At 37.6% G+C, this 72,089-nt stretch overlaps 2 protein-coding genes across 2 annotated transcripts; both read right to left on the reverse strand.

Moving 5' to 3' along the window:
• Window positions 1–19,627: 19,627 nt before the first annotated feature.
• LOC124461519 lies at window positions 19,628–21,975 on the reverse strand. Its single transcript, XM_047013021.1, has 3 exons — window positions 21,934–21,975; window positions 20,263–20,529; window positions 19,628–20,200 (listed from the first exon to the last, which is right to left on the reverse strand). The coding sequence occupies exons 1-3, from the start codon at window positions 21,973–21,975 to the stop codon at window positions 19,628–19,630; spliced, it is 882 nt and encodes a 293-aa protein (XP_046868977.1).
• A 25,339-nt stretch (window positions 21,976–47,314) lies between these two features.
• Window positions 47,315–47,603, reverse strand: LOC124461518 (zinc finger CCHC domain-containing protein 13-like). The gene is made up of 2 exons (XM_047013020.1): window positions 47,407–47,603; window positions 47,315–47,345 (listed from the first exon to the last, which is right to left on the reverse strand). Exons 1-2 carry the CDS (start codon window positions 47,566–47,568, stop codon window positions 47,334–47,336), a joined length of 174 nt encoding a protein of 57 aa, XP_046868976.1. The 5' UTR covers window positions 47,569–47,603; the 3' UTR covers window positions 47,315–47,333.
• Window positions 47,604–72,089: the final 24,486 nt, after the last annotated feature.

Below are 72,089 nucleotides of genomic sequence, written 5' to 3' on the forward strand. Positions count from 1 at the left end.
AATAGTTAAGAAAATAGAAAATAGACGTAGAGGCACAATGGTTATGGAAAGTGGGAATTAAACTTTTTTTTTTTTTTTAACGTTTAATATATATTTGTTGAATCTACTCTTAAACAACAACAACAAGTTTGAGATATTTTCTTAGTCTAGTACTTATGGGGATATTGCAGGCGGCCCTAATCACTTGTTATCTGGTTTGTCTGTCATTTCTTTTAAGACGAGTTCTATTATTAGTTCGCGTAAGTGAATTGGCAAGAACATTTGGGTGTGCATCCAGTTTCGCAGAATACTTTAGTTGTTGAGTACCTATTTCAGATTTTACGCTAGGTATATTTAGATCATTTTGAATGTTGTCGTTTCGTATATACCACGGGGCCCCCGTTATTGATTTTAAAATCTTCGACTGCGCTCTTTGTATAATATCGACATTGCTGGTACTTGCATTTCCCCATAGTACGGCTCCGTAAGTCCAGATGGGTTTCAGTACGGAGTTGTATGGGAGGACTTTATACTCCAGACGTAGAGGGGACCAAGCATTGATGATCCAATGTAGGCTACTCGCTTTCAGTTTAAGCTGTGACTTTTTTGCTTCGATGTGCTTGCGCCAAGTTAGTCTTCTGTCTAGGTGGATGCCAAGGTAAGTGACATCCACGGCTTGAGGAACTGGTACGTTGTTTAGCATTAGAGCTGGACAGTTTCTTCTGTTAAGAGTAAAAGTAACATGTTTGCATTTCTGCCAGAAATGAGTTTAGTCGGATCTGCAGGACCTTTTCAAAAAGCTTCGAAAGACATGGCAGCAAACTAATTGGCCTATAGGATGATGGCTGGGTTTTGTCCTTTCCCACTTTAGGAATCATGATGATAGTGGACTTTTTCCATGTTCTTGGGAAGTAGCCAATTTTTATTATACCGTTGAACAGTTTGCAAATATATTGTATGGCGATGATAGGGAGTTCAGGATCATTTTCGGTGTGATTAGGTCATGGCCAGGGGCTTTTTTCGGTTTTATGTGGTTTTTAATAACTGCAGTGATCTCGTCCGATTGGAGTTCCGAGTACTCACTATCCGTTAAGGTGCTCGAAGGGGGAAGTACAGATGAGTTTGATGTTGGATTTGGCTGGAAAACCATTTTAAGATGTGTGGCAAATACGGATGCCCTCTCGGTTGGACTCCTTATCGGTGAAATTGTCTCTGTAGGAGCGCTTAAAGTTGGGTGGGCTTTCCACAGAGGATGTTTAGTGCTGTTTGGACTGAGCTTTTCTATATATTTTCTTTGAGCCCAGCTTTCCTCTTGTCTTAACGCCTTGGAGAGGTTGCGTTTAGCATGCCTTAGGCGAAGTTTTGCTGCTGGTGAGCGAGTAATCTGCCATTCTCTTCTTAGACGTCGTTTTTACGTTACTAATTGTTCGAACCGCCGGTTTAGTGTAAGAAGAGGCATGTGGGTAGATAGTTTTGCTGCAGCTCCCATCATCGACTCAAGTGCAGAGACGCACATATCAATGTCCTCTGCAGCATCCAGTTTCGGCGAACAGTCAATGTGGGCACTCATGTACATTTTAAATTTAAGCCAATTTGTTTTGTTGTTTGTGAGCCTATAAGTTCGATCAAGTACTTGAGGTCTTGTTAATAGTGTGAATAGCACTGGAGAGTGATCGGAAGTTAAATCTAGCAGTGTATCCGCAGTGATCCGATTACGTGGAATCCTCTTGGTTACTGCGAAATCAATCAAGTCTAGCACTTTCTGTGGATCTGTGGGCCAATAAGTAGGACTACCTGGTGAGACGCAATCCATCTTATTGAGAGGGTTGACTATTGTGTTGTACAACTGCTTGTCTTTAGGATTTACCAGGCGAGATCCCCAGTGCGTATGTTTGGCATTATAGTCCCCTGCTGCAATGAAGCGATCTCCGAGTGTGTTAAAGAAATCGCTAAGTTCCTTTTCAGAGATTGAGAAGCGTGGTGGGCAGTACAGGGCAACCAATGTAGTGTTGCCGCAGCTGGTTTGGACGGCTATAGCAGTTGCTTGTAGGTGTTGTGTTACAAATCTGTTGAGGAACGAGAGTTTTATACGGTTTTTGATTAGGATACCGGTCCCGCCATGAGCTTTTCCGTCTGGATGGTTTGTTGCGTAGAAGGTATATTTTGGTATTTGAAAATTATTTTTTGATGTTAAATGTGTTTCCGAAATCAGCAAAACGTCGATTTCACTTGAGTCTAGGAATAGTTGCAGTTCATTTTTGTGCTTGGAGATGCCGTTAGCATTCCAAAGACATAGACGTAGGGAAGCCATTATTTATTCTCGATAAGCTTCTGGATAAGCAGGTTTTGATGCCGCATCAGTTCGTGCATACAGTTTTGCAAGAACGTCATAAAAGTGGTGAGATCAATAGGGCCTCTAAACCACTTGGAGTTTGCTGACCAAGCTCTGGTGCGCTAGGTTACGGATTCTGTAGATGGTGGAGAGACGAGTCTCTTTCGTGGGCTCCGTCTGTCCAGTTCGGAGCACACTAGCGAAGGATACACTAGGACTGGTTGTAGCAGTCATGTTGGATGATCTAACAGCCTTGGCGAAGAATACCTCCGGTGTAGTTTTGGAGGCGTTGAAGGTGATTTTTGGTCCAGCTGGGGGTTTGCGCCCGTTAGTTGGCCGTCCTCTGTAGTTGGCCGTGTGGTTCCCTCCACAGTTGCTGCATAGTCTTAGTGCGACGTTGATTCTGTCCTTGGTGCAAATGCCATCTTCATGATGTTCGCCGCAGCCAACACACACTGATCTAAGATTGCAATTGTTAGAGGTGTGGTTGTATTCCTGGCAGTTTTTACACTGCGGTGGTTGGCGTCTCTTATGGGGCTCCTCTACGGTGATTCTTCTGTGCAATAGAAGCTGTAGGTTGTAGATCGGGTGCACTTCATTTGGCTTCGACCGCTTTGCATTAGGTTGGAGCTCGATTTTAAACTTGACCGCAAACCCTTTTTCGACCAAGGCGTCTGCTATTTCTTGAGTAGGGACCGATGGCTCAATCCCCTTTAACACAACCTGGAGACCTTTACTGCTTTTTAGTTGGTAGGTATAGAAGTTGATGTTAGCATTACGGAGGTACTTTTCGATGATGCGGAAATTGTCCTCAGTTTGGGTTTGACATTTAATTTCTTTAATGTTACCCCAATTGAGTGGGGTTACAACAATGTTATTTGCCCCTACTGTTTCTACTAGCTTCGAAATCAGAGCGCTGCAGTTGGCTCCATGGATGTATAAAGGGGTGGTCTAGCCGATTTAACTTTATCTACAGCACCGGCTTGATCGTCTTGCTGATCGTCAAGAATTTTAAAACGATTCCCGCTAAGGGGTGTTACTCGTTCATTTGGTTTGGTTATTTTCGGCGTATTGCCACTTTTTTTCTTTTGCGGGCTTAGCTTTTGCTTAGTTATTTTAATATATCTATCCATTCCAGTTTGGACAGAAGTCGTTGGGTTTACTTTTGTGGCTGACTCTGGGCCACTTGTCGTTGACGGCTTGAGGCTGGTCAGTACTTCTGTAGACGTTGCAGTAGTTGCTGTCAACGAGCTGACAGTGCTGGTCGGTGCAATCGGTGACCCAGTTATCGATATTGATGGAGAAGCACACTGCTCTCTCCAAGGTAAGTTGCTGTTGGTTGCTGAGTTTCTGAGTTGGCTGGCACTTTCGGTGTTATTGCTTACGTTAGCATTCAGTGGTCGGCGACACCACCGAAAAGTACGCGTTGTTGCGTTGGACCGAGAGTCGACGCTCACGTTGTTGTTGTAGAATTAGTTCTTGTAGCTGTTGCTGGTGGGGATCGAGAGAGCTTGGGCCCGAATTGGTGGACATGGCTTTTGTAAAAATTACCACTTTGTTGTTGCAACTTAGTATTTATTGCTATTAGAGCAATCTAATTTTGGTTTTCCTGTTTACCTTTCTCATTTCAAATAACTTATCCTCAGCAAATTCCAACTTTCTTTTCACTTCCCGTAACTTTTCATCCCTGTTCTGGCATATAATAACTATTTGTATCTACAACAAGTATGTTCGTACATCTACTAAGCGCATCTACATGTTGCATCTGTTTGCCTGCCCTGTGCACTTCTTCATAATCATAATTCTGTAGCTCAAGAGCCCATCTCACAATTCTTGGGTTTAATTCAATTCGGTTGAGAGTGAGAGTCAACGAATTACAATTTGTAAGTACTTAAAAATATCTTCCCTGTAAATACACTCTGAACCTGCGGACTGCATATACTATTGCCAAAGTCTCTAATTCGAAACTGTGGTACTTTGATTCTACATCAGACGTTCGTTTTGAGAAATAGAAAACAGGGTGCAGTTTTTTGTCTTCTTTCCTTTGCATTAACACCGGCGATTCCACTAATTTATCTTTGAGCAACGAAAAACACTCCAGCTCTTCCTTTCCAAATTTAAACACCCTATCTTTATTCAATAAGTCATAGAGTGGTTTTGGAATTAACGAAAAGTTTCTAATAAAACGCGAAATAAGAAGCCAATCCCAAGAAGCTTCTTACTGTGTGAACATTTGTTGGTATGGGAAAGTTCTTAACCGCATCTACGCCTTTGTCATCGGCTCCAATGCCCTCTTCCGATATGAGAAATCCCAAGTATTTAATGCTTGACTGAAAGAACTCACACTTATCTATACGCAACTCCAGCTTGTTTCTGACTCTCCTTCTAAAAACTTCATCCAGTACATCCAGGTGCTCTTCGGCAGTTCTACTGGCTACCATGATATCGTCTTGATACACTATTACTTTCCTATCTCTAATCATATCTGAAAAATTTTGTTCACAAAACTTTGAAACACTGATGATGAGTTTTTCAGACCCATTGGCATCCTGAGAAACTCAAACTGGCCTAACGGAGTGACGAAAAATGTATATTTAACTGAGTTTTCCTCCATGAACACGTGAAAATAGCCATCTTTTAGATCCAATTTAGAAAAAAAAATTTGTCGCCAAGCTTGTCTAATAAATCATCTATCAGAGGTAGAGTACCCGTCTAACATCGCCTGCAATTTCCCTTTCTCAGAATATGACAATTTGAGCTTCATTTCACATTTTACATCAGGCAATTCCGGCCTTTGTGCTACCAAATATGAACTCTCAAACAATTTCTCAAACTTTTTCCGGATTTTTAAATCTAATCTTTCACTATTTTGCAATCAACTCCTGTGTTGAAACACTCGATATTTAATAATTTAAATTTTATTTCGCTTAGAGATTGGTCATCAGTAGTTTCCTTTCTTTCTTCACATTTTTTATCAGATCTAACTTTTTCATTGACCCACTCAATAACAGCTTCATTCCTACTTTTCGTAACCATTTTGCTTCTATCTCCATTCTCTGTTTCACTAACAATCTTGCTATCGATTTCGTTCACCATTTCGCTACCATTTCCCTTAACTATTTCGCTAACAATTTCCTCGTCCTCACCTTCGGGGTTACATTCTTTGGTGACTATTCTATTCTTACAATTTTTCTCCTTAACTATTTCATCAACTATTCTCTCAACATTTACATTTCTAGCTATTTGCAAATCTGTATGGCATGTCTGCAATGACAAGGACTCAACTTCCGACCGCTCTCCAAGTTCATTTTTTGCCTTCTCTCCTTTCAAGTGTAACCATTTTCAAGGCATTTAAGTCTAACTTAATATTTCATGCTTTCATAAAATCTCTTCCCAAAATTACTTCATGGCTCATAGACTCATTATCAACGACTGTTCACGCCACCGGGTGAACAGCAGAGAGTGAGGGGTATGGTTTTTTTCCAAAACCGAATTCGGTCATACTGAGGAGGGTGACGAAGGGTTCTCCTGTAAATCGCCATATTCAATCCAGTACGAGCATCTAACCCGAACACCAGTTCTTTCATTGCGTTTTTTTCTTTCGATAATATTCCTTTTTTCAACCCGAAACATTCTCGTGTGTGTCGCGACATCTTGTAACATAAATAGGAATAAACCAGAATTAATCTTAAACGAAGTTCTTGCGCGTTTTAATTGCATTACTCACTCACCAGACCCCTGCAGAAATTGGCACCCGCCAACCACTTGCGTCTTATTTGGAATCTTCCGCCCCTACACGAACATTGGTCCTTCGAGCCGGATATCCTTCCGCTATTCCAGCTTGCATCGGCGGAATTCCTGATAAATCTCAGTATATCTCAATAATTTTCTTATTAAAAATCTCATTCACATTATATCCCATTACAAACTTATAAAAGTGTGAGGTTTCCCGCTTTTCCATAGCGACCTACACATTTCTGTATACTTGTATATGCATACCTGACCTGTTCCAAGGGTTACATGGTATTTCCCGATCATTTTTGTGTTTATGAACTGCATTTTTTTTCCATTCTTCGAAATTCTGATTGTCCAAAAGTCCAATTGCATAGCAATACATATGCAATATGTATGTATATACACACATATACATACATACATGTAAAAACAGCTGTTTTCTAACCTGCAAGTAGAGTTGTTTAATAATCGAGAATGAATTTATAAAGTACCACTTACCTTTACTTAAAGTGTAAAGCCCACTCCACGGGCTGATCATTAGTCCATCGGCATAAATTATTTATGTCAAATAATTTTTAAATCCATACATACATATGTATGTATGTACATACAATTGTAATAATTTTCTCCGCGGTAAGCACACTCATACGTACATACATACATATGTCCACATACTATTTGAATTCACCCACACAAAATTAATTGCAGCCACTCCGATTGGCTTTCCGCAATTTAATAATTCGAAACCTACATAATTAAAGCAGGAAATCGTGATCTTCATTAAACAATTTACAATTAATGAAATCACGAAACATAAAAAACGACAGAACAGCTGACTCCCGATCAGTGCTGACACTTGAGCCAAGCCGTGACTCGGTCACGACATCCATATTTTCCTTCGTGATTTTCGTATTGTGCAAAAATATTTCAATCGACTGATTGAATTTAATTCGCAAATATTTTCTAAAGAAAAATAAGTACATTTTATTTATATGGAATTAATATTTTGGCTTGTCTTGGTGCATTTTGATCTTTTCCTCACAGATCCATGAAATTGATCTTGTCGTTTTCTTTTCGTTGAAAAGTTATCGGCACTCCCAATCCTACCGATCTCAATTTTTTCATATTTTTAAATACTGTTATAAATTTTAACATTTTTCCACATTGTATAAATTTTAATATCCAAGTGATTATATATCCTTATAATTATTCACACAACTGCGAGGAAAATTATAAATCCTTCTAATTTCAGACATTTCTGCTTCTCACTCCTCCTCTATCCTTAAATTATACAGTCCACTTACAACTTCGTTTCGATCTCCTCGCTTGAGAGCTCTAATTCCACGTTAGTTTCCATTCGATTCGATTCTCTTTCCTACTTTGTTGCCGTGTGCGGGGCTTTAACGGCGTTCGAGGCTCGCGAGGCCCAGGCTTTAGCTGACGATGTGCCACTCGTCTCTATTAAAATACACTTAGACCAGCTTAAGTCACTTTGGGCAAAAGTCGAGGCAGAGCTTTCACGATGCTATAAAGCCTTGACAGCTCAAAAGAACGACGATAGTCCGAAGCACATAGCTACAATTAAAGCTAAACATGAATATTATTATATGGTATATGTGCGAGGCGGGACTTTGTTTGGAGAGCGAATCGAGCAGTTGTCCACGAAAATGGCTCCCCCACCAGTCAGGCTCTCCGTCGATTCCACCCATCAAAGCCACACAGTTCCCCTGTGCGAAGTCGAAATCTTTAACGGAGACAGCCTGGCTTGGCCTACATTCCGTGATTTGTTTACCGCGATTTTTATCCATAATCCAAGCCTAGCACAAGTGGAGAAACTTTACCACTTAAGTTGCAAAACTCGCGGTGAAGCCAGTGCCATTGTTTCTAGGTCACCCTTGACCAATGAAGGGTTCCAGTCCGCGTGGGATAACCTCACTGCGCGATACGAAAATAATCGATTATTGATTATGAGCCAAGCCAAGCAGCTTCTACAGATCCCAGCTTTAACACAAGAGTCTGGCAAAGCGTTGAGAGAGCTGCAGACCTCAATTCAAGGTTGCTTAACCGGTCTTGAGCGTTCCGAAGCTCGTACAGACAATTGGGATATCCTTCTTATAGCAATCTGTACGAGCAAAATGCCCAAATCCACCCTTCTGTTGTGGGAACAGTCCGTTCCAAATAAGACCGCCGTCTCACGCTGGGACGACCTTAATCGATTCCTAACTGATCGCCACCGTGTACTAGAGGCCACAGATGTCCTTCAACCAAGCCCTAGCGGTCAGACCTTTCCATCCGTAAGCCGAAAACCTACGGCACGAACTCAGGCCTTTTCGCTCAAGTGCAAGAGAGCTCAGCACCTGATGCTTGTATAATTTCGAATCCTGCGTCCTCCGATTCTTCCAGCAGGCCTTATGTAAACGTGGGAAGTTACTTCGCCTCCACTCGCAACACTGGCCTCCTGGGTACTGCGAGGGTAACTATTCATCATCGTAGCCAGCAGTTTCAAATCCGCGCTTTGATTGATATGGGATCCGAAGCGTCCTTTATTTCCCAAAGAATGTTTGAATTGATTAATCCTCCAAGCTGCAAAGTATCAACTAGCATTCGCGGCATTGGGCAATGCGACGCTGGTAGCGGCGACAAAGTGTGCGGCTTACAGATTTCTCCTCCTGACGAAGCGCTGCGACGGTTCCAAGCAGTCGCCGTGGTGCTGTCTAGTGTAGCTGAAGCACTTCCGTCCCGCGCCGTCCCGAATAAGGTGAAGCAGGATTCGCTTGACCTTTCGCTCGCTGATCCGCAATTTCACCAAAAAGCTCCTGTGGATTTGGTGCTTGGAGCCGAGCTCCTTCCCACTATCCTTGGGGAACGAATCATCAAGAATGTTGGTGATTCTTTCGTGGGGATCGAGACGATGTTCGGATGGGTTCTCTGTGGATCCGTTACTGGAAAATCCAGAAGGTCTCGTTCCACCTCCTCCAGTCTCTAAGAACAGCAGCACCATCCGAATTAGAACGCAGTTCCAATTGCTTCAGGTGCCGCGTTTGTCAAGGGGCACAGGCGCTCCGTCAGTGCCGACAGTTTCGAGGACTACGAGCTGACGACAGGCTGCGGGTAGTCTTGAGCAACGGATACTGCCCGAACTGTTTGGCTCATGAGCATTCCAATGGTTCCTGCAGGAGCACAGCAGGATGCCATCGATGTGGCAAGCTGTAATGTACAGGAATTTCAGTTAGTTTAAAATTCAACTGATTTCGCTTATTTAGTATTTTTGTTGTTGTTATCGATATTTGCTAAAGTGGTGAGAATCGAAATGTAGGTAACCAGCTGGAAAAAGAGTGAAGTAAGTGGCAACGCCACACAGCTGATCGGTTTGTTTTGCATTGCTTTACATTTTTTTTTCTATAAATGGAGTTTGGATAAAACAATAAGAAGAATAAGGCAAAAGAAACTTATTGAACAGCGTGGTTTTTGGAAAAGTGTTCTTTCTTTTCTCCACGTGAATTCCAACTGATCGGACGTATTTGTCCAAAGTTTAAAATAACCCAATAGGGGAGTGCACCATAACCCCTACGCGTGTGCGAAAATAAAAGTTAATGCGTGTGTATGTGTTCAAGAGATTAATGTAAGTTAATTTCATTGCAATAATTCTCGAATTATTGTACGTTTAACTTATGCATTTTCTCTTTAACAGCATCGGAAATAGTTTCCATCAAGTATTGGCAATTTTTCTATTAATTCGCCTTACTTGACATTTCTTTGAGACACCTGTCTTCGGCAAACTTGCCCCAGCAGTCTCAAAATTTTTGTGAGTGAACTGTTTGCGTCAGTCAACGGTTTGAACCGACGATCAATTGTGGAAATCCGAGAGTTAAATATATTTAACTTTTGCCTCGGATTGTAGTAAGGGTAAATAAAGAGAAAATTACCAAAATAGTTTTGTGTCTTATACAGTGTTATTATAGATACGAATGTTGCTAATATTATAAAATTTCGAATGTTGCAACATAATATAATTGTCAACATCGCACTTTCGCTTATCCTGTCTCACATGTAATCCAGACCATACCAGCAGAACACGTGTAGGATTATAAACCTAGAAGGATGTACAAACCTAACCTTTTTCCCAATTGTAACCTAACCTAAAGCATGAAGGATGAACAGTAGAAGGAAGTATTCAATCTAACCTTTCTACGAACCAAACCTAACCTCACTCAACACGTTATATAAATGAGAAAGCATTTTGGAATTATTTTCAAGTATAACCAAGGCGTTTAATTTGCCTAAGGAGATTTTTTATTCGTCTTCGGAACGGACGAAATAACCTGGATTAAGTGAAATGAGTCAACATAAGGCTCCCCAGTAGTTTAAAATCAATTTTAAGATAATTTTACATTGAATTTCCTTTTTTTTCTTTGTTGGCTAAATGGTTCACTTTTAAAGGAAATGGAATTCAATGGCAGTGTATATTTTCGTTAGTTAATAATTTTCATTTTTCAGAATTTGAGTATGCATGTAAATTCACAATGTAATATGATGCTTTAGCTCTATTTGGAATATGTAAACCTTCCTATTTTCAACAGCGACAACAACACAACGAAAGATCTTTCTGCGTGGGAAAAATTAACAAGCTGTAAGTGTATCAAAACCAATTTTCCTTATATTTTTATAAATTTATCTGATGACCTGAATTTATTCTGGTGAGCATTAGCATTTAATACATTGTCAATGGACATATATAGAGCAAGATATTTTTAGAGAATGAATTTCGTGAGGATATTAGCGTAATCACGCCACATAAATGTACAATTTTTTTCTTTTTTTTTCTTTTTAATTTTTTTGAACTAATGTAAAAAGTTTAATTACAGTAAAGTTAGGAAATCATGAATATTAAGTAGTAGAGTAATCATTAGTAATAAGAACCAACATGCAACATTTGCCACCTATATAATCGGATTTGTACCGAGATTCAGCTATTTAGCTAAACATTGTTTTGAAAATGAAGAATTTTTATAGATCAAATTGATCGAACCTATAGCACGATGATGCTAATTATTTTGAATGTTTGAATAAATATTAAGTTTATTATGAATCATTAATTTCTTTAGTTCCCTGATGTAGAAGAAGAAGTCCTAGCTTTCGTTTTGGGAGTCTCCGATAACTTTCGCTGGCAGGCTCATGGTAGGGTGGGTACAGACGCGGAGCGCAATTATCATCTATAGCGCCTGCAAGAAGTGATGTCCGTAACTCTTTTGTATTCTCCTCTAATAAAAATCCAGGCAAGGGATTCGGTTAATATGAATAGCCGACATACATAAAATACGCTGTGAAAATACTAGCTATGACGTTCACAAAGAACCCCCCCACAGGCTGTTTTTGCTAGTCGTTTATGAATCCCATTGAGCAGTCATATGCATACTAAACATCTTCTCTAAAGTCTATCACACGCGTTCTCAATATAATTCAAGTGGTTCGGTTAACTCTAGTTGGAAAACGAGGTATAGTCCTGGTGGAACAGCGGGGTAGGTTTATCCGTTCTGCCTCCATTTTATGAGCAAAAGGATCGCAGTGTCACTAACTTTTGTGTTTTGCTGACCTATGTCGACAGTTACAGGGTGTAAAACAGGAGTGTTAGACTGCTACTTTATTTTATTGATATATATGTGTAGTTCTCTTTAGCTAATACATATATAAGGCGGGATGTCTCAATTTTTTTTGAGATTTTGTCGTCATGTGTCCGAGTTTATTACATATTTGGCGCCCAACGTGGGGCAGTCTATTACATATTTGCCGTAGCGCAAGGTCCTGGAATGGTGAGGCTAAAAAAATGTGGTCTTACTTTTTAGGGCAAGAGTTGGTCCCATGGACGAAAGGTTGACTTAAAATTTTTTTTCTTTACACTTTGTGTAAAGTTGGTCGAATAACATCAGACCATAGTGAGCCTTCGTCAGAAAAGACCGAATGTGTCATTGATTTTCTTTATTTCTTTTCTTTCTTCTTTTTGCTCTCTACTGACTGAGGGAAATTTAGCTTGGAATTCGTCTTGTAGCCAGACTACGATAGCGACCACTAAAACACTCCTTAGAACGTAGATGGTAATCTCTTTTCATTTTATTTTTGTGTAAAGTTTGAATGTTATGGATGCGGTCTCTATGCAACTAAATGGAAATCGTATGGTAGTAATTCTGCCACAGCGACCTCTAGTAGTAGGATTGGCTAAGTAAACTTCATCTTTTCGCATATTTTCTGTTACTCTAATACTGGTATTGGCGATTTAAGTCTAGCTTGGAATTCGTAACGTATTGTAGAGCGCTAAACCAATAGCTTGGAGGATGTTTTTGTTTCTTTCTATTTTTTTTCTCTTTTCTCCTTTTCTGTTATGTTTTTGCTAAAATATTCGATCGACGGATTGGATTTTTGGATTTTTATAATTGCGAAGCAGTTATAAAGACCATTCAATTCAGGTGTGAATTAATATTGGCATTGCAAAAAAGAAAAATAAACAAACAATCTTATTTCTCTCTTTCGAAAGCACCAGGTGCAAATGGAATCTTATAACTTAAATAGTGCAGTCATAAACTATGCTAGGAAATTCAGGTTTTTGGCTAAGCTAAATCCTGACCAGTTAAAGAGTGATGCATCTAAAATTATTTGCCAGGCGCAACCTAGTGTATTCTTTAATCTTTTTCTTTAATTTTCCTAAATTTGTTTTGGATATATTAGAGTATAGGACTCATTATTAAAAAAATATAAGATAGTGACTTCAAATTCACATTAAGGGAACGATATATTAAGATAAAATACCAATTAAAATTTAATCACGAAATATTATTAAAATATTAAAATTAATCAAAAATTTGTCAAAATGGTTCTCACTAGGAGTGAAGTAAACTTAGCTCATGAGATCTCAGATGCGTTATGCTCAATTTGTCAGAAAGCAGTATGGGCCACGCAAGAGTTGGTGGTGAAAACTTCATGCCACCATCTATTTCATAAAAATTGTATATCAGAATGGATTGATCAGTTTAATGTATGTCAAGTTTGTAATGCGTCGATACGTAGAGCAGATTTGGAAGTGCAAAACATGCCGTTTGCAGAGATAGAATCGGAACGTCCTGTAAACATAGGTGCAATCACAACAGGAGCGGTGCCGAAAGGCCCAAATACACGCTCTCGTAGAAATTTTGGTGGGGGTGAACAAGCTAATCAAGGAGACCGACCCACAACGATTAGAAAACAACGAGGAAGACCTCCAGGAAATGGGTCTAATATGCCTCGTAGAAGCTTAGACGCTAGCAGAAGTCCAGCGCGAGCCTCGATAGATATTGATTATGACAGAATTAGTAATCAAATAGAGTCCATAATAGACCGAAGAATGGGACAAATGGGAATTACACAGCAACATGTAAATGCGTCAGCGCAAAACCAAAGTATTCCTAGGAGTTCATCTACAGTCAGACCAATCAGAACAGGTCATAACCCAGATAAAATTACACAGCTAATTCATAGTTGGAATGTAAAATTTGACGGTTCGTCAAAAGGAGTTACGGTCGAAGAGTTTCTTTATCGTATCAAAACGTTAACGGATACTTAGACCAAGATTTTGATGCAGTATGCAAAAATTTGCATATTCTTTTAGTAGGCAAAGCTAAACAGTGGTATTGGAGATACCGTAGGATGTAGTAAACTTAGAGGGGTCAGAATTTTGTGCAGCCATGAAATATCAATATAAAGATTACAGAAGTGATGTAGATATACTAGAAGATATTCGTGGGCGTAAACAAAAGGTAGGAGAAACCTTTGAAAACTTTTACGATGAGATTATGACTCAAATGTCACGTATGTCGAAAAGCATAGACGAAGAACAACTCATTCAGTTGCTCACACGTAATTTATTGCCAGACATTCGTCATGAATTGTTGTATATACCTATTCTCTCTATACCTCATCTTCGAAAGCTAGTGCAAATGCGCGAAAATTTATTAGGGGATGTAGTCTCTAGGAAAGCAAATAAAACTTCAGCCAATTTTCAGTATACTAAACGCAACATTGCGGAAGTAGAAGAGCCAGAAAAGTTCGAACTCTCCGAAAAGATGGATTTAAATGTGTACAATGTTGAAGCAGTGCAAGCTCCGGTTAAAGTATTTCGGTGTTGGAATTGTGATGCAGAGGGACATGGCTGGGACAACTGCTTAGAGCCTCGCACTACATTTTGTTACGGGTGTGGCTCGAAAAACGTATATAAGCCTAAGCCCCAATGTAAAAATTGTATTGCCAAGAAAGCGGAAAACTTAGTGAAGGGTCCATCTGTGAAAGCTCGGATGGCCCCGAAAAATCTTTAATTGAAATCTTACCTGATTTACCGGCTAGCTCAGAACCAATAGAGCAAGCAAACCAAATACCAGACTTACCTTTTAACTGTTACGATAAGACGCCAGTTATATCGTCAGTGAAACCCTATCAAGAACGTTTGAGAAATTATCTCAAAGTGCGTAGTAGAATTTTTGGAAGCAACCCAATTTCAACTCGGTCACGACCAAAGAGATCTACTAAGCGATTGCGAACTTTTTGGAAAGCAGTTAGACAAACTAAGCGTTTACTTATTTCGTCAATGATTCATGAAAAGCCGGATGGAAGATTGTATGCGGAAGTATCATTTTTAAATTTTCGTGAACAAGGTCTTTTAGATACCGGCGCGAACATAAGTTGCGTGGGTTCGACTTTGGCTTCAGAAGATAAAGTATCCAATGTTTCGTCGTATTTCTTCCCAAGTTAAAACAGCGGATGGACAAGATCAACCAGTCATCGGTTTCATTACGCTAGATATTACCTATAAAAACCAAACCAAACCGATGAAGTTATTCATCATACCGTCCATTCAGAAAAGGATGATATTGGGAATAGATTTTTGGAGAGCGTTTCAATTAGCGCCAGGTTTGTTATCAGCTTTAGATTACGAAAGCGAATTCAAAATTCCAGATAGTAAGGAGGAACAATCATACCCATTATCTGACTGTCAAAAGAGACAACTTCAAGCCATTATTTCATTATTTCCGTCATTTGAAAGGAAAGGGCTTGGGCGAACAACGTTGATTAAACATCATATAGATGTCGGATCGGCGAAACCAATTAAGCAAAGGTTTTACCCCGTATCCTCAGCAGTGGAAAAATTAATGTATAGCGAAGTTGATCGAATGATAGAGTTAGGAGTTATAGAGTTATCAAATAGTCCGTGGAGTTCTCCGATGAGATTAGTAGTTAAACCTGAGAAAGTGAGATTATGTCTAGATGCTAGAAAGATAAATGCGTGTACGACAAAGGATGCATATCCGTTACCAAGTATTGATGGGATATTCGCACGGCTTCCTCGTGCTGAAATCATTACTAAAATCGATCTTAAAGATGCGTATTGGCAAGTGGAATTATCAGAAGAATCTCGTGGAATCACAGCATTTACTATTCCAGGAAGGCCTTTGTACCAATTTCGAGTAATGCCATTCGAATTGTGCAATGCCCCGCAAACTATGTGCAGGTTAATGGACAAAGTTATTCCAGCGGATTTAAAGTATTGTTGTTTTGGATATCTTGATGATTTATGTGTAGTAACAGCAGATTTTGATTCACATATATCAGTATTGATGAGATTAGCGGATCAGTTTCGTAAAGCGAATCTAATGTTAAATCTCAAGAAGAGTCAGTTTTGTGTGACCGAAGTTTAATATTTAGGGTACATAATTGGCAGAGGCGGAATTTCAACCGATCCAAGCAAGATTGAATCGATTTTGCAATGGCCTACACCAAAGTCCCTAAAACAAACGCGTGGATTTTTAGGATTAGCAGGATGGTATCGAAGATTCATCGCAAACTTTTCCGAAATTGCAGCGCCGATTACAGATTTGCTAGGAAAGAAAACGAAGTTTGAATGGACAGATAGTGCGCAGAAAGCTTTTGATGATCTCAAAAGACAATTGACGACTGCTCCAGTTTTGCAAAAAAACCCAGATTTTAGTAAAAAGTTTTTTCTTCAATGTGATGCAAGCGATGTTGGTGTTGGTGCAGTTTTAGTACAATTGGATTTGGAAGGCGAAGAAAAACCCATAGCCTATATGTCCAAAAAGCTAAACGCGCCACAAAGAAATTACAGTGTCACGGAACGTGAATGTTTAGCCGTAGTTTGGGGTGTAGAACGCTATCGTTGTTATCTAGAACTTCAAGATTTTGAGATTGTTACAGATCATGCCAGTCTATCTTGGTTGATGAAGCAGTCCAATCTTAAAGGGCGTCTAGCGAGATGGGCTATGCAATTGCAAGGATATAAATTTGAGATAAGTCATAGAAAAGGACAAGAACATATAGTACCAGATGCATTGTCGCGTATGTACTCCAAAGAGATCGCGCAATTAAACTCATTTCGGCCAGAAATTGATTTATCTTCAGACTGTTTTAAGGATGAAGATTATCAAAAACTAATGGAGAAAGTACTACAAAATGTGCAGTCATACCCTGATGTCAAAGTCATGGATAACTTGCTCTATATTAGGACTGAACATAATGATAGTACCGAGGAGTGCAGAAAGAAAATGTGGAAATTGTGGATGCCGCGAAGAATGACCGCAGAAGTTATTTCACGTGCGCATGATTCCACTATTACAGCTCATGGAGGCATGGTAAAAACCGTGGAACTAATAAAAAGACATTTATATTGGCCAGGGATGGTTTCCGAGATTCGAGAATATGTGCGTAATTGTGAGGTATGTAAGTGTACTAAACCTCCTAATACGACATTAAAACCACCCATGGGTAAACAGGCAGTGTCTGAACGACCGTTTCAACGTTTGTACATCGACCTCTTAGGACCATATCCAAGGAGTAGAAAAGGAAACATAGGTTTACTTATTGTGTTAGATCATTTGACCAAATTTCAATGGCTTTGTCCAGTAAAAAACTTCACGACAAAACCAATTATAGAGTTTCTTCAAAGTCAGATTTTTCTATCCTATGGAGTGCCAGAAATTTTAGTAAGTGATAATGGAGTGCAGTTTAAATCAAACGAATTTAATTCATTTTTAACTACGTTTGGAGTTCAGCATACATATACAGCTGCATATTCCCCTCAATCAAATGCTTCAGAGAGAGTGAATCGCTCGATCGTGTCCGCTATTCGTTCGTATTTAAAATCTGATCAAACAGAGTGGGATACCCATATCCAAGAAATAAGTTGTGCCTTAAGAAATAGTTATCATCAAAGTTTAAAGATTTCTCCATACCATGCGGTATATGGATTAGATATGATAACACATGCAAGTCAATATAAACTGCTAAGGAATTTAACAATGTTAGATGAACCAGTAGTACAGCTCAATCGAGATGATCAGCTTAAATTATTACGATCAAAGTTACGAGAAAACTTGAAAAGTGCATATGAACAACAAGCCCAGCAATATAATTTAAGAACCAGACCTATCTGTTTCAAAGTTGGTCAGGAAGTTTTTAGAAGGAATTTTGTTCAGAGCAATTTTAGTAAAGGAATTAATGCGAAACTTTGCCCGGCGTTTCTTAAAGCTCGTGTTCGTGGAAAACAAGGGAATTCATACTATATTCTAGAAGATTTACAAGGGAAATTAGTAGGAACTTTCCATGCTAAGGATATTCGTCAATAAATATTGTAATATCACAGACTTTCACATTTCTGTTGAATTCGTGACGTTGAATAAACTACGAATTAAACAGTGGTGTAATGTACAGGAATTTCAGTTAGTTTAAAATTCAACTGATTTCGCTTATTTAGTATTTTTGTTGTTGTTATCGATATTTGCTAAAGTGGTGAGAATCGAAATGTAGGTAACCAGCTGGAAAAAGAGTGAACTAAGTGGCAACGCCACACAGCTGATCGGTTTGTTTTGCATTGCTTTACATTATTTTTCCATAAATGGAGTTTGGATAAAACAATAAGAAGAATAAGGCAAAAGAAACTTATTGAACAGCGTGGTTTTTGGAAAAGTGTTCTTTCTTTTCTCCACGTGAATTCCAACTGATCGGACGTATTTGTCCAAAGTTTAAAATAACCCAATAGGGGGGTGCACCATAACCCCTACGCGTGTGCGAAAATAAAAGTTTATGCGTGTGTATGTGTTCAAGAGATGTTGCAACAATTCTCGAATTATTGTACGTTTAACTTATGCATTTTCTTTAACAGCATCGGAAATAGTTTTCATCAAGTATTGGCAATTTTTCTATTAATTCGCCTTACTTGACATTTTTTTGAGACACCTGTCTTCGGCAAACTTGCCCCAGCAGTCTCAAAATTTTTGTGAGGGAACTGTTTGCGTCAGTCAACGGTTTGAACCGACGATCAATTGTGGAAATCCGAGAGTTAAATATATTTAACTTTTGCCTCGGATTGTAGTAAGGGTAAATAAAAGAGAAAATTACCAAAATAGTTTTGTGTCTTATACAGTGTTATTATAGATACGGCGTTAGCGAAGCAAAGTGAAAATTTCGAATGTTGCAAAGCGTTTAATTTGCCTAAGGAGATTTTTTATTCGTCTTCGGAACGGACGAAATAACCAGGATTAAGTGAAATGAGTCAACATAAGGCTCCCCAGTAGTTTAAAATCAATTTTAAGATAATTTTACATTGAATTTCCTTTTTTTTCTTTGTTGGCTAAATGGTTCAATTTTAAAGGAAATGGAATTCAATGGCAGTGTATATTTTCGTTAGTTAATAATTTTCATTTTTCAGAATTTGAGTATGCATGTAAATTCACAATGTAATATGATGCTTTAGCTCTATTTGGAATATGTAAACCTTCCTATTTTCAACAGCGACAACAACACAACGAAAGATCTTTCTGCGTGGGAAAAATTAACAAGCTGTAAGTGTATCAAAACCAATTTTCCTTATATTTTTATAAATTTATCTGATGACCTGAATTTATTCTGGTGAGCATTAGCATTTAATACCTTGTCAATGGACATATATAGAGCAAGATATTTTTAGAGAATGAATTTCGTGAGGATATTAGCGTAATCACGCCACATAAATGTACAATTTTTTTCTTTTTTTTCTTTTTTAATTTTTTTTTTGAACTAATGTAAAAAGTTTAATTACAGTAAAGTTAGGAAATCATGAATATTAAGTAGTAGAGTAATCATTAGTAATAAGAACCAACATTCGTTTTGGGAGTCTCCGATAACTTTCGCTGGCAGGCTCATGGTAGGGTGGGTACAGACGCGGAGCGCAATTATCATCTATAGCGCCTGCAAGAAGTGATGTCCGTAACTCTTTTGTATTCTCCTCTAATAAAAATCCAGGCAAGGGATTCGGTTAATATGAATAGCCGACATACATAAAATACGCTGTGAAAATACTAGCTATGACGTTCACAAAGAACCCCCCCACAGGCTGTTTTTGCTAGTCGTTTATGAATCCCATTGAGCAGTCATATGCATACTAAACATCTTCTCTAAAGTCTATCACACGCGTTCTCAATATAATTCTAGTGGTTCGGTTAAATCTAGTTGGAAATCGAGGTATAGTCCTGGTGGAACAGCGGGAGTAGGTTTATCCGTTCTGCTTCCATTTTATTGAATGCCCATGCTGCGCTCAATCCACCTGCGCCGTGTATCAGCGTCAAGCTTTTCCAATACCAGATATTGTATCCAGCAATCCCGTCCTGTTTGATTGATCGCATCCAGACCGCGAACAATCTCATTTGTGCCATCTGATACCTTGCGTAAGATGGACACATCAATTTTGTTTGTCGTTGGTAGACCCATAAATTTTTCCAAAAATGAGTTCACAATATGGCGTGGCCTATTATATCTTTCCTTTAAGCGTTCCCAAGCAGTGTTGTAAGCCGTGTCAGTTATCGCCAGGTGCCGCACCAAGTTGGCAGCATCATCGATGAGCAGTGCGTTTAAATGATGAAACTTTTGAGTGTTAGTTAACTCCCTTTTGTTGTGTATAGTGCTCTCATAGATATCCTGAAAAGCTGGCCACTCTGTGTAGAGTCCAGCGAACCGTTTTATTTGAATTTTTAGCAATTCGCCGCCATGCACGAATGCCGTCGTGTTGTTTCCCGAAGTCAAACCCGAAGCAGCCACCTTATTGCGAGCGGGCATCGACAAGTTTGAACTGCTCTGGTTTGCAGCTAACTGTTCAAAGAGTTGTTGTTGTTGCAGTAAATGAACGATGTCGTCGTTATATGCGTGCAGACCCATGGCGCCATTGCCGTCAATGACAATGATGCTTGTTTCTGATCGACCTCTGGATCCACATAGCCGTCCACATCTTCCAGTAGGGCTATGGAATCCCCAATTCCATTAAATTCCTTCCACACGGACTGGAGGTGATCCATCCGAGCGGCTACCTCAGTAGTTGATGTAGTTTGGGTTCGTTCCGACCAATCCAGAATTCTTGTGATGATGGCCTTGAGGCGGCTCCGTCGACCCACCAATGCCTTTAGTTCTTCTATTGTACAGAACTATTCCAGAGTAATAACCCACCAAACTTTCCAATAGATCCAAAGAAATTCTAACGAAAAGCACCTTATTCGAACGAAAACCGATTCGCTTATTCGGCTCCAATGACCAAAGTATGATTTGGTCTAGCAGTGGACTGTACCTTGAAATTACATTGGATAATTTTCCGTTGTATTTCTTTGCTACTGAATCAGTTGAGTGCCAATTTATTACTAAACCAAAAGAGAAAAGCGCTGACGCATCAGCGCACAAATATGTGTGTGTGTACAATGCTTATGTATGTGTCGATTCCTATAACTACATCTGACTTATCGATAAACGCAATCCGTTCATGAACACATTAGAAATCATCAAAAACTATCTTAGCAGCCCTTGGAAACTCGTATTCGTTATCAGCTGCCAGTTATTAGAGCACTCTAACTGTCAGAAATGGTGCACATGCCGTGCCCAGGTGACTGTGGTCAATTTGATTTTCTCTCCAAAGCATTCGTTGAAAATCTTGAATTTCATGCGCTACTAAAATCTAAAGGAAATACTAAATACTACTAAATACTAAAGGAAACGAGTGTGGATAACGAATAATTTTTTTTATACCATACACTCATAGGGTGAAAGGGTATATTAAAGTCGCCAAAATGTATGTAACAGGCAGAAGGAAGCATCTCCGACCCCACAAAGTATATATATTCTTGATCAGGATCAACAACCGAGTCGATCTAGCCATGTCCGTCTGCCCGTCCGTCCGTCCGTCTGTACGTCTGTCCGTCTGTCCGTATGAACACCTAGATCTCGGAGACTGTAAGAGCTAGAGCCACCAAATTTGGTATGTAGACTCGTGTAGTAAGTAGAGTGATCAAGTTTATTTCAAATTTTTGCCACGCCTCTTTCCGCCTCCGCAATTTAATAAAAGCGTTTATCTCAAAAACTATTCCAGCTAAAGACACAATATTTGGTATGTATATTCGCTTAGTAAATGCAACCATTTTTTATGTATAAAAATTTTGCCACGCCCTTTTCCGACCCGTAATTTGAAAAACTTGATTATCTCCCGTATTTTTTTTACCTTATGCAATCAAATTTGGCACACTTAAATTTAATACTAATATCTAGCAAAATACCAAATTTGATCAAAATCGGACAAAAAACAGTCGAGTTATGCATATAAACGTTTTTCTATAAGGCCGGAGTTGGCCGTTGGCTGGTGGGCGAGATACTAAGATATGCTTGTAAGAAGCATTTTAAAATGCATTTGTTTAATAAAGTTGAAATATTTGCGCTACTGGTGTAAGGTATACTTACTTCACTTTTTCATATAGTCATAATTATTAGAATTATCATAATTCTGCTTGTAAGTCGCCTGTGGACCTCGTTGGAAGCAGCCATACGAATTTTGAAAAACCATCTACCATTGCCAAAATGATCTTGTACTGCTTGAAGGTGCTGTCCATGGGTCCTAGAGTTACAGAGTTGAAATTTTTTGTAAACTTGTATATATACTGTCATTATTTTCTGAGCTATTGTCGTGAAATTTTAATATTGCTGAGTTTATTATTCATATAAACGACTATGCCGAATTTGATCAAGATCGAGTGACTACACCATATAGCTTTCATAGGAATGATCGGTCAAAAACAGTGACTTTCTCAATAACTTCATTACTTTTGACGCGTTTGCTTTCAAATTAAATATTTGTTAATGACTGTGCCGAATCCGATAAGCTCTTACTAGCGGAGCTAATGATAACCGATTCATTTCTCTCATCAAATTGTAACAAAACACCACCAAGTGCTACCGGACTTGCGTCTGCAATTATCTGCGTGCGTCTATTTGGATCAAAATATGAAAGTTCCGGGATACGAGCTAGCCGATTTTTCAAGTTAACAAACGCTTTTTCTTGTTCGCTTGACCACACGAATTTGCTATTGATTTTAAGTAGTACTCTTAATGGCTCTGTAATATGCGACAAATCGGCGATGAATTTTCCAACGTATGTAACCAGTCCCAGAAAGCTTCTCAGTTCCTCCTTTGTTTCAGGTGGTCGAAAATCCAAAATCAATTTCACCTTCTCTGGATCTGCCGCAATGCCGTCACTCGATAAGATATGTCCCAGAAATTTAAGCTCTTTTGCCTTATACACTCATTTATCTTTGTTTAACAGAACACAATTGATCTCAAACAGATTCAACACTTCTTGTAACGCTTTATCGTGCTCAGCTTCAGTTCTTCCAAAAATTATTACATCGTCCAAATAGTTATGTGCATTTTTGCATGGTGCCAAGATCTCCGCCATCACCCGTTGAAAAATCTCTGGTGCCGGATTTACGCCAAAAGAAGACGTTTATATTAAAACAGCCATTGCTGTGTCACGAAAATTGTTATTTCGCGGCTAGATTCATGAAGTTCAAGCTGATGATAGGCATCAATGAGGTCCAGTCTCGAAAACCATTTCGCACCCCTGGCTTTTGTCATAAAAGTTTCAAAGGTTGGTAGTGGATAATTTTCCCGTTGGATAGCCCTGTTTGCAAACCTCATATCAACGCATAGCCTTATTTCGCCGCTTTCCTTGAACGCAATTACCACCGGCGAGATCCATGCACTCGGACCCCTTACTGGTTCTATTATGTCACGATCACAAGCGTCTTTTATCTTATCTGCCACTTTATCTTCAAATGCCACTGGAACCCGTCTTATAGGTTGGTGCACTGGTTTCACGCTGGAATCAATGGCCAATTTTATCAATCTGCCTATTTTTGAAAACGGCAATGAAGTCTCAATACGGCAAACATCTAACCCTAACTTTAGGACCTTGAGTTGAATGGCCGTTTTCTTCCCAGAAGCGATTGACTACCCTTTTCTATTACGTAAAATGTAGCAATCATTTCTTGGTTCGTTTTCACACTTATTGGTGCTTCAAAAACTTTAAGAACACTGAGCGGATCTTCAGTCGCGTATGCTTTAAATCTGTCAGTCGTCTGGGATCTCATATTCCACATAACAGCGTTGCTATTACACAACATTTTCCAATGCTTCTCACATAATAAATTCGTAGGTGATCCTGAATCAATAATCATTCCGATTGACACACCTCCAATGTTACATCTCATGTTGTCATCATTTCTTGCCGAACCATCAATTCTAAAACACTTCAACTCTTTGTCCTTATCATCATAGCTTTTCACTTGATCTTCGACGCTTTGAACATTTGCATATACCTTGCGCCTCTTTGGATTGGAGTATCCTCCCGTGTCCGAAGGCCTCTTTGAGTTCCGAGTTCTACATTGCCTGGCAAAATGACCAAGCAAATTGCAGCGTTTGCAAACTTTATCCCGCGCTGGACATCTTCCATTATTCCATCATGATCCTCAAGCCCACATCTGGTGCAAGCCTTAGGTAGATCTCGCCCGAAACGTTTCCTGGCGAAAATTTTGTTGACGCTGTCGCTTACCTCTTCACCCAGCATAGTTTTCGAGTGCTTATTTACTTGCTCATGGACCTGACAAGCATCTATTAGATCACTCAGCTTTTGCTCCTTCTCTAAAAATCTTTTCTTTAAGTCATTTGAAGCCCATGAGTCAATTATTTTATCGGCCAGACAAATATCTTCAATTTCTGCCTTTGTTGTACCATATGAACACTTTGCAAGTTGTTGTCTCAGACGAATTAGATATCTGTTGAATGTCTCGCCTTCCAATGGTGACAAATTCCTAAAAAGGTGTCTCTCCAACGATGAATTCCTTAACGGTGCAAAATATTCGTCCAGTTTGCCCACTAAAACCTTGTAGACATCATTGTTTTCTTGAGCATCATAATCAACTAACGCTCCGGGAATGTTGTAAAGTATCTCTTGCAGTTGTGGGCCACCCAAATGCAAAAGCTTGCTCTTTTTCTTGGGTATTGATGTGATATCTTCCGCGTCAAGATATAATGTAAAAGACCTTAGCCATTTTTCCCACTCATGCCGGAGTAGCGATTTGTCAATCGTGTCGCAAAGGAACGGTTTTATTTCCGACATGATTTTCAAAAGAAAGTTCCAAAACTTAAATTATAAACCAAAAATATATTTTTATTCTTATGTGTAACACATTCAATTGAATATGCCACTAGACACATTTGCGTCCATCGTGCTCTCCTGGCACATTTGTACCACTACTTTGATACATTTGTATCATCTTCCTGTCCTTCTCGTACATTTGTACGATTCGTGCTAATTTTTCTTTTGATACCTTTGTATCAATTTTCTTGTAGCCTCCTCGTACCTTTGTACGATTCGCGACATTCTGATACCTTTGGATCAATTTCTTGTAGCCTCCTCATACATTTGTATGATTCGCGCTATTTTGATACCTTTGTATCAATTTCTTGTAGCCTCCTCGTACATCTGTACGATTCGCGCTATCCTGATACATTTGTATCAATTTTCTTGTAGCCTCCTCATACATTTGTATGATATCTTGATACCTTTGTATCATTTTCATGTAGCCTCCTTGTTTAAGAATAAACATCGCGTTCATCTGAAACGGCTTCACCAAATCAGATTGAACAAAGAAATAAACAAAACATGCATCCACACTCTGTGGGAAAGCACTCAAGATTTTAATAACGGCGCAATATCAAGTCGCCAACGCTGTGCATGATATAAACAAGCATTAATATAAACATTAGAGTAAGCATTTTTAAGAACAATTGTCGCCTCTTAGAGTCTAAGAATTCTTTGATGTACACAAGACGTTTTTCAATAAAATCAGTTCATATTTTGAATTCAAGTGATGAAGTTGGGCTTTCAGTTTTTGCGTTGCTGAACTCCTCTTCATTTTGGTCCTTCGATAAAAAGGAACTCTGAGTTTTCCCCCACCAGTGGTAAGAGACTCAGAGGATGAATCAGCTCCTTAAGGTCTGAATTCTTATGATAAGATCAGATAAAGGTAGCAAAATAAAAAAAAAAAACTCTTGTTTTCCCCCACCAGTGGTAAGAGACAGAGTATAATATAAAAGCAAAATATTGCTTAATAAATAAAAAAGTGCGTGCGACCGAATATATAAAGGCAGTTTGGCTAGTCGAGCAACTGCAATAATTTCGGCGGCGGTAAAAAAAAAACGATATAAAGTTGGTGTGTGGCTAATTCGAAGCCCAGATATCGAAAGTGAAAAAAAAAAAAAAAAAAAAACAAATAAAGATAAAATTGGTGTGTGGCTAGTTCAAAGCCCAGATATATATAAAGTGAACAAAAAAAAAAACAATATAAAAATATAAAGTTGGTGTGTGGCTAGTTCGAAGCCCAGATATATATAAAGTGAAAAAAAAAAAAACAATATAAAGATATAAAGTTGGTGTGTGGCTAATTCGAAGCCCAGATATATATAAAGTGAAAAAAAAAAAATATAAAGATATAAAGTTGGTGTGTGGCTAATTCGAAGCCCAGATATATATAAAGTGAGAAAAAATATATATGAAAATATAAAGTTGGTGTGTGGCGTATTCGAAGCCCTAATATCGAAAAAAAAAAGTGAACTATATGTAGTTGCAAGTCGGCAACTACCAACAGCAGCAGAGCATCAAGATACATAGCTGCAAAGAAGAAACTGAAGAACGTGCAGTGGCAGTATAAAAAATTCTGGTGCGATGTCCGGCACCGGTACCGCCTGAGCCCATAGGCCCTGGACAACAGCAGCTGATCGAGATAGAAAACAAAAAAGGCGAGCAAACTTTCGCTACGCAGCGGCAGACAAGCAGCGGCAGATAACTCTACTTGGCGGACAACAGTGGCGAACGGTGTCTACAACAGGATCATCAGATAAGATATAAATTAAAATAGTTTATATTATATTATATTATTAATATTATATTATTATATATACTTATACTCTTATACCAATATACTAATATTTGAATAAGACAAAAATGTTCCCCACAAAAACTGAAAAACTATTAGCGAAGCAACACGAGTTGCATAAAAGATTAAAAAAGCTAGAAGAGTTAGATGCTAGTAAGTTTACTAGCAAGATTATTAACGAAGTAAATGAGATACAGAAGCTATGGATTAGTTACCATAGTCAAATGCTAGAGAGTGGTGTAACTCAACACTACTATTTCACAGATGGGAAGTATGAGGAAGGTTTAGATATGGCAGCCAAATTACTAGCCAAAGGAGAGTCTAGCAGGCAGAGCACTGTTGTTTCTGAAACCATTGAAGCAGATGCAACAATGTCAGAAAATGTTGAAGGCAGCAACGGAGAGTCGCGGGGAAACGCGACCTCCAGTATTGAGAACCAGGAAAAGTTTGAAGAAAAGGTTCGTCATCTCCAGCAATATTTGGAGATGGTGAGCAAAGATTTACGTACGATAGACAATAGAACAGGCGAAATGTATATTAAGAAAATAAAATTCTTGTTCAGGAAGGTACAGGTGTGCCAAGCTTATACACATGAACTATACAGAGACAATGAAACATTTAAAGAGGTCATAGAAGAATTGGAGTTCGACCTTCAGAATACCTTGGTAGCATTAGAAGAGAAAATAAAGGATCAGAAAGATTTGAAAGTTGAGAATGTTACCGTGAGAGGCGAACTACCGGTGTTGCCAAAAATACAGGTACCCACATTTTCTGGAGAACCTAGAGAATGGGACCTGTTTGTAGAGTTATTTGCAGAATTAATTGAGAATAGAGAAGATTTAAGTCTTACTCTTAAATTCAATTATTTAAAATCCGCATTAAAGGGAGAAGCGAGGAGCATGGTAGCTCATTTACTGTCAGGTTCAGCTGACAATTATAGTGCCGCTTGGGAACTATTAACCAAGCGGTATGAAAACAATCGGAGGGTATTTTCCGAACAGTTAAATCGGATCGTTGATTTACCGATGATCAACAATGAATCCGCAAAGAGTGTAAAAGGAGTGATTGACATAATCAATGAGTCAATACACTTAATTAAAATTAAAGCAAATTTGTCCGATGAAGTTGACGTAATACTCGCTCAACACATACTTCGGAAATTTGACAGAGAGACTCTACAATTATATGAGAGTCAGATCAGAAAAACCAGGCAAATACAGTTGCTGTCTGATGTCATGGAATACTTAGAGCAAAGATATTGCTCGCTAAGTGCCATGAGGAAGGAAGATAAAAAACCGTTACAAAAAACGTCGGCTGCGGGTTTTAAAGATAGTTGTCCGATCTGCAAAGGTCCTTGGCATAGCGCACTTATATGCTATAAGTTTAAAGCGCTAACACCTAAAGAAAGGGTGGAAATAGCCAAAAAAGTGCAATTGTGTACACGATGCTTGAAGCACTCAAGCAACAAGAGATGCACTAATGAAATTGTCTGCTCATTGTGCAGCAAGGGACACCATACCCTTCTTCATTTTGGGGAAAAACAGGCAAAGGTAAATACTTGTGTTACGGCACAACAAAAATTGTTGGCCACAGCCCTAATTCAAGTTAAAAAAATAAATGGAGAATATGAAACGTTAAGAGCCTTGATTGATAGTGGATCTCAAAGCACTATTTTATCTGAAGAAGCCGCTCAAATGTTAAAACTACCCAAGATCAAAAAACAAACCGAAATAAGTGGAGTATCTTCAACAAAATCTAGAACTTCAAAATATAAGGTAAATATTGAAATGAAGACGCGTGATTCTCAAAAAGAACTCCTTAAGGTTGAGGCAATTGTATTGCCGCAATTAATGAAAGCTCTTCCATTAAAAATAGCAAACGTGGATATGTCAAAATGGCAAACTTACGTGCTAGCTGACCCCAACTTTAATAAACCTGGGAGGGTAGATTTGATAATAGGGGTAGACGTATATACCCACATCTTAAAAAGTGGAGTGGCCAAGATTAATGGTCTGCTAGGGCAAAATACTCAATTTGGCTGGATCGTGTCGGGATGTACGAAGTCAAAAGGAGATGAGTCCATAGTAGCTACAACAATAGACATCACAGATATGGAGCGTTTTTGGGAAATGGAGGCAGATGAAAAAGACGATATAGAAGCTAATGAATGTGAAGAAAATTTTAGCAAGACAACAAAGATTAATGATTCTGGAAGGTATGTGGTAACGATCCCGTTTAAGAAAGAAAAGGAGTTAGGTGAATCAAAGGCGCAAGCAACTGCGCGGTTTCTTAGCCTGGAGAAAAAATTTCAGAAAAATCCAAAACTTAAGGAAGAGTACAAAAAATTTATTAAAGAATATTTGGACTTAGGCCATATGGTCGAAACTAAGGATGAAGGAACATACTACCTGCCACATCAAGCAGTAGTAAAAGAAGCAAGTTTGACAACTAAACTAAGAGTTGTATTTGACGCTTCCGCGAAAACTACGAATAACAGAAGTCTCAATGACGTGATGTGGATCGGGCCGCGACTTCAAAAAGACATATTTGACATAATACTAAAATGGCGAAAATGGCAGTACGTAGCATCTGCAGATATTGAAAAAATGTATCGGCAGATAAACATTGATCTAAACGATCAAAAATATTTGCATATTTTGTGGCGAATGTCACCGCAGAAAAAATTAAGAATATATAAATTGACAACAGTAACGTACGGTACGGCATCAGCACCTTATTTAGCTACAAGGGTACTTGCAGAGATAGCAAACAGATGTCAAGATAAAGTAATTAGTGAAATTATCCGAGATGAATTCTACATGGATGATTTAATGACTGGAGGTAATACCGTAGAAGAATCAAAACACAAAGTTCAACAGGTTTCCAGAGAGCTGGAAAAAGCAGGAATGAATTTGAGAAAATGGATTTCGAATAAGTCCGAAATTGTTGAAGAGGTTATTGATACAGGCGATAATAAAGTATTAAAAATTGATGAGAACGAGGCAATTAAAACCTTGGGGTTGCAGTGGGAACCAATTAAAGACGAATTTAAGTTTAAGGTACACTGTGACGAGAACAGAAAGGTGAATAAAAGAGGTGTGCTATCCACACTTGCCAAGATTTATGATCCACTAGGTTGGCTAGCACCAGTAACAGTAATAGGCAAGTTATTCTTGCAAAAGTTGTGGCTAGCTGAGAAAAATTGGGATCAAGAGTTGTCCGATATCGACGCAACAGAATGGAAATTTTTCAGGGACAATTTAGTGTATCTGGAAGAAGTCAGATTACCCCGATGGATCAAGACACAGCCTGATATGTTGTTACAGATTCATGGTTTTGCTGACGCGTCAGAAAAGGCGTATGCAGCGGTAGTATATGCCAAAATTGGTGGGGCAGTTACCTTAATAGCCAGTAAGAACAAAGTTAACCCTATCAAAAATAGAAAAACTATTCCTAAATTGGAATTATGTGCAGCACACTTGCTATCGCAATTGCTACAAAGAGTCCAGCAATCTATTGCTGCTCCTTCTGAAATATACGCTTGGAGTGACTCTACTATTACGCTGTGCTGGATAAAGAACGGTGCTAGTAAGGAAAAATTTGTAAGGCGTCGCATAGAGGATATCCTAAAAATCAGAGAAATAACGTGGAACCATGTAAAATCTGAAGATAACCCTGCAGATGTAGCTTCAAGGGGTATTTGTCCAAATAAGTTAAAAGATTGCGATTTGTGGTGGAATGGGCCAAAGTGGCTCGTTGAGGCAAAAGACAAATGGCCTAAACAAAAAACAGATGATGACAAGGTGATGGTAAATTCCGTACTATTAAATACAGAAAGTAGTATTATGCAGGAGCTAATTGAAAAGTATTCCTGTATAAATAAACTGGTCAGAATTACGGCATATGTATTTAGATTTATTGGCACTAAAAGAAAAGATAATGCGTACCCATCATATCTAACCGTCAATGAGCTTAAGAATGCTAAAAATTTTATAATTAAACACCAACAAGCATGTCAATTTAGCAGAGAGATTTCATGTCTTACGCAGAACAAGCAAATTGACATGAAAAGCAAAATTTTGAGCTTAAATCCATTTTTGGATAACGATGGAATATTGCGCGTAGGGGGAAGATTGCAAAATGCCAACATATCTTTTGATACGAAACATCCAATTATTTTAGATAAATCACATCTAATAATGTTGTTGATTAAAAATGCTCATAAGGAAACCTTACACGGAGGAATTAACCTTATGAGAAGCCAAATTCAAAGGAAATTTTGGATTTTCGGTTTAAGAAACGCTCTTAAAAAATACCTAAGGGAATGCGTCACTTGTGCCAGATATCGCCAAGTAACTGCGGAGCAAATTATGGGTAATCTACCCAAAAGTAGGGTAACGGTCTCATTCCCATTTCATAACACCGGGATTGATTTTGCGGGCCCATATCATATAAGATGCTCAAAAAATCGGGGACAAAAAACATTCAAAGGGTACATAGCAGTATTTGTGTGTTTGTCAACTAAGGCAATTCATTTGGAAGTTGTTAGTGACTTGACAACTGATGCCTTCCTAGCAGCATTTCGAAGATTTGTGGCAAGACGGGGTAAATGCGCGAACATATATTCTGACAACGGTACAAATTTTGTGGGAGCGGCTAGGAAGCTGGATGAAGAATTCAAAAAAGCAGTTCAAGATAACGTCCAGGTTGCCCCTGTTCTAGAGCGAGAACAGATTAGCTGGCATTTTAGCCCCCCGGCAGGACCTCACTTCGGAGGTATATGGGAAGCTGGGGTCAAATCCGTTAAGTATCATCTGAAAAGAGTCATAGGAGACAATAACCTGACATATGAGGAACTGGCAACATTGTTGTGCCAAATAGAAGCCGTGCTAAATTCACGTCCGTTATATACGACGGGTGAAGATATGGACAACAACGAGGTGTTAACTCCCGGTCATTTCTTAATTGGAAGACCGACATTAGAAGCAGCCGAGTCCATATCAGAAGAAAAAATTGGAAATTTAGACAGATGGAAATTAATTCAAAAAATGAAAAAAGATTTCTGGGCGAAGTGGAAAGACGAATATCTATATACTCTCCAGCAAAGAAATAAGTGGCGACGAACCACCGAGAATTTAGAGAATGGACAGGTCGTGCTGATCAAAGATGAAAATTGTCACCCAGCCAGGTGGCCTCTGGGCAAGATTGAGGAAATTCATAAAGGCAGGGACGATAAAGTAAGAGTGGTCAAAATCAAATTGCAAGATGGGTCAATTACAAGGCCTATAAATAAAATCTGTCCACTTATTGGGGTAAAATCATCCGAAGAAATTGAGGAGAATCGATATCGGAAAAGTAACAGATTCGGTCATCTGTCCAAAGCAGGAACCGTAATGATGTTAGCAATGTTAATGCTGCTTTGTCAACTTTCGAATGCAGCAAGCATTAGAGATAATCGACCAAAAATTACGGTAAAAGAACTAAACGCAACAGCCGCGTTGTACTTAGATCCAATGGGTGAGGTGGAAGTAGTAGCGTCCTCATGGGATCTGGTAATATACTATGACATGTCGGCGTATTTTGAAATGCTTAATAAAGGTGACAGGTTGATTCCTAAAATGAGGGATTTATGTCAAAAGTTATATAATTTTGAAGACCAGTGTCATTTCGTATTAGACAACATGGTAAAACGAATAACGGAAATCGAAGAAAATAATAGATTGTTTATGAGTCAGAATAAGCCAAGAAGCAAGCGGGCACCGTTTGAATTCATGGGTTCATTGTACCACATATTATTCGGCATCATGGATGCAGATGACAGAGTACAGATGGAAGAAAACATGAGAAATTTACTGACAAATCAGCAAAATTTGAAACACCTAGAAGAAAGGCAGACATCGATAGTGGACTCCACGGCAAACATTCTTAAGACAACTATAGACGAAATAAATGTTAACTTTCGCAACATGAACAACCGGATTGAAAATATGACAGAAGTACTAAAAGAAAGCTATTACGTATATAGAGAATCCATGCAATTCTTCATGATTGTAAGGCAACTGAGTTCCGTGATCGATGAATGTGAAAAAATTCAAACAGGAGTTATAAATCTTTTAATAGACATTAACCATGGTAGGTTGAACCCTAACATTTTAAAACCAAGCCAGTTGAAGTTGGAAATAACAAAAATTAAGGACAAGTTGTCCGAAACATTAGTATTACCAGGTAAAAGAACAGGTACTGAATTAAAAGATGTATACACTCTGTTGACGGCAAAAGGTATTTTTATTGACAGAAAACTAATTATAAATGCAAAAATACCACTTTTTGGTAGACATCCGTCTTTTCTCTATAAAGTTATTCCACTGCCTGTACGATTAAACAATAACCAAATGGTAATGGTCCGTATAGACAGCCAGTACTTAATTTATAATTTTGAAATAGATTCGTACCATTTAATGTCCGAATCAGCATTGCAAAAATGTCAGAATTGGCAGTCGCATAGGAGAACATGTGAAGGAAGTTGGCCATGGAGTAGTGCCAATGATAATGTCTGTGAACTGACAGCTCTTAAACAAAATACCAAATCTAACTGCATATACACAACGATTATGGAAACAAAGTCTTACTGGGTAGAATTAGATAGTAGCAGGAGTCGGTTATTTAAGGTTCCACCTAGAACTAACGCTAGAGTCCGATGCGGTAATGAACAGCAAGAGATAATGGCTAAACCAGAGCAAGGAATTTTGAGCCTCAGATCAGGCTGCACAGCTAGGACAGAAGATAAAGTTATAGTGGCTCATCATAGCATACAGTCAGAGTCGTATATAGCCATTAAAACGGCGCACGTGGGCGATATTAGTAACATGGCAAATATAATTTGGAATCCAGTAGAAGCAAATATAGTGAACCATTCAGCAGAATTGGAGAAAGTAGGAAACCAGCTACAAGCATTAAAGGAACATCATATTGAATTACAAGGTTTAAACTTCCATCATGTAACCGGTCATGTTTCCTTAATATTAGTTATCTTACTAATTTTAATATTAATAATAATTTGTATAAGACAATGTAAGATTAGACGGCAATTCCTAAACGTCGTATTTGGCGGCCCTTCGCAGAATGTTTAAGAATAAACATCGCGTTCATCTGAAACGGCTTCACCAAATCAGATTGAACAAAGAAATAAACAAAACATGCATCCACACTCTGTGGGAAAGCACTCAAGATTTTAATAACGGCGCAATATCAAGTCGCCAACGCTGTGCATGATATAAACAAGCATTAATATAAACATTAGAGTAAGCATTTTTAAGAACAATTGTCGCCTCTTAGAGTCTAAGAATTCTTTGATGTACACAAGACGTTTTTCAATAAAATCAGTTCATATTTTGAATTCAAGTGATGAAGTTGGGCTTTCAGTTTTTGCGGTGCTGAACTCCTCTTCACTCCTCGTACATTTGGACGACTTACGCTATTTCACCACATTCGCTTAACAAGAAAAGTTGAATTACAATTCAATCTACTCAACTTAGTTTAACGTTTCTCTTTTCCACCGAGTTCTCCCAGTCGTCGCCAATGTAACAACTCGCAATTTATAATTTAATTATACTTTATTTAAATATTAATTTATTCTTTAGTTCTTTGTACATCTACACTTGTTCGCTGTCACTCTCCAAAATCCCCGAGCGTTTCCACCTTACGTCCGATATCTCTTCGATATCCGTTATCGGTCGGGTTGCCACACACGTCTTCGTCTTTAACACTTCTTTACTTCTTTAATAACCGTCTTTCGTCTTTAATACTTCTTTACTTCTTTTAATACCCGTCTTTCGTCTTTAATACATCTTTTAAAACACGTCTTCTCGTCGTTGGCTCGTCTTAAAAAGTTCTTCTTCGTCTTCTCGTGGCAGCATTGCCACATCGTCGTTTTCGTGGGTCTCTTGCCACCTCGTCTCATATGGATCGCTTGCCACACCGTCGTTAAACAGATGTTTTGAGGTGGTCTGGCCATTCGGCGTTACCAACCCAACCCCACATAAATTATGCTCAGAATTTGATGATGTATTCGCAATAGAATCTGAACAAATATCCTCCAACGTTTCGAAGCTTCTTCTTCCTACGGATTGGAATTCAAATTCGAATTCAAATTCAAATTCACAACGAACTGGGAAATCTGATTTGGCAGCTCGACAGTATGTTCAACAGAGCTGACGATGGGAGGAAACCAGTCCAGTTCGCCACGTAAATCTGAGTACTAAGAACTCAATAGTGCGTATGATGGAGTTGCATGAAACACTGTGCCGAAAAATGACCGATAGCCACCCCGCAAAAATGGTCCATAAGGGCGTCATCGCCACGCAAACAACACCGGTGATGAATAACCATCTGGGTCTTCCCATCTGGTAAAACGACGCAGCGTTCTCGATCAGAACAACTGGAAACCAACTTGGCAAATACAATCACATCGTGGGCCAATTCAGTTAAGGCAGCCGAAGCGGATGCGGAATGGCAGACGGTGTCTCGAAAGAGGCCTAACAAGCAATCAGCTCGAAGGGACAAGCCTGTGGCCATCGTGATCCAGGCCCAAGAGGGTTTCTCTTACGCCCAAATTCTTGGTATGGTTACAAGGCAAACTCAATGGAGTCAAAAACAACGTAAAGCGCACAAGAAAGACCGCCAAGGGCGAGCTGCTGCTAGAACTCAAGCGAGACGGCGATCCGGACTGCCAAAAACTGAGGAACGAGCTTAGAAGTTCTAGGCCAGCAAGCGTCGGTAAGGGCAGTAGGAACCGAAGCTTGGATCGAGATACGCAAACTCGATACCCTGGTATCAGCAGACCATATTATAGAAGCTTTAACGAAAATCATTGGCGATGCCACCCCAAACGTGCGAGTCCCAATGCTTGCGCCATACTTTTGGTGGTACACAGTTGGCTGTCTTATTAATGCCGCGCTCAACTCCTGACTCCTTGCTCAAGACGGGATCAATTGAAATAGGATGGACGCTCTGCCCGATTCGGGAACGGCAATCAAAGCAAAGATGCTACAAATGTTTAACTTCGGCCACACGGCGGCAAAGTGCAGCAGCTCAATCGATCGCACAAATTGGTGTCTCAAATGTGGGGCGACAGACCACAAGGCAGCCTCATGCAGCAACTTTCCTGTCTGCTTCAACTGCGTAGACGCCAAACGACAATAGGTGGGGTATTACACTGGCAGCCGACGTTGCCTAATGGCGAGTGTAGGAGCGAACCAGCATCAAAATCTATGAAGCTACTACAATTAAATTTGAACCACTGTGCGGCGGCGCATGATTTACTAGCGCAATCAGTAAGAGAACTGAATATAGACGTGGCGATTCTGAGCGAGCCATATATATGTACAGCTGCTACTTGGCACCAAGTCTTACTCCCCAAGAATTCGAGTCGGCAATGGACCAACTTGCTCTGGATGCCAGAGGAAAGGGCAAAACAATAGTAGCAGGCCATTTTAACTCGTGGTCCAAAGAATGGGGTAGCGCGCGAACAAACTCCAGGGACCGCACAATTCTCGAGAGCCTCGCTTCACTCGAACTTGTCGTGCTAAACACGGGCAACAGGCACACGTTCTGCAAAGCTGGCTACGGATCAGTAATCGACGTCACATTTGCAACCCGGCAAATAGCAGCACAGACCAACTGGCAATTGTGTAGCCATTACACGGCTAGCGACCATTTAGCCATTTTGTGCACAATCGGCAACCGCCCCGCTGAAAACGCAACCACTGACCAAAACGTTAAAATGTTTAGAGTGGATACTTTGAATATCACAACATTTGAGGAATCCCTCAGAATTGGGATTCGAATTAAAGGGTGGGCCCTTTACTGGCAACGCAAACAAACAAGTTTGCTAAAACGCTTGTAGATGCCGTACTAGCAGCCTGTGATGCCAGCATGGTAGCCCGTGGATGCCACAACAAACAAAAGGCCCCTGTCTATGAATGAGGCGAGAAGGAGGTGCCTCCAATGCAGACGTCAATACCAAAGTGCGCGTGGCATGCCAGAGTTCTTTAGCCTTCAGGCCCAATACAAGCTTAGGCGAAGAGAACTAAAACTGTCCATTAAGGAGACTAAACGCAAATGCTTCTTAGAAATGTGCAACGCTGCCGAGAACGATATTTGGGGGGCTGCTTACAAAGTGGCCATGAAGAAGCTCAACGCCAACAAGCCCACGACTCCCAACGAATCGCAAATGAAACTTATTGTAGAGACTCTGTTCCCGAACACCTCAGTTATATGGCCAAGACCCACTCGGATCGCTAATACACGAGACGTCCACGATATTAGCCCCGAAGAAATTCTTGCAGTCGCCGCAAGGTTGCAGGACCAAAAGGCCCCAAGCCCAGATGCAATACCAAACAAGGCGCTAAAACTGGCGGCACGCCTCCAGCCAAAAAAAATTCGCAGAGGTTTTCAATAAATGCATGCACGATGGAATTTTCCCAGACAGTTGGAAATTGCAAAATCTAGTGCTTCTGCCCAAGCCGAACAAGCCAGCCGAGGACCCATCAGCATACAGGCCAATCTGCCTTCTAGATTCGGTCTCGAAACTGTTCGAAAAACTGCTGGTGCAGAGAGTTGAGTCCGCCATCAAGAACTCTGGCGACCTCTCACCGATGCAGTTTGGATTTAGACGCGCAAAATCCACAAACGGTAGTTGACATAGCTAGTAATGCCATCGAGGGCCAGCGATGGAAGGGTGGCAAGAAAGAATACTGCTTGGTCACCACTCTAGATATGAGAAACGCCTTCAACACCGCAAACTGGAATCGGATCCTAAGCTCTCTTCGGGAGTTTCGGGTACCAAAGTACCTAGTCCTCATGGTGGAAGACTATTTCCGAAATCGTATCCTGCGCTACAACACCCAAAGTGGCTGGCGCACACATGTCGTCAAAGGAGGTGTCCCGCAAGGCTCCGTTCGGGGTCCAATCCTATGGAACGTGATGTATGATGGCCTGCTTAGGCTTTCTCTCCCACCTGGAACCCAGATTGTCGGCTTTGCAGATGGCGTGGCGATTGTGGTGGTAGCGAAGCACCTACATGAGACGGAGAGCAAAACGGCCGTGGCAGTCGACATAGTCAAAGGATGGCTAAACAACGTAGGCTTGCAGCTTGCAGTCCAAAAAACTGAAGCTGTCTTGATCAGCAGCCGCAAAGTCGTGGAAGTAGCTGAAATTTCTCTAGATACATGCAAAATAACGTCATCCAGGGCAATACGGTATTTAGGCATTTTACTAGACACCCGCCTTAGCTTCAAGGAACATCTGGAGCACGCAAACACAAAAGCTGCAGAAGTAGGCCGCTGCATTACACGGTTTTTGCTCAACTCCAGAGGCCCAAGCCAACGGCAACGGGTACTATTGGTAAATGTTGTGAGATCGATAATGCTCTACGGAGCTCCTATTTGGGCAACGGCTATGCGGCAGAAATCATATCGCCAAGGGCTCGAATCAACGTACAGATTGGGAGCCATACGAGTGTGTCGAGGCTTCCGAACAATATCCGACGAGGCTGCGCTAGTCATAGCTGACCCAGTACATCTATAATAGAAGGCAAACTAGGGAATGGACGCCACTGGCAAAGCAAGAGGCCAAAAGAGCAGCTAGAAGATTGAGCTTAGAAAACTGGCAAGCAAGATGGACATCCTCAACCAAAGGCAGATGGACGTTTAGGCTGATCCCGAACCTGGAGACCTGGCTCTCGAGAAGTCACGGCGAAGTAACGTTCGAGTTAACCCAATTGTTAAGTGGCCATGGGTGTTTCAACGCATACTTACACCGATTTGGGCACGAAAGCAGTCCAGAATGCATGCTATGCCAAAACGGCGTAGTGGAGGATGCCGAGCATGTGCTTTTCGGCTGCCCGAGATTTCAGAGCGTTTGGGGAACTACCTACGGTCGAGAACATCGCCAACACAATGTGTGCTAGCCAAGGAAAATGGTCCGCGGCCTGCACATTTGCAAAAAAGTTAAAGACGCTCTTCGCCGCCTGGAGAGGCAGCCTGCGAAGCAATACCCCAAGCCAGTCCCGCAGGTTATATTGGCACCCAAAACATCTATTTCTTCAATGTCCTTTCGCACTTCTACCTTTTCCACACTATACTCTTCCATCTTTCTCTAACTTGTTACATTTTCTTTGTTAAATAAAAGAATTAAAAAAAAAAAAAGAAAAAAAAAATAGGATAGCACACAGTCAAAAATCCGAAATCAATAAACAAGTAGACAAATTCATCAATTATGATATTAATGAACCATCAATGTCTGAGTTCAATAGTCCAATCTTATTGGTTCCTAAAAAGTCGCTACGTGGCAGCAATGAAAAACGGTGGAGATTGGTAGTTGATTATAGAAAAATTAACAAAAAACTAGTAGCGGACCAACTAGGACGCGCTAAATACTTCTCTTGTTTAGACTTAATGTCAGGGTTTCATCAAGTAGAATTAGAAGAAAACTCTCGGGACATAACATCATTTTCCACAGATAAAGATTCAGATTCAAGCGACTACCATATGGATTAAAAATTGCACCAAACTCGTTTCAAAGAATGATGTCCCTTGCATTCAGGGGTCTAACACCATCCCAAACATTCCTTTATATGGATGATCTAATTGTAATTGGGTGCTCTGAAATTCACATGATTAGGAACTTAAGGAATGTATTTGAAACCTGTCGAAAGTATAACTTAAAGTTGCACCCTACAAATGCTCTTTCTTTAGACATGAAGTTACTTTTCTAGGACACAAATGCACAAATAAAGGAATTTTACCAGACGAAAGCAAGTTCAAAACGATTCATGATTATCCGACTCCCAAGAATGGCGACGAAGCCAAAAGATTGGTAGCTTTTTGTAATTACTATCGCAGATTCATTCCAAATTTTGCATATCAGCCACAATTTGTCAATAAATTATCAAGGAAAAATGTAGAATTCAACTGGGATACAAACTGTCAATCAGCTTTTGAATACTTAAAAAACAAGTTATTAAGTCCACAAATACTCCAATATCCAGACTTCAATAAAAAATTCTGTATCACAACTGATGCAAGCAAGATCGCATGTGTAGCCATCCTCAGCCAAGAACATGATGGACTCCAATTACCCATATCATATGCATCTAAGGCATTTACAAAAGGGGAAAGCAATAAGTCAACAATCGAGCAAGAATTAACAGCAATACATTGGGCAATTCAATATTTCAAACATACATATACGGAAAAAAATTCCTAATTAGAACTGACCATCAGCCATTAACATGCCTATTTTCTCTAAAAAACCCATCGTCAAAGCTTACTAGAATAAGGTTAGATTTAGAAGAGTTCGATTTTACTATAGAATACATCAGGGGACAAGAAAATTTCGCAGCGGATGCTCTCTCCAGAATTGAATTTGAAAATATAAAAAACATAGAAACTAATAAAATACTTAAAGTATCAACAAGGTATACCATACCGACTTAGGTATACCATACACCAGTAAAGGAAATATTTCAACTTTATTAAACAAATGCATTTTAAAATGCTTCTTACAAGCATATCTTAGTATCTCGCTCACTCAATCATACGAGAACCCTAGCGCCCCCACCAGCCAACGGCCAACTCCGGCCTTATGGAAAAAGGTTTATATGCATAACTCGATTGTTTTTTGTCCGATTTCGATCAAATTTGGTATTTTGCTAGATATTAGTATTAAATTTAAGTGTGCCAAATTTGGTTGCATAAGGTAAAAATACGGGAGATAATTAAGTTTTTCAAATTACGGGGGCGGAAAAGGGCGTGTCAAAATTTTTATACCCTTGCAAAAAGGGTATATTAATTTTGGTCAGAAGTGTGCAACGCATAGAAGGAAGCATCTCCGACCATATAAAGTATATATATTCTTGATCAGCACGACGAGACGAGTTCAAATAGCCATGTCCGTCCGTCCGTCCGTCTGTCCGTCCGTCTGGATCAACGCAAACTCCTCCTAGACCATTAGAGCTACAGAGTTCAAATTTTGCATGTAGGCTTGTATATACTGCAGGGGTTGTATATCTCGGATTCAGCCGGATCGGACCACTATATCATATAGCTCCCATACAAACGGCAATGTCACGAACAGTGACTTTTCTCAATAACTTCGTTATTTTCTGAGCTATTGTCATGAAATTTAATATTGGTGAGTTAATTACGCATATAAACGACTATGCCAATTTGATCAAGATCGGGTGACTATATCATATAGCTCCCATAGGAACGATCGGTCGAAAACAGTGACTTTTGTCAATAACTTCGTTATTTTTAAAGTGATTGCTTTCAAATTAAATATTTGTTAGTTTAATATATCAATTAATGTCTGTGCCGAATTTGATAAAGATCGGGTAACTATATCATATAGCTCCCATAGGAACGATCGGTGGAAAACAGTGACTTTGATCAATATCGTCGTTATTTGCTATGCTAAGATTGTAGGCCGTTCTTTCGGAAACAGCTTTTTTAGATGAAACGTTTTTCCACTTTATTGGCTTTAGGTAAGGAAAGAGTTACCAAAAAAGTTGCAAGGGTTTACAAACTTTGACGCGGTCGAAGTTAGCCCCGGCCCTCTAGCTGGAATAGTTTTTGAGATAAACGCTTTTTTTAAATTGCGGAGGCGGAAAGGGGCGTGGCAAAAATTTGAAATAAACTCACTCTACATACTACACGAGTCTACATACCAAATTTGGTGGCTCTAGCTCTTACAGTCTCCGAGATCTAGGTGTTCATACGGACAGACGGACAGACGGACAGACGGACGGACGGACGGGCAGACGGACATGGCTAGATCGACTCGGTTGTTGATCCTGATCAAGAATATATATACTTTGTGGGGTCGGAGATGCTTCCTTCTGCCTGTTACATACATTTTGGCGACTTTAATATACCATTTCACCCTATGGGTGTATGGTATAAAAATTAACACATAAGGAAAACAAAATTAACAATAACAGAATAGAAACAGCAAGAATTTATGAAATAATAAATCCTAACGAAGCCAAAAAATACGCGCAAATTAAATTCAAAAAATGCAAATGTTTTATTACCAATTTGATCAATAGGCGATTTGGTCATTAGTGGAAGAATAGATCTAGATCGATTCCTTCCAAGGCTTCAAAAAGAAGCCGGTGCTCAAAGAATCTATAAACTAAAGATAGACATGTCAGAAAAACTATTTAGGTACATTACTTACACTTAATGAACTAAAACAAAAAGGAAAAGACACATTAAAACATTTAGAAATAGCAGTTCTACCTCAAGTAAAAGTAATAACAAAAAAAGAAGCAATAAGAAATACATTAAATAAATGCAGTCCTCGGTAGATGAGTTGTCTAAGTGGCCCAGTCATTTAGTCAACTGAACAACGAGGATCCGGGTTCGAATCCCAGGCTAGTGTATGGATGTAGTTTTCGTCTAAGCCGAAGGCCTTAGTTGCCAGTGCTTGTAAAATATAGTTAGGTTGATAGTTTATAACTATATCCTATACTTTAATAATAATAATAATAATAAACAAAATAATAATAATAATAATAATAATAATAATAATATAGCGAGTAAAACACGTCTGTCTTTGGTGAGCTCTCCATAAAAACTGAACTGCTCTCATTCTTATTATTTAAATCTCTCTCTGTTCTTTTCTATAAAGTGAGACAGCACGCTTCTCGTACCACTGCATAAAACTTAAAACTAATGTGTAACAAAGAAAGGAGTAAGATATACTTAATTCTAAACATATTGCACTGGGGGAAAGAGTAAGATATACTTAATACTAATACATATTGCTACATACTAATACATATTGCTACAATTCGGCCATTCTGACAGCAAGGATCACCTGATCCTAGTATTGTTTATGATGACCTTTGCTTCTCGTATTATAGCTGTGTGTACTGTTGTCATTCTTAGTACTTTCCAATTTACTTATTTCTTTTGCTTAATTTGCTTAACATACTGACTTTTTCGTTAAAAGAATTTTCATTTACATTTAGGTTTGTATTTACTTTTATCTGTTCATTCGTATTTTCATCTTTCTTTATATTTACGTTAACTTTATTAGTTTCATCTGACCAATTGAACCATGGCTTCATATTTGCTATAGACCACATTCCAGTATAAGGAATCTTGGACTGCTGAAATCCGTCGACGTCACTTACAACGTATCGATCATTTTCTAGGCACTTAACGATTTTAAAAGGCCTTTTGAATCTCGGCACTAATTTTTTGGATACCCCTTTGTGAGTGTCAAAATTTTTAACTACCACATAGTCGCCTGGCTTAAAAACTTTTGGCCCTCGTCGTTTTCGATTCGCTAGACATTCATTATACTCTTGAAGTTTCATTTCTTTTTCTTTAGCTTTTGCTCGTACCGATTCCAAATTTCGTTCCACAGACCTGTCTTCTAACAAGTAGTCTTTTAATTCATCTACTTGTCGTCCTTTTTGGCCGACGCCAAATAGTACGACACTTGGATGCTGCCCCAATGACCTATTAATAGTGTTATTCATGGTATACTCTACCATCTCTATGGCCTGTCCAAAACTAACATTTTCTTCTGAGGCTAATAATTTTGCCAACATAGGGCCTAGATTTCTATTTATTCTTTCAACTTGGTTATTAGCTTGCGTCGAACCAGTTGCGATTTTGACATGTTGTATATTACAAGACTCTAAAAAGCTAGAAAATTCGTTAGACGTAAAACACGTTTTACGATCCGACACTATGCACTTTGGCCTACTATAGAATCTAAAATACTCTTTAAGTGCTTCTATTGCTTCCTTAGATTTAGTGGTTACGTGTTTTTTTGTACTTCCCTTGACATCGATTGGTCCGAAGTGATTTATATGAACCACTTCGAATGGCACATCAGGTTTAGGTATATTGTGGATATGACCCTCTTGTTTTCCATTTTTTGACGAAAAGACTATACACTTTGGACAATTATTAACATGTTGTTCTACTTTTTTTCATAACTTTGGAAACCAATACGACTTTGCGATAACTTCTACAACCTTGTCTATGCCTGTGTGGCCTAACTCATTATGATATTTAAACAGGACATGTGATACAATATTTTTCGGGACGTAAAAAGCAAGGCAACCATTTTGTAGTTTTTTATAAATTAAACCGTTTTGCATTTCATACGAACTGTGTTCAGAACTTTCTAACATTGACTTTAACCTTAAAATTTCATCATCTTGGTTCTGACATATTACTAAGTTATCTTCAAATGAGTTAGTTTCCACAACCATAATGTTAGTATTCCTACTTAAAGCATCTACATGTTGCATTGTCGTTGCCGGCCTCTGCACATAATCGTAGTTTTCTAACTCTAGATCCCAACGGGCTATTATGGGGTTAACTTCTCTTTTGCTAAGTGTCAATGTAAGCGAGTTACAATCTGTCGCGATCTTGAAATGCTTTCCCTGTAAATATACACGAACTCGTTTTAACGAATAAATTATCGCCAATGTTTCTAACTCAAAGCTATGATATCTAGATTCCACATCGGTAGTTCTTTTAGAAAAATAGAAAACTGGATGCCATTTACCATCGCTTTTCCTTCGTAGCAAAATCGATCCGAAACCAATAGAGCTTGCGTCACAATGCAGTTCGGTTTCATCATTTGGGCTATAAAGTGCAAGTATTGGGGCCTCTGTTAACTTAGACTTTAGATTTTCAAACGTACTAAGTTCGATGTTCCAAACACGAACTTTTTGTCTTTTCTAACTAGGTCATATAATGGCTTGGCAAAATCTTTAATAAACCTACGAAAATAGGAACATAGTCCCAAAAAACTTTGAACCTCGCTGACTTTAGTCGGAACCGGAAAATCCTTTACTGCTTGTATACCTTTATCGTCAGCTTTGATGCCTTTGCCTGTAATCGAATACCCTAGGTACTTAACACTAGTCTGAAGAAATTCGCACTTATCTAATCTCAATTCCAATTTGTTTTCAACCAGTCTATCAAATACTTCTTTCAAAATTTCTAGATGCGTATGAAAATCTTTTGTTGCTACCATAATGTCGTCTAAATATACACTGTGGAGCATAACTATAAGCGCACCCCCCTTTTTTAGTGTAGCGTTTAAAATAGACGGAATATCGGAAAAGTGTAAATGAGGAATTAAAGATAATTGAAAATACATTTATTTGAGATCAAAACTAAAACAGCAATAATAACGGTACTTTTGTTTTCTTCAACAATGTTGTTTTTGGACTGGTGCATAACTGTAAGCGCACCTATTACTCTATCATTATTTCGTTCGTTTTCAACTTGCGCGCATCAATTGAAGTTGGAAAATTTTTTTTAAAGCTCAAATTTGAGAATTCCGCTTGTTGCATACTTAACTGAAATAGAGAAAGGGAGAATCCTAGCCCTTTTTGATGAAGGACTATCCAAAAGGGAGAGTGCTCGACGGATTGGTCGTTCCGATTGCTGTGAGAAATTTTTTGAAAAAATAAGACAGGAGGCCCAAAATCTAAAATTTCGGATCGATCACAGCGACGGATCATAAGTTCTGCAAGCAACTCGATGAAGACGGCATGTGAAATCGCCGATGAGTGTGGGCAAAGTGTTTCCCGCTGGACAGTTTATAGGGTCTTGAAGAAGTCAAATGTCAAAAAAAGGCAAAAGCTTCAACCAGCACCTCGGTTGCTAGACCGACATATTGCTGGACGCCTGGAATTTGCCAGGATAAATATGGCAAGGGATTGGAAAAATGTACTAAAAAATAAGAATATATTTTTGGCACGTCGGTTTTGGAATTTCAATTATTTTATTTTTACAGACTATGTTTTTTGACGAAAAAAAAGTTTAATTTGGATGGTCCCGTTGCGTTGCGTCTGTGTGTGTTATATTTATCCGATCACATTCATATTTTGGGATCTGGGGTTTTATATCCAATATTATCACATATGTAAATTTCATAGCATACTCAGATTTTTATGAAAATGTTTCTTCTAGTTCTTCTAGAGCTATATGATATAGTGGTCCGATCCTTATGGTTTTCATACTTTATTTTTCCCGGGTAATAAAAAACCTCGAAAAAAATTTCAGCCCGATAGCTCTTAAGACGGCTGAGTAAAACGCATACGCACAGACGGACGGACAGACGGACGGACAGACGGACTTGGCTATATCGACTCAGCTTCTCATGCTGATCAAGAAACGGAAACGTCTCCTTCTGTGCGTTACAAACATCTGACCAATTTTATAATACCCTCTGCAAGGCTATAAAAAGGGGGGTGCGCTTATAGTTAAGCTCCACAGTGTATAATAACTTTTTCATCCCTAATCATATCGGCAAATATCCTGTTTATAAACCTTTGAAATGTTGACGTAAATTTCACTGAATCCTCATGCATGTATACATGGAAAAACCCATTCTTTAAGTCGAGGTTCGAAAATAACGTTTTTCCTGCAAGTCTATCTAACAGATCATCAATAAGTGGAATAGGATAACTATCTTTTGAAGTCGCCTTGTTTAATTTTCTGAAACCAATGCACATTCTAAGTTCACCTGTATTCTTTTTTCACGAGCACGATTGGGGAAACATATTCTGACTCACTCGGCCTAATATATTCTTTGCTTAAGTATTCGTCAATTATTTTTTGCAATTCAGCCTTTTCGCTATAAGAAAGTCGTTTTGGATTACAGCTAAACGGAGTTTTGTCATTGATTGTGAGTTTCATTTCGCACTTAATATCCTTTGGTTCATTTGGTCGATTTCTTTCCAAATAGAATTTAGAAAAAATATTTTCAAACATTGTCGTTTCTTTGAAACTTAAACTTTTGCCAACAGAATATTTTGAATTTACCACGTCACAATCAATATTTAGCATTTGGTTTTCAAAATCATCTTCATTGCTCAAGTCATGACTTAACTTAATACTTTCGGGCATTGACTCTTTACACAGATCATCGTCAAGCTGCAGTACAATTTGTGCTTTACATATTTTCGTAAAATCTCTACCTAACAGTATCAGTCAGTAGTCGAACGTAAACATTTTTATTCAAAATTTCAACGTAACATAAAATACTTCCAAAGACTTCAAGTTTACTTTTATTTAAACCAAAATATGCATGTTCTGAAACGAACTCCTTTTTATACCCTTGCAAAAAGGGTATATTAATTTTGGTCAAAAGTGTGCAACGCATAGAAGGAAGCATTTCCGAGCATATAAAGTATATATATTCTTGATCAGCACGACGAGACGAGTTCAAATAGCCATGTCCGTCCGTCCGTCCGTCCGTCCGTCCGTCCGTCCGTCTGGATCAACGCAAACTCCTCCTCGACCTTTGGAGCTACAGAGCTGAATTTGATTTTGTATATACTGCAGGCGTTGTATATCTCGGATTCAGCCGGATCGGATCACTATATTATATAGCTCCCAACAAATGGCAAAGTCACGAACAGTGACTTTTCTTAATAACTTCGTTATTTTCTGAGCTATTGTCGTGAAATTTAATATTGGTGAGTTAATTACACATATAAACGACTATGCCAAATTTGATCAAGATCGGGTTACTATATCATGTAGCTCCCATAGGAACGATCTTTCGAAAACAGTGACTTTTGTCAATAACTTCGTTACTTTTGACGCGATTGCTTTCAAATTAAACATTTGTTAGTTTAATATATCTGTTAATGACTGTGCCAAATTTGATAAGGATCAGGTATATATATCATATAGCTCCCATAGGAACGATCGGTGGAAAACAGTGACTTTGATCAATATCTTCGTTATTTCCTATGTAGGCCGTTCTTTCGGAAACATTAGCCTTTTTAGCTTAAATGTTATTCCACTTTGATGGCTATAGGTAAGGAAAGAGTTACCAAAAAAATTGCAAGGGTATACAAACTTTGACGCGGTCGAAGTTAGCCCCGGCCCTCTGGTTAATTAAGCTAACTGCGCTTCCTGAGTCTATGAGGCATCCTAGAGAAAATACATCATTACCTATGTGAACTTTTACAATTTTTATATTATCCAAACTTACTGATATTGCTGCGGGCTTCTTCTTATTTTGACTGCAATCTGCCACTCGGTGACCCATTTCACCACATCCAAAGCAAGCACCAGTTGCTCTTATTGGTTTGTTACAGTCGGCTGCTAGGTGACCCAGACAGTTACAGTTGAAGCACCTGAATGTGGGCTTCATCTTTGCGGAAGCATTTGGCAGAGATACTGTTGTTTCCCGCTGCAGCACTATGTTGACAAATGCTGCCAACACCTCATCCTTATACCCAAAACGTTGCATACAAGCCATCTCTCGCAAGTGACGGTCTCGTATCCACCAAGCCACCAGCCAGGCCAACTTTGTCGTTAAAGTAATTCAGGAACGGTTCGCCGACGCACCACTTGCGTGCCTCAAACTCTCGTCGCATTATTACATTAGTCTTCTTTGATCCGAAGACTTTTCCCATGGCATCGAATATGGTTTCACAGGCTGACTCAAACACTCAGGGTTTGAGTGTATCCATTCCAAGGCTTTGCCCCTTAGTTTGCCGAAGACAAGCAAACGTAAATTAGTTTCGTTTAAGTTGAATGATCTTTCCAAATGGAGCACGGAAGATATCCAACTATAAACATTTCCATTACCGTCAAAATCGGGTACAAAATCTTTCACATCTTTGGCCAAGACCTGGTCACCTGTCTTCGTCGCCAGCCAGCTGCTTGAGTTGCCAAACTCAGGGTTGCCAGCAAGGCGCAAAAAGTCATTATCTCTACGAACCAGTTCGATTTCTTTGCAAAGTAGTTCCAGCTTTTCTTCCAACGTGTACTTTACTTCGTTTTCTTCTTTTTGGTTCTCTTCATTCGACTTCTCATTTGTTCCGTTACGCTCTCCGTTGTTACTCTTTTCATTTGACTTCTCATTTGTTGCGTTGCGCTCTCCGTTGTTACTCTTTTCATTTGACTTCTCATTTGCTGCTTTGTATACTTCTTGCGGTTCACTCAGAATGCTCTCGTTTTCTGTCTCTCTTTCTGTCTGCGTCTCGCTTTCTGCATCGTTTTGTTCATTTTCTGCTTCGTTCTGTTCGTTTGCCGTTACTTCTTGCTGCTGTTGACCTTGGAACAAGTCTGCCTCCAAATTTTGCCTCTGACCGGCGCCATCGTCCGACGTATACAAAATGCTCTTTAGGTGCTCCAAGCAATCTTTTTCAGGGGGATCTGCACGTTTACTTAGTCCTCCGTTAGGAGCAGCTCCATCTTTTGGATGTTGCCCTCTCGCTACAGGGCTGAGTTGGTTTTTGCACCAGATTTGTAACTGGGACTTCGAAAAATCGTCAGGATTTATTAAATCCATTATTGTTTTTTAATATTTGTTTCTTTGCTAAATTATATGTAGCTTTTTCACTGTTTTTCACTGGGTTAACTATGACCACTTCTGAAATTATAGCGAGTAAAACACGTCTGTCTTTGGTGAGCTCTCCATAAAAACTGAACTGCTCTCATTCTTTTTATTTAAATCTTTCTCTGTTCTTTTCTATAAATAAGTCAGCACGCTTCTCGTACTGTACCACTGCATAAAACTTAAAACTAATTTGTAACAAAGAAAGGAGTAAGATATATGTACTTAATTCTAAACATATTGCACTGGGGGAAAGAGTAAGATATACTTAATACTAATACATATTGCTACATACTAATACATATTGCTACAATAATAATTAAATAAATATCATAATGACCCAATAGAGGGAGGTCACTGCGGGGTAAACAGAACACTAGGAAAAATAAAAAGAGATTTCATTTGGAAAAATATGTCTCGGGATGTTGCAACATACATCAAAAATTGCGAAAAGTGCAAACTAGCTAAAGTAACCAGACACAACCACTCCCCATTGATCCTAACACCAACCCCTGCAACCACTTTTGACACAATAATAAAAGATACAATTGGACCATTACCAAAAACAATGAATGGTAATGAATACGCAGGTAATATTATTTGCGATCCGTCCAAATATCTCATATCAATACCAATACCAAACAAAAGTGCAAAAGCGGTTGCAAAGGCAATATTTTAAAAATTCATTTTAATTTACGGTTCAATGAAAACAATTCTAACAGACATGGGAACAGAATATATGAATTCAATACTAATAGAACTTTGCAAAAATTTTAACATAACTAAAATTAACTCCACGGCGCACCATCATCAAACTCTTGGAACAGTAGAAAGAAGCCATAGAACTTTCAATGAGTACATCAGGTCATATATATCCATTAAAAAAGACGATTGGGATGAATATCTAGCATACTTCACAAATTGCTTTAGCACCACTCCATCCACCGTACATGGTTATGCACCTTTTGAACTAGTCTTTGCAAAACATCCTAAAAATGTCCCATTCTCATCTGAAACCGTAGAACCCATTTACAACATTGTTGACTTCAATAAAGAAATAAAATTTAAACTACAACTAGCACAAAATAAATTTAAAAGCATTACAAAAAGAAACATATGTGGGAATGGTCTGGCAATCCTATTCAGCCAGCCCTAGTTGAGTCAGCTGACTCGAAGAAGCTCAAGACAATCTGGCAAGCCGGTCAGACAGAGACGCATTAAGAAGACAAAGTTAAAGACGAAAAGACGAGTTTTAAGACGAAAAGCCGAAAGTGTAAGACGTACACACTACGAAAACGCGAAAGACATTAAACAATTAATTATAATTATATCTACTATTAACTAAAAATCAATACTTATCTTAACATTAAATAAAACTAAAAAAACTATAACCGGGACTGTGTTTATTCATAATACAATACCCCAGTCCCACACATTTTGGGGGCTCAACCTAAAAAGAATTAAACGTGAAAAAAAAGTGACCCACACATTTGGGCTCAACTTTAAAAGAATAAAAAGTGAAAGAGATTTAAAAGTGTTAAGAAGTAGCCCAGACATATTGAGGCTTGACGTGAAAAAACTATATTAATATAAAGTGTAAAAAGTCGCAAAATTAAATAATACGAGTCTCTCTAAAAGTTTAATGAAAATGGTGAATAATGCTAAAAGTTCAATAAAAGTCGAATCGGTATAAAAGAAAACAATTTTATTTCACAATTTCTTGGAAATTGCATCAGCCAAAAAGAGACGCCACATTTTACCGCGTTTTTACCGCGTCGGTTACCCATACACCAGGGCCCGGCACAAAGAGAGCGCTAAAAAAGTTTATTTGTATGTGTGCACTAGCTTGTATGCGTATGTTGCTTTACACTGCGCAAAATTAAACTTCATCAAATTCTGCCTCAAATCAAGAAAACGAGTGCAGCAAATAATCTTATGCAAGAAAAAGATAGAGAAAACAAAGCAGCGATCAATTTTTTCATGTGTGTTTTCTCAACAAAGCGATATAGATCTGCTTGCGTCGAAATGCTGAGGGAAACTAAATCAACCCTCATGCTCTGTGTGAGGACTTCGGCAGCCGTTCGATTACACGCATACGAGGTGCCGAACGTGTTCGTCCCCCGGGGGATATGAGTGCCGGGCTCTGCCATACACACACAGCAACGAACAAAAACGAAACGAAAAATGGCACAGTTAAATGACTTTCAGTGTATTAGTGAGATGCTTCGGCTGGAAAAGAGAGAGAATATCGTTCTGTTGCACAAGTTTATTTTTGAAAAAGAAGGAGATAGAAATAATAGAAAACGGGTGCGCGAGTTTGAGGGCTATGAGTATGCTGAGTCGGACAATTTGTATAATGATAAAGTTAATTATATTGCTGAAAATCTGTCATATATGGATCTGGCTGTAATTTGTAATTTGCTTCGATTGCCTCACAATAAAAACGATTTAACGAAACACATATTTTGCAATTTAAAAAAGAATTCTTTGCTCAAAGATGCCGATTTTCAAACGGAAAATAACGACGAAAGTGAAGACGAAGAGTCACAAAACGACGAAGTGTGCGAAAATATAAGTGTGCGAAGCGAGAATTCATGCAGTGTGCAAAATACATGCAGTGTGCAAAATACATGCTGTGTGCAAAATCCAAGCAGTTTTTCCGAAGTCCCGAGGTTCGCTTTAAAATTTCGCGATATAGAAGACTCAATCCGTTTGTTTAGTGGCGAAGATAATCTATCTATCGAAATATGGGTCCAAGATTTTGAAGATATGGCAACTGTTATGTGTTGGAACGAGTTACAAAAATTTATTTTTGCCAAACGATCATTAAAAGGCCTAGCAAAAATGTTTGCTAATAGTGAGCGAAATGTAACGACCTGGTTTAAACTAAAAGTCGCACTTCTTGCTGAATTTAAATCAACAACAAATAGCGCACAGTTACATAAGTCAATGTCGGATAGAAAAATAAAGAAAAACGAAAGTCTGCAGGAGTATTTTTTGTGCATGAAAGAAATGTCATCTCGCGGAAATATTGAAGACTTTTCGCTGATACAATATGTGATCGATGGCATAGACGATACGGTGAATAACAAATCAATTTTATACGGGTCTAATAATATAAATGAATTCAAGCAGAAGCTAAAAATTTTTGAAGTTATGCGCGAGAAATCGAAAAATGACAACAAATATAACAATGGTGTTGGCAAGCAGTATCCGAAAAACGATGATAAGTTTCAAGCAGTGCAAAAGAAAAGTGCAAACAAAGAACTCAAATGTTTTAATTGCGGCGCCAAGGGCCATACATCAGTTAATTGCGATTATAAAAATAAGGGCAGAAAATGTTTTCAGTGTAATAATTTCGGACATATTGCCAAAGATTGCCCAACAAGCAGTGCCAAAAATGATAAAGCCAATACATGCAAAATTACGTCAACTCAAAATTTTATGTCTATCCCAGTTAAAATCGATAATATTAATTATAACGCGTTCTTAGACACCGGTAGCAAGTACAATTTAATATCTGAAGCAATGCTGAAAAACATGAATAATCCAATGTTGAGTGATTCTAACGTTTATTTAATCGGTTTCGGAAAGAAAAAAGACACAGACAAGATCAAAGCATCGGGTTCATTTAAATATACGGTCGATGTTAACGGTGAGAAATACTGTTTGACATTTCTCTCAAGGGAGCAACAATTTATGGATGTGGAAATTGTTCTTGGCGAGGATTTCTGTAAGCAAGCGGAGGTTACAATCAGCTACAAAGGTCTAAAGGTGACAAAAACCCAATCTTTAGAATCCGAAGTAAGTTCCTTTTTGAAAATCAATGTGGATGACTCCAGTGAACAGCAGGCCGACATAGATCCAGCAGCAAGTAAAAGGGCTAAAGAAGCAGTTCAAAATTTGGTACAGAATTATCATCCGGTAAGCGAAAAGTCAACAAATATTGAAATGCGATTAGTTCTAATGCCAACGACCTCGACGATTCTCATATGCAGAGAGGTGCATCATTGACAATCAAACCGATCAATGGCTGAAGGATGGAATAATTGAAATATCAGAGTCTGAGTATACAACCCCAGTCGTGCTTGTGAAAAAACGGGACGGATCAAATCGGTTGTGCATCGATTACAGACGTATTAATAAAGTAATCATTAGAGATCATTTTCCACTTCCCTTAATAGAAAATCAGTTAGACAGGCTTCAAAATGCACGTATTTTCAGTTCCATAGATTTAAAAAATGGTTTTTTTTCATGTTGGCATTGAAGAAGGGAGCCGCAAGTATACTTCTTTCGTAACACATAATGGACAATTCCAGTTTCTTCGAGTTCCATTTGGTCTTTCGAACTCTCCCAGCGTCTTTCAACGTCATGTCAATGCTATATTCAGAGATCTAACCAGGAAAGGAGTAGCCATACCATATGTCGATGATATAATAATACCAGCAAAAACTGAAGACGAAGCTGTAGCCAATTTAAAAGAAGTACTCAAACAATGCGAAGAATATGGGCTTGTGATTAATTTCAAAAAATGTCAGTTTCTTAAAACGAAAATTGAGTATTTAGGACACGTAATTGAGAACCAAAGTATAAGTCCATCCACATCGAAAACGCAAGCCGTGTCATCGTTTCCTATTCCGTCTAATCTAAAACAATTACAGAGTTTTTTTGGGGTTAGTTGGATATTTTCGAAAGTTTATACTAAATTTTTCTCTGATTGCAAAGCCTCTAACGGATATGACAAAACATGATGCATTGATTATTTTTGGTGAGAAAGAGCTAGCTGCGTTTAACAAATTAAAGAAGCTTATTACAGAGAAGCCAGTTTTGAAAATTTTTCATCAGCTACACGAAACGGAGCTTCATACGGACGCCTCAATCGACGGATTTGGCGCAGTCCTTCTCCAGAAGTCGCCAGAAGACATGCAGTTTCATCCAGTGTATTACATGAGCAAGAAAACGACAGATGCCGAAAAGAAGTTCACCAGTTACGAGTTAGAAATCTTAGCTGTTGTAGAAGCATTAAAGAAATTTCGAGTTTATTTACTAGGACTACGCTTCAAACTTGTTACAGATTGCAATGCTCTAGCTAAAACTATTCAGAAAAAGGATCTGTGCACACGAGTAGCTCATTGGATTCTCCAAATGCAAGAATTTCAATATGACGTCGAACACAGAGCGGGCACTCGAATTCGCCATGCTGATGCACTCAGTCGTGTACCAATGATGATGATCAGCGAAACCAGTATGCATAGCAGAATAAAGCATCTGCGAGCTTAGGACGACCAGCTGAAGGCTATTATAGACGTATTGGCAGATAAGACGAATCACAATAACTATTTTTTTAAAGTCTGGAGTTCTGCACAAACTTATCTCGGACAACGAACTTATTGTCGTACCAACTAGTATGCAACGAGAACTAATAAAAGAGGCCCACGATCATGGTCATTTTTCCATCAAGAAAACACGAGAGATCATTGGAAAAGAATATTTCATACCGAATCTCTAAGAGAAAATAAAGAGATGAATAAGCTGTTGCATAAGATGTATCATGACTAACCGCAAGCAAGGAAAACAAGAAGGAGAGCTTCATCCATTATACAAAGATGAACAACCGCTAATGACCTACCATATCGATTTTTTAGGACCTCTGGAAACAACGCATAAACAGTATAAACATATCCTGGCAGTCATCGAGTTCACCAAGTTTTGTTGGCTGTACCCAACAAAGTCGTCTTCTACAAAAGATGCAGTTTTACGACTACAGGAGCAGAGCAAGGTTTTTGGCAATCCATCCCAAATAATATCGGACAAAGGATCATCTTTTTCTTCGGAGGAATTTGACTTGTACTGTAAAAGCGAAGGCATAAAACATCATCTCATCACGACGGGACTTCCTCGAGCGAACGGCCAAGTAGAGAGGCTAAATACTACAATCATCGCAGTCCTTTCTAAACTCTCAAGCGACGATCCAAGAAAATGGTACAAATTTGTAAATAATGTCCAGCAAGTCATCAATTCAACATTTAGTAGAAGTATAAAAACAACTACTTTTGAGCTGCTTACGGGAACAAAGATGCGATTAAAGTCTGATATCAAAATCAAGGAAATGATAGAAGACGAAATGATTCAACACTTTAATGATGAACGAGATAAACAACTTAAAGAAGCAAAGCAACATATTCTACAAATTCAAGATGAAAACAAAAACAGGTACAACTTAAGACGAAGACCAGCATCGAAGTATAAGATAGGCGATTGGTGGGAATGGTCTGGCAATCCTATTCAGCCAGCCCTAGTTGAGTCAGCTGACTCGAAGAAGCTCAAGACAATCTGGCAAGCCGGTCAGACAGAGACGCATTAAGAAGACAAAGTTAAAGACGAAAATACGAGTTTTAAGACGAAAAGCCGAAAGTGTAAGACGTACACACGACGAAAACGCGAAAGACATTAAACAATTAATTATAATTATATCTACTATTAACTAAAAATCAATACTTATCTTAACATTAAATAAAACTAATATAAAACTATAACCGGGACTGTGTTTATTCATAATACAATACCCCAGTCCCACACATATGATAAAAACACAAAAAAAGTATCGCTAACTGAAGGACAAAAAATACTTTTAAAAAATGATACAGGACATAAATTAGAAAACAAATACACAGGCAAATATAAAATACAGAGCATAGGTCCTAACAATAATATTGTATTAACTGATGATAAAAACAAAAAGCAAACAGTACATTTAGATAGAATAAAAATAATATAAAAAGGATATAAGAAAAATATAAATATTTTTCTCTTTGAAAAAAAGGAGGTGTAGTACACTTTTAGAGATAGGATTAGGCCACATACTTTTAGGGATAGATTATAAGTAATAAGAACTTAAGCATAATGTCTAGCTTTAAGTACCGTTAAGGCCACTAGCCATAAGACCAATATAAAAGTTTCCCTTATAAATACCGGGCTTACGGCCCCAATAAATCACTTCAAGTGAAACCTTCTCTTCGCCTACTTGAGTAGAAAAACCTTTTAATTATTTTAACAGGCAAATAGAATTCATTAGAGGTTCAGAAGACAAAGTAGAAACATCAACCTATTTTTATACATCAAACATAAAAATAGCATACAAAGAAATGACCAATGCTTACGCAAGGGATACAATTGAAAGATATCTTTGCGGTAAGAAAACTGTACTTTATTTTCATAATGAACAAGATTATCCCATATTTCAACAAGCATTTATTGAAATAATACGATCGAACGCAAATACAAAAATCTCGAAATTAAGCATTAAGTTAGAGGACATTCAAACGTTTGCACAATTCAAAGAAATAATCCTAAAACAACATAAAGAATTATTACATTCAGAAATCGAAAAAACGATTAATTTGTTTAAAGAAAAATATTATTTTCCCGATTTTCAAAACCAGATTCAAAACATTATTAATGAACGATCAGTATGCAATATCGCAAAGAGAGAAAATAGAAATACAAAACTAACTTTTGAAATAACACCAGAAACTTTTAATGTCAGAGAAAAATACGTCATGGACTTTTACATGATGGACAATTTACAATTCCTTTCATGCATTGACATTTACTCCAAATTTGCAACACTTGTAGAAGTAAAATCTAGCCAAGAGAGCAATTATGAAAGTATTCACTGAAATGGGCAAACCAATAGACACAAAATCAGACAGACAAAGATTCAGCATTTCTGTGTATAGCACTAAAAATTGGCTACAAGAAGAAAATGTAAAGTTAAAAATTTCAACAAGTAAAAACGGCATTTCAGACGTAGAAAGATTCCATTAAACAGTAAATGAAATATAATTAGAATTATAAATAGTAAAAATGACTTTGAAGATAAATTACTTAAATTTGAAAAAATTCTCTACATATACAACCATAAGACGAGACATAAAACAACTAAACGAACACCAGCGGACATTTTTCAAAAAGAAAAAGAAAGTTACCAAAGCAAATCCATTGACATAAACCCAGTAAGAGCACCGAACGGTTACTTAATATTTAAGACAGGAACCATGGACTTTCCGACAAACTTTGAATATCATTATTTAAAAGTAAATTTAACACTAATGGACATTACCTATAATAATTTAATGCAACAAGCACAGGAAAAACTAAGTAGGGAAATTAATGGAATACACATTGTAAAACGTACTAAACGAGGACTAAATAACGGAATCGGTTCAATATACAAATATCTTTTTGGTATTCTTGATCAAGACGATAAATACGAATTAGAAGAAAAGAATAAATAATCTTGAAAGCAATAGCGTACAAGCAAACGAACTAAATTTCGTAATAGACACTATTAATAAAGGTTTAGAAGTACTAAACAACCTCAAGGAAGAAAAGGAAAAAGCAGTAAAATTAGAAGTTCTAATCTTTAATTTTGAGCATTTCACAGAATACATTGAAGACATAGAAATTGGCATGCAGCTCACTAGACTAGGAATTTTCAACCCAAAACTTTTAAAACATAATCACTTAAATCATGTTAATTCGGAAAAACTATTGAATACAAAACCATCCACCTGGCTTAAGCCAAGTTCAAACGAAATATTTATCATTTCAAAAATTCCTCAAGAAATAATAAAAACCCCTATCTTTGAGATACTTCCTTATCAGACGAGAATAAAAATATTTTGAAGGAAAATTCATAGAATAAATACTATTTTAACAAAAACACTTTGTTCAATAAAAATACAAGACAAATAGAACTAACGAATGTTTAATAGGCATTTTAAATCAAATCAAAAGACATATAAGAATTTTCAAACAAATTACATTGAACCAAACATAATTGTAACATGGAATTTACCAAAAACTAAACTCAATCAAAATTGCATAAACAACGAATTAATAATAGAAGGCAATAACATAATAAAAATTTACGATTGTGCCCTACAACTAAACGAAATATCAATAATAAATTCATTGCTTGACTATAGCCAAAGCATTTATGTAACAAACAATATCACCAGGCTAGAACCTATTTCCTTTATCCAAACAAAAGAGATAATTAACGATCATACGAAGCCCCATTTGCTGAAAAATTGAGTACCAAATTATAATCCAAATTGATACTCCAATATTTAAAGCTGAGAAAAACCCTATATCCCTGTTATGTATGTAACCCATCTCTAAGTAGCTGCTATCGTCGCACTGTTAAAAGGTCTGTTAACAGCTGTACTTCTCAGTCGTTCTACTAATTGCTCCGGAACAACATCGGACTCCCCTGCTACAACTTCGAGGGACTACTACTACAACTACGAGGGATTTCTACTACTGTCAAAGTCAAAAGCTAATTCACTATTAAACTCCGATCCGACATCAAGAACTTACGGGAACGCTCAAAAGTCTACAACAGTGAAAAATATTTACGCCAACTGTGCGCGGAAATATCAACTGTGTGTTGCAACCAAAAAATTCCAATTGTGGAACAAAAACGCAAACTGTGTGCGGAAATATCAACTGTGTGTGTTACAATCATAAACTCCAATCGTGGAACAAAACGCCAACTTGTGTGCGAATAAAATAAAACACCATTAAAAAACAAAATGGCCGTAAAACTCACCGAAGCCCATCTCAATGTCTTCGTTAAGACAGGTGGAAAACTATGATGGAGCACCAGATCATCATGCACCTATATCCAACCCATTCCATAGGGAAACATAACATATTTTTCAGCGCAATCGAGGTGCAGCTCACTGGAGACGCACAACGGCTCTCGCAAATTGGACAAGCCAACACCTGGGCGGAACTAAGAACATTCCTCATCAATCAATTGAAGACGCAGACCCCATGTGACGAACTTCTTCGACGCCTCTACAACACCAACTATACAGGAAACCATCGTAAGTGTGTAACAGAATTAGAAGATAAATCCTATAATATCACAAACAAGCTTAGTCTTGAAAACGATGCAAATAACACTACTCTTTATACAAATGCTTTAAATAACACTATAAAAAATGTAATCAACAAATAATTACCCGATAGATTATTTATGACCTTAGCTAGATATGATAAAACCACAGTTAGCAAGCTGAAACAAGTAGCTCAAAGAGAAATCAGAAATCAGAAAATCAAATCAAAGCCAAAATCAAAACCAAAAAAGTGGAAAATCTTTTGCACCCAATAGTACAACTCCGTCTCAAACAAAACAATCAGATACGACACCAAACCAAAAACATTTCCAAGAATTTCAACAAAAATTAAATATTGGCAGGGCTCAAAATCCAATGAATATTCAACAGCAAAATAATTATCCAAAAAATACTGTAGCAAACCAGCCTACAAAAAGGCAAAGAGAAAGTAATAGTGGAATTAGCAAAGTGGATACATCAGAAAATTTTCATCAGAATGCTTTGGAACAATCGGAAGAAGAGATAGAAACAAGTCCTTCATCAGAATAATGATGAACAATAAACCTTTGAGATGTGTAGTCGACTCAGGCTCTTCAATTAATATAATGTCCGAAAACTTTTTTAATTTCAAAACCTATTTAGGAGATTCCAAAATTCACATGATTGAAGGAGCAGTAGAACTAAAAGAAATTATTTTCCTTGCACCCAGCAAACTTTGTCCGACAGAACAAAATTTTATATCCATAAATTTTCAAATAAATATGACATGTTGATAGGCAGAACTTTCCTAAAAGCATGTAAAGCACAAATAAATTACGAAGAAGAATACGCAAAACTAGGAAACTATACATTTTATTTCAGAGATAATGAAGAAATAGAAGAAGAACATAACATAGAATGTTTGGACCCACCTACAGATAGGGACCCAGACACAAACTTTGCGATTGAAAATGAAATAATAGAAAGCAATGAGTATAGACTCGACCATTTAAACAACGAAGAAACACAAAAACTTAAAAAAGTCTTGTACGAATTCAGTGACATTCAGTGCCGCGAAGGTGAAAATTTGACTTTCACGAGTACTATTGTAACCTTCCTTTTCGGTTTCTCGTTGGGCGCCATAATTTTTATATAATCGGTTCTCCTATCACAGCGACGATAAAGCTATCGATAACCAAAAGAAGGCGGTAGGTGAATTGCAGCAGATCGAGATCCTCTGGTTCCGTAGCTCTTGCGGGGTGGGGGGTTGTTTGCTGAATCTCTACCTTTAATTAAAAAATTTAATTTTATTAGGATCTCTACTGAAACTAACTTTAAATGAAAATAGAATGACTGCAGAAAATACTTACGAAAACCGCAAGGAATTCATGTTAATAAAAAAGGCGAAAGAAATAAAGGTGTATCCTTTGTTCACAAGCTAGCGGTTACTGAGGTCAAGATGTAGATGGACCTTATCAGTTCTATACCCTCCCAACCATAAATCTTTATTGACATTTGTAAAGATTCCCAAAAAAAAAAACTGATAGATATCAACTCATGTACCCATGTCACTAGGAAAATTAATTATAAAGCTTAAGCAATCATATTCAAATTCATTATAATTTCAGATAGAAGCATTTCTTGTTGTACACAATAAATTTTAAAGAAATATTTACAGACTAATTTTTAACAGCTGGTCTGGTATGACTCAACATTTTGAGATTCTGCACTTTCAGACTTGCAAAACAATGGAACTCAAAGTTAATTAAACTATTGAATAAGAGGGACTAAAACTATCACTATCATGGGTCAGCAACGTCAGAAGGTTAGGTAGGCCACTGCCTTTAAAACCTTGCCATACAAAAATCCGGTTCACCGAAGGTTAGGACACCTTTCGGGAAATGAGACACTTTGGCCGCACTGTAAGCCTTAACTTAGAAACGTTGTGGCACTGCCGGTGTTTAGTTGGCGGTGTCTTTTCAATGTCCGAATGCCAATTCCAGAAGGCAACGACAACCGAAAATTCGGATGCACGTGCTCCGGCACCAGAAATGGGTATTTGAAAACTCGCCGGTTTTCCAGAAAATAATCTTCCCAAACGAAAGCTATCAGGAATATTGGCCAGAAAAAGTAAGGTTTCCAATCTAGGATATAGAGTAAGATGCAGATGACGGCGGGGTAAAAATTCTAATTAACTTACATACCTGCTATGATTTATAACCAAAGATTTGGACTACAGCTTTTTGTTTTTTTTACACACTTTTCTCCTCAGAATTAAAAATGAAAATGAAGCCTAGCAAAAAAAAATGAAGCGCGTTGCCACCTCAAGAAAAACGATAGATCATTTATCGCTATCCCCATATTATGCATTTATCGATCGAGCGATACCAATATTTTTATTTATTGATTGATCGCTATTGGCAAAGTGGCGCGTAAAGACGTTAAGTTTAAAAATTTGAAAGTTTAAACTTTAAACTAGCGCACGCTACAATTTATAAACGTTTATACAAATATCCCCAAACGTTTGATATAGAAATCAACAAACAAATAAATGAAATGATCGATCAGGGTATCATTCGAAAATCGAACTCACCCTACTGTTCACCCATTTGGATCGTTCAAAAAAAGGAGATGCTTCCAACAAACAAAAATTCAGATTAGTCATTGACTACCGAAAATTAAATGAAGACACAATAGATGACAAATTCCCAATTCCAGTCATGGATGAAATTCTTGACAAACTGGGAAAATCCCAATACTTTACCACCATTGATTTAGCTAAGGGATTTTATCAAATTCAAATGGATCCTGAATACATTGAAAAAACAGCTTTCTCAACTAAACATGGCCATTACGAATATACACGTATGCCATTTGGTCTTAAAAATGCCCCGGCCATATTCCAAAATAATGCATGAATAATCTTTTGGAAGACCTTATTTATAAGGATTGTCTTGTTTATCTGGATGACATTATAGTGTACTCCACTTCATTGGAGGAACACATACTATCACTCAGAAAGGTATTTAACAAACTAAGAGAAGATAATCTTAAACTCCAACTCGACAAATGCGAATTTATGAAAAAAGAAACAGAATTCCTCGGTCATATAATAACAACAGAAGTTATAAAACCTAACCCAAATAAAGTCAAAGCAATTCAAAGTTTTCCGATCCCTAAAACCCCAAACGAAATAAAATCATTCTAAGGATTATGAGGATTCTTATTGCAAAACCTTTAACTCTTGGATTAAAGAAAGGAGCTAAAATTAACATAGACGACGCCCATTATATTTCATCCTTTGAAAAATTAAAATATCTTCTTATGAACGACCCCACACTTGCATACCACGATTTTAAAAAACCATTTTTCTTACCACAGAGCTAGCAATATAGCTTTAGCTGCGTTCATCTCACAGGACCATAGACCTATTTCTTACGCAATCAGAACTTTGAACGAACATGAGATCAACTATTCAGCTATAAAAAAAGAATTACTAGCAATAGTTTGGGCAACAAAGTATTTCAGACCATACCTTTTCGGTAGAAAGTTTGAAATTCTATCCTTTTGTATGGCTCAGCAATATAAAAGAACCAAATATGAAACTTCAACGATGGAGAATAAAACTAAATGAGTTTAATTATAAAATTAAATATTTACCCGGCAAAAAAAATCACGTAGCAGATGCCCTTCCCAAAATTAAAACAGATGAAAACTTTTTAGGATCAACAGACAGCTCCTCAGCTACAATACATAGTGCTCTTGAGGATAATGGAAATTACATTCCCATAGTAGAAAAACCCATTAATTATTTTAACAGGCAAATAGAATTCATTAGAGGTTCAGAAGACAAAGCAGAAACATTAACCTGTTTTTATAAATCAAACAGAAAAATAACATACAAAGAAATGACCAATGCTTACGCAAGGGATATAATTAAAAGATATTTTTGCGGTAAGAAAACTGTACTATATTTTCCTAATGAACAAGACTATCCCATATTTCAACAAGCCTTAATTGAAATAATACGATCGAACGCACATACAAAAACCTCGAAATCATTAAGTTAGAGGACCTTCAAACGTGTAGTAGGCTACATATAAATCCCTTGGTCTACGTATGTATATAATACTTATTTACTTACTTTAATAATAACTCTAATCCAATACATAAAAGAACCCTATTGTATAAGCGATAACCTGTATTATGTAACGATTAAGCTACATCGATATCAACGCTGTGCTATCGATGACTTTTAAAAGAGACAACGCTGATACCTTCTTCCGTTCTGAAAAGCTGGCAGCGACCAGACGTGCATTTGAGAAAAACATTAATTATAAGCCATCCATTGTGAATTAATATAAAAGCTGAGAAAACAATAAACATTTATAACTCTTACAATCTCAGAAGTGGTTCTTACTCGCCATGAACGAAGTTAACTTTAATTTGTGTTACGTAGTGCTTTTAAAGCAGTGGCTACAGAGTCTCGGTCTGCCAACGACGGGCACTAGAGCCGAAATTATGGCCCGTCTGCTTGAAATTCCTTTAGAGCAGCGTGGAAAAATATACCGGAGTCTCAGCAAGCTGAAAACGTTGAGCAGGAGGGAAATCATGGTCAGCCCTTAGCTCAACATGTGGATGCGGAGCTACCGCATGAGGAGGAGACTGAAGCTGTCGAACAACAAATCAGCGTTCAGCCAGAACAAATGGAAGCATTAAGCGATGAAGCTGCAACATTGGTACAGTTACGTGAAGAACTCAATGCTACCAGAATCATGCTACAGAAGTTGTGTCTCGAGGTCTCAGATCGAGCACAGGGCAATCTTACAGTCGATTGCCTTGACAGCATTAATGACGTCAACATCCACAGTGGCAACGCTGTAAAAGATACCAACTGCAGTGGCAACGCTGGAAATATCAACGACCACATTGGCACCGCCAAATATACATAGTAGTGTTGAACAGCGATCCAACCAAATGATAAACAAGTTATTGGATTCACCAGCACCAGCTCTGTCGCTAGCAAAGGAAGTCGCTATGGATTATAATGGGGACACTTGTATTCGCGATCGCAGATGCAAAATAGATAGATGCAAAGCTGAGGCTAGAAGCAAATTTCAATAAGAATTTTGGTTCTTATTTTGATGAAAAGATGAGGCTGGCTGATGACATCAACATCGATATGGAGGAACTGTTGGAGTGCATCATTGACGGGATATCATCCAAAAGTTTGCGCGATCAAGCACGTATCCAGTGTTTTTCGGATCCAAGGCAAATCCTTCAGGCGTTTTCATCAGTGCGGCTACCGGAGTTAAAGAAACATCCTATTCCAACACAATCGGACAGAGAGTCTTATAACAGCGTCAATAAGGATGTGCGTTGCGTGAATTGCAATTCCAAGGGTCATCTAGCAGTTGATTGCCGTAAACCGAAAAGGGAGCGAGGATCTTGCTACGTTTGTGGTGGTTTTGGCCATTTTGTTGCCCAATGTCCGGAGAGGAAGAGTGCGACTGGCGACCAATATGTAAGAATATTCAATATATATTTTTGTCAAAGTTCTAGATCTCCATTAATTGCAGCGTGCCTCCTAGACTCTGGAAGCTCTTGTTAAAAAACGTCATATATCAAGTCACCTAACACTGGAGCCAGTATTGAAAGAATATTTCGGTTTAAATCAAAGCCAATTAAACATATTTGGAATAACCTTATGTTAACCTTAACCTAACCTTATTTCTTTTGTTAAAAAACGTCATATATCAAGTCACCTAACACTGGAGCCAGTATTGAAAGAATATTTCGGTTTAAATCAAAGCCAATTAAACATATTTGGAATAACCTTATGTTATGTATTGAAAGGATCAATAAAATGTTATTTTTATTTAAATGTAGTAGCAAATGAGTCTATGAGTCACGATGTAGTTCTTGGAAGAGACTTTTTAACGGCATGTAATTTGAAATTTTATCTAAGCGCACTGAAATTGGTTACAGTACAAAAAGTGGACACTGAAAACAGAGAAGATACATATAATTCTAACTTAAACTATAGTAAACAGTTAGATGAGACAGTTACAGAACAGTTAGATGAAACAGTCAGTAAACAGTTAGATGAAACAGTCAGTAAACAATTAGATGAAACAGTGAGTAAACAAGTAGATAAAATAGTAAGTAAACAGTTAGATGAAACAGTTAGTATAGAATTAAATAAAACAGATAGTACAGAGTTAGAGGAAAAAGATAGGATACAGTCTGATAGGACGTTAAATGAGCAGAGACACGAAATACTTACATACAATACTTACAATCAAATAAAAAATTTATCGAGGAAGAGTTAGAAAAAGTCGTCAATGACTTATCAAACGTTAATTACACTGAAGACACAATTGATGATTATAATTGGGACGAAAAACTGAATTATGATACCAAATGTAAACTAAGACAAATAACTAAAATTAATTCCTTAAATGCGACATTCCCAGAAGAGCCAATGACTAGATGTGAAATCAAATTAAATTTAGAAAAATCGAAATGTTCTCCCAGAAGCCTTTCATATACAGAAAAAGATCAATTGCAAATATTATTAGATGATTATTTAAAAAAAGGAATTATACAGCCGAGTGAGTCGGAGTACGCGTCACCAATCGTTTTAGTAAAAAAAAAAACAGGAGATATTCGCTTGTGTATTGACTTTAGAAAACTAAATAAAGTTTTAATTAAAGACAATTATCCATTACCACTGATAGATGACCTACTTGACAAATTAGTAAATAAAACGGTGTTCACAAAATTAGATCTTAAAAATGGATACTTTCATGTGTATGTAAACAAGGAATCTATTAAGTACACTTCGTTTGTCAATCCGTTAGGGCAATACGAATTTTTAAGAATGCCCATGGGATCAAAAAATTCGCCAGCTGTGTTTCAACGCTTCATAAATAAGATATTTTGTGATATGATTAAAGACAAAAAGTTAGTTGTGTATATGGACGATATCATGGTCGCCAGCAAGGATATAAATGAACACTTTGAAACTCTAAAGGAAGTTTTTATAAGATTAGCTAAGAATAAATTAGAGCTACGTTTGGACAAATGTGAATTTATGAAGTCCCCTGTCAAATATTTAGGTTATCAAATATCAAGTGAAGGTATAAAAACAGATGATAAAGGAATGGAAGCGATAAAAAATTTTCCAATACCTGAAAAGGCACAGGCTGTTCAAAGTTTTCTTGAATTATGCTCGTACTTTCGTAGATTTATTAAAGATTTTTCTATTTTAGCGAAACCGTTATATGATCTTTTGAAAAAGGAAAAAGAATTTGTGTTTCAAGAAAAAGAATTAAATTGTTTTTTACTGCTCAAAGAAAAACTTATGAATGCACCGGAGTTGGCAATTTACGATTACAAGGATGAGGTTGAATTGCATTGCGATGCCAGTGCTTTAGGATTCGGAGCAGTGTTACTTCAGAAAAAATCAGACAAATTGTTGCATCCTATATCCTATTTTTCAAAACGAACAACCGGAGCAGAAGATAAGTATCATAGTTTTGAGTTAAAAACTCTTGCAATCATTTATGGCTTACGCAGATTTCGTATTTACCTTCAAGGTAAACGCTTTAAGATTAAGACAGATTGTAATTCTTTAACACTGACATTAAACAAAGTTGAACTTAACCCTAGAATTGCTAGATGGGCGTTAGAGCTTCAAAACTGTGATTATGAATTGATTTATAGGCCCGGAGACAAAATGCAGCATGTAGATGCTTTGAGCAGATGTACAAATGTTATGGTAGTTGAAATAACAAGTTTTGAAGATAACCTAATGATTTGCCAATCAAGGGATCCCAAAATTCAAAACTTAAGGAAATTATTAGAGAAAGCTGAACACAAATTGTATGAGATGAGAAATGGAGTGATTTATAGAAAAGCAAATGATGGTAGACTTCTCTTTTATGATCCAGAAAATATGGAAGAGCATGTGTTGTATAGGTATCACAATGAAATAGGACATATAGGGAGAGACAAAAAAATTGATTTAATTAATAAAAGTTACTGGTTCGCAAACCTTAAAGACAAATGTACTAGTCATATTGAAAACTGTCTTAAATGCATTGCCTATTCTCCAAGATCTGGAAAAGAACAAGGTTTCTTGCATTGTATACCTAAAGGCAATAGACCATTTGAATTGATTCACATTGATCATTATGGGCCAGTGAGTGCTGGTAGAGCAAAAAAACATATATTCGTAGTTGTAGATGGGTTTACGAAATTCGTACGATTATATACGACGAAAACAACCAGTACTAAAGAAGTTTTGTCAAGTCTTAAAGATTATTTTAGAACATATAGTAAACCAAAGTGTATTATTTCTGATAGTGATAGTTGTTTTACTTCAAGTGAGTTCGAGAAGTTTATAGAAAACTATACCATTAAACATATTAAAATCGCGACCGGATCTCCCCAAGCAAATGGACAGGTAGAAAGAATTAACAGAAGTCTAGGCCCGATGATTGCAAAATTAGTTGAACCTGAGAAAGGATTGGATTGGGATTTAGTGGTAGAACAGGTGGAGTATGCAATGAACAATACACAGCATCGAAGTGTAAAACAATTGCCAAGTGTTATGTTGTTTGGAACGTCACAAAGGGGGCGAATAGTAGATGAATTAAAAGAGAAACTAGAATTGATAAATCAAGACACCAAGCAGAAGAAAACTCTTAAACTCTTGTTAAACAACAGAAATTAAAAATAAGGCAATTGAGGCTTAAAATAATGCTCAGTTCTACAACAAAACTTACTATGGTAAAAGCAAACGAAAGCCAAAAAAATTTAAGCAAGGAGACTATGTTATGGTAAAATTTTGATAGCACAGTTCGTACGACAAGGAAACTAATTCCAAAGAATAAAGGACCTTACCGAATAGAAAAAATTTTAAAAAATGATAGATTTTTACTTAAAGATGTGGAAGGTTTTCAAGTATCTCGTAACCCATATCAGGGCGTGTGGAGCATTCAGAATATAAGATGGATATTCAAAAAATGAAGATCAAATTTAAGATATGAAGAAAAATGTAAAAATATTAAATGTACCCATTACTATGTTACTTAATAATTAGAAAATATACATATGTATCAATATATAGAAATAAGTTAAGATTACGTGATCAGGAGATCCAAATGTCAGAATGGCCCAGTTTTAGTAGGCTACATATAAATCCCCTGGTCTACGTATGTATATAATACTTATTTAATTACTTTAATAATAACTCTAATCCAATACATATATAAAAAAACCCTATTGTATAAGCGATAACCTGTATTATGTAGCGATTAAGCTACATCGATATCAACGCTGTGCTATCGATGACTTTTAAAAGAGACAACGCTGATACCTTCTTCCGTTCTGAAAAGCTGGCAGCGACCAGACGTGCATTTGAGAAAAACATTAATTATTAAGCCATCCATTGTGAATTAATATAAAAGCTGAGAAAACAATAAACATTTATAACTCTTACAAACGTTTGCACAATTTAAAGAAATAATCCTAAAACAACATAAAGAATTATCGAAAAGGAATCGAAAAAAGATTAATTTGTTTAAAGAAAAATATTATTTCCCCGATTTTCAAAACCTGATTCAAAACATTATTAACGAATGATCATCGCAAAGACAGAAATAGAAATACAAAACAAACTTTTGAAATAACACCAGAAACTTTTAATGTCAGAGAAAAAATACGTCATGGACTTTTACATGATCGACAATTTACAATTTCTTTCATGCATTGACATTTACTCCAAATTTGCAACACTTGTAGAAGTAAAATCTAGAGATTAGTTAAAAGCCAAGAGAGCAATTATGAAAGTATTCACTGAAATGGGCAAACCAATAGAAATAAAATCAGACAAAGATTCAGCATTTCTGTGTATAGCACTAAAAAATTGGCTACAAGAAGAAAATGTAAAGTTAGAAATCACATCAAGTAAAAACGGCATCTCAGATGTAGAAAGATTCCATAAAACAGTGAATGAAAAACTCAGAATTATAAATAGTGAAAATGACATCGAAGATAAATTACTTAAATTTGAAAAAATTCTCTACGTATACAACCATAAGACGAGACATAAAGCAACTAACCGAACACCAGCGGACATTTTTCAAAAAGAAAAAGAAAGTTAACAACTCAAGATGACTTTTTGTGCATCATGCTATTATTAACATTAAAATCAACATGCAGTCAATCCATTGACATAAACCCAGTAAAAGCACCGAACGGTTACTTAATATTTAAAACAGGAACCACGGATCTACCGACAAACTTTGAATATCATTATTGAAAAGTGAATTTAACTCTAATAGACATTACATATAATAATTTAATGCAACAAGCACAGGAAAAACTAAGTAGGGAAATTAATGGAATACACATTGTAAAACGTACTAAACGAGGACTAAATAACGGAATCGGTTCAATATACAAATATCTTTTGGTATTCTTGATCAAGACGATAAATACGAATTAGAAGAAAAGAATAAATAATCTTGAAAGCAATAGCGTACAAACGAACTAAATTTCGTAATAGACACTATTAATAAAGGTTTAGAAGTACTAAACAACCTCAAGGAAGAAAAGGAAAAATCAGTAAAATTAGAAGTTCTAATCTTTAATTTTGAGCATTTCACAGAATACATTGCAGACATAGAAATTGGCATGCAGCTCACTAGACTAGGAATTTTCAACCCAAAACTTTTAAAACATAATCACTTAAATCGTGTTAATTCGGAAAAACTATTGAATACAAAACCATCCACCTGGCTTAAACCAAGTTCAAACGAAATATTTATCATTTCAAAAATTCTTCAAGAAATAATAAAAACCCCTATCTTTGAGATACTTCCTTATCAGACGAGAATAAAAATATTTTGAAGGAAAATTCATAGAATAAATACTATTTTAACAAAAACACTTTGTTCAATAAAAATACAAGACAAATAGAAACTAACGAATGTTTAATAGACATTTTAAATCAAATCCCAACCACTTGTAAATACACTAAGACATATAAGAATTTTCAAACTAATTACATTGAACCAAACATAATTGTAACATGGAATTTACCAAAAACTAAACCTAATCGAAATTGCGTAAACAACGAATTAATAATAGAAGGCAATAACATAATAAAAATTTACGATTATGCCCTACAACTAAACGAAATATCAATAATAAATTCATTTCTTGACTATAGCCAAAGCATTTATGTAACAAACAATATCACCAGGCTAGAACCTATTTCCTTTATCCAAACAAAAGAGATAATTAACGAACATACGAAATATTATACTACATTTCAAACTATTACAATAACCACTTTTATACTTACTATAATAAGTTTGATTACATACTTAATCTATAAGTTTAAGGCAATGCCACAAAAATTAATAAATAAGCATTTTCGATCAAATAACAATCGTGGTCCCACAGACATAATCGAAACCCCAATTGTTGAAAAAAATGAGTCCCAAATTATAAACAAAATTGATACTCCAAACTTTACAGCTGAGAAAAATCCCTCGCTATATCCCAATGTATCCGCCTGAGGACAGGATTTTTTTTTTTAGGATAGGGTAGTCATATATCCAACTTCAATACACAAAACCTTATAAACTTTTCGCCCCCTAAAATCTAACTTTAAAGTAAACATCCGTTTTTTATAATAAACAATTGAATACTTGCAATAACAATTCTCCCCCTAAAAGTCAAAAGCACGAGAACGCAAATTAAGCATTAAAATTCGGGCCAACCAAATCCGTTTATTTGAACACCTGCAATAATAATTGTCCTTCTAAAATTCAAAAGCGTGAGAACGCTAATTCAGCATTAAAATTCAAGCCAATCAAATCACACCAATATCGATCACGCCACTAAAGGGCTCACAAGTTTAGCCTATAAATATTACTCTAAGACATCTTTGTACTTTAGTTTTAAGTATTCATTCATTGAATAAAGTCCCACAAAAACAATATCTTTTTTTTCCTATCTAGAAAGGCCAGATATATAACTATAAGTTAAACACTTCCTTCACTCACGGGTTAAAAAAATGAATTTTTATTTATAAAGTCACTTTTATTACAATACAGTATGTTTTAATTATAACTGAAAGATGCTGACTTTGGTGAGCGAATTCGGCGGAGTTTAAGCGAAGTTACCGGTTGGTTTGTACTTAGGCTCAAGACTGATTTGCTATGGTTCAATTATGTTGGATGAAGGCTTGGGTAATCGACGTCGTCGCAGGCGGCGGCGTTGGCTGAGTCCAATAGTCCACTTTAAGTGCGTGGGACCATTCTTTGTTTACACAAGTGTTCAGGACCATTCTTTGTTTATTGCCGAAATTTGTGGCGTGATTCTGCGTATGCACCGAACCCGACACCATTCTTCTAGGGCCTGGGAAAATGGGGTGCAGGCTTATTGTTTATCCTAGCGATCGGACTGTTACTTGAGATTGGCGATCATGCGACAAATGGGAATGTGACGATTGAGTGGGGTTGACCAATGGGTATTGCATGTGATGATGAAATAGGGTCGGCCAATGGGCATGCGGTTAATAGGCATGTGTTGACGGACTTGGACCTATGGCTTCTATGTTATGGTACGAGTTGTGATAGAAGTGCTTAACTCCTCCCCCTTTAAGTGCGGACGTCCTCGGTCGCAACAACATATTGGAAAGGCCCGATTGAGACTTCCATTGGTGGACCATGGTTGCCTGTTCCGTGGCTGCAGTATTTTTTGATGATGCAATATGTTATCATTGCAGCTGCTAGAAGAGTTAGAATAATCCAATTTGATGAAGACATAATCAAGTTGTTTTTTTGGATACGCTCCAGATTATTAGTATTATTGATTTCCAGCGATAGCTTTTCACCTCTCTACTGCTTATTTGATAGTAATTGTAACAGCGGCGGTTGAACTTCGACTTCAAAGCGTGTCTTCACAATATACCAGGAGTCTTCTATAATGACTGTCGCGTTTTCCGCTTGGATTATGAAGGTGCCTTCTAGGGTGATGTTTTCTCCATTGATGCTGATGTCCCCTTGGAATTGGTTCAGCAGCAAGGTACCGGGCATTATTTCCGAATGAGATTTTACGTGCTGATTGTTGATGACCTTACATTGGGGATTCCTTCTTTGCAAGTAGGCTCCAATACATTTACTGTTTTCTAAATTAGTCAGATCTTCCAGTTTACAAATTGTCTTACCATTATGAATTTTACAATTACTCTTATTGGTTAACCCGAAGTATTTCTTGTTACATTTCATGATGTTTTCATAGTCTATTTCTTCTATAAATTTTTGATATTTAATTGGTATTGCTAGGATTTGTTTACAAATTTCATTAATTACTCTGGGAAGGCTAACAATATAAAGGAGTGATTTACCATTTGAGGCTACA

The sequence above is a fragment of the Drosophila willistoni genome, unplaced genomic scaffold (assembly GCF_018902025.1).
Source record: "Drosophila willistoni isolate 14030-0811.24 unplaced genomic scaffold, UCI_dwil_1.1 Seg52.1, whole genome shotgun sequence".
NCBI lineage: Eukaryota > Metazoa > Arthropoda > Insecta > Diptera > Drosophilidae > Drosophila > Drosophila willistoni.

Excerpts from the sequence above, each read along its gene's own strand:
- LOC124461519 (XM_047013021.1), bottom strand. The coding sequence starts at position 21,975 with ATGGACAGCACCTTCAAGCAGTACAAGATCATTTTGGCAATG. Across the intron at positions 20,530-21,933 it reads ACAAGATCATTTTGGCAATG|TTCTGTACAATAGAAGAACT; the intron begins GTAGATGGTTTT and ends ACTCTGGAATAG. Across the intron at positions 20,201-20,262 it reads TGACGGCAATGGCGCCATGG|TTAGCTGCAAACCAGAGCAG; the intron begins GTCTGCACGCAT and ends CTCTTTGAACAG.
- LOC124461518 (XM_047013020.1), bottom strand. The coding sequence starts at position 47,568 with ATGAAGCCCACATTCAGGTGCTTCAACTGTAACTGTCTGGGTCACCTA.